The sequence below is a fragment of the Spea bombifrons genome, chromosome 13 (genome assembly GCF_027358695.1).
Source record: "Spea bombifrons isolate aSpeBom1 chromosome 13, aSpeBom1.2.pri, whole genome shotgun sequence".
Classification (NCBI taxonomy): Eukaryota; Metazoa; Chordata; class Amphibia; order Anura; family Pelobatidae; genus Spea; species Spea bombifrons.
This window is the reverse complement of record NC_071099.1, coordinates 9056509-9123413: the sequence shown is the minus strand read 5'-3', so window position 1 is coordinate 9123413 and position 66905 is coordinate 9056509. Positions and strand designations below refer to the sequence as shown.

The 66905-nt window shown below is 38.4% G+C and overlaps 2 protein-coding genes across 2 annotated transcripts in view; one reads left to right on the top strand and one right to left on the bottom strand.

The window, feature by feature from the left end:
• The first annotated feature begins 10805 nt into the window (after positions 1 to 10805).
• ATP6V0A1 (ATPase H+ transporting V0 subunit a1) lies at positions 10806 to 46162 on the top strand. The gene is made up of 22 exons (XM_053452732.1): positions 10806 to 10906; positions 17351 to 17499; positions 18272 to 18350; positions 18465 to 18562; positions 19311 to 19439; positions 22671 to 22777; positions 23153 to 23279; positions 27105 to 27187; positions 29016 to 29109; positions 29714 to 29926; positions 31097 to 31247; positions 31340 to 31479; positions 34508 to 34671; positions 34761 to 34851; positions 35131 to 35249; positions 35717 to 35933; positions 36202 to 36309; positions 40673 to 40780; positions 41595 to 41612; positions 43034 to 43151; positions 43439 to 43610; positions 45786 to 46162. Exons 2-22 carry the CDS (start codon positions 17383 to 17385, stop codon positions 45877 to 45879), a joined length of 2547 nt encoding a protein of 848 aa, XP_053308707.1. The 5' UTR covers positions 10806 to 10906; positions 17351 to 17382; the 3' UTR covers positions 45880 to 46162.
• A 5809-nt stretch (positions 46163 to 51971) lies between these two features.
• LOC128470872 (serine/threonine-protein kinase 17A-like) overlaps positions 51972 to 66905 on the bottom strand; it is a 22271-nt gene continuing 7337 nt past the window's right edge. Inside the window, exons 2-7 of the mRNA XM_053452733.1 lie at positions 60308 to 60520; positions 55387 to 55531; positions 54390 to 54516; positions 53743 to 53791; positions 53248 to 53427; positions 51972 to 52473 (exon numbers count right to left, since the gene is read on the bottom strand). Of these exons, the coding sequence (XP_053308708.1) occupies positions 52221 to 52473; positions 53248 to 53427; positions 53743 to 53791; positions 54390 to 54516; positions 55387 to 55531; positions 60308 to 60520 (967 nt within the window). The 3' untranslated portion in view covers positions 51972 to 52220. The remainder of the gene's footprint in view (positions 52474 to 53247; positions 53428 to 53742; positions 53792 to 54389; positions 54517 to 55386; positions 55532 to 60307; positions 60521 to 66905) is intronic.

Sequence of the window (66905 nt, the reverse complement as noted above, 5' to 3'; positions counted from 1 at the left end):
AATTACGGAACTTGCGCTGGGGCTTTTATGACGGAGCGCCAGCGTGACATGACCTTCCGGTGCTCGATCACAGAAACCCCAGCTGAAGTTCCGGATAGCTGCGAAGGTTCTCTACGCACATTGCGCAGACGTTCACTGGCTGCCTCCACTAGACACCAGGGAGTCTGAAGCACGGAGGACAAGTGGCATATAGGGGGGCAAATGTGCATAACGGGAGGCAGATGTGCATAACTGGGGGGCAGGTTGGCAAATAAAAGGAAATAAAAACAAGAAATGCATTTTTCTCAATCATAGGTTTTTTGGGTTTTTTTCAATTAACCAAAGCCTTTTAATAGTTATTTAGGTAAAAATGACAATTGACAATAGCTTTAAATATACGAATTACTAAACATAAAGTATTCAATGAATTGTGAACTTGCTGGCTAATTTTTTTTTTAAACCTTTATTTTAGATAAGCCTAAACATAAATAGTAAAATACAATACATCAGACATCAAACACATCCAATCCTCGCTTCTAAACAAAGTGTTATCTTGTTGAGGGGAAAAAAGGAAGTACATAAATTCGAGTATATAAGTACAATGACTATACAATAAACATAGTTTTTATTAAATATGAAACAAATGTGAATTAATACTTATTAGTAAAACTGTTTTCCTATAAGGTAGTCTTATATTCAGGATTTTTCTTTTTTTCCTAAATTAATATTCAGATTTGGGGGGGGGGTCGTGTTATAATCAAGCAAGTGTGGTATTCAAGAGGTATGACAAAACTAGAATTGACAGACCAAGACACACAGACATATTAGGTAAAGATGGCCCTATTCGCAAGTTTATAATCTAGATGTGAGCTTAAGTGGCCCGGATGTAGGACGAGGCAAAGTCACATAATCAAAAGGAAGGTAGCATTAGATGATTCCGGCGGGGTATCGTGAGAGAGGTCATTTATGTTAGGATTTATGGAGGAATCATAATTGAGATGGGTCCAGTAATAACTGCAGCAAATTCAGGTTCTCCATTGTAGGATGAATGGGTTGCAGGGCAAACAATAGAAATGCATTGTCTTCAGTGGCTGTGTTTAAGAGCACCAGAGCCTCTGTGCAATAAGGGTTTGTGAATTGAAGGGTCAATGAATAGAGCACACTGGAAATAGAAAGGGCTGTGGATGATGTAAGTCAAATACACTGTACCTGTGTCACGTACCCACTGGTCTGCCATTGGGGTAGGCCTCCCACTGTTGCTCTGTGGTCCACGGTCCTGATCCGCTGTCGATGTCCACCATCAGTGTCTCACGCTGCTCGAGGGATCCTCCACCAGCTGCACTGATGGGCTCCTCTTCTGCTTATTAGTACAGTGGTCGGCTGTGGCCTTGTGTGCAGCCGCTCCACACACAAGATGGCCACAGGCGTACAGCTAGAATGGAGTGACCTCACTCTTGAATTTTTCTCCTCCTCAGTCCTTACTATAGTTTTATGAAAGTCTATCTATGATAGCCATAGCATATACTGTATTGTCCTAGCACATTTTATTAATATTGTTCCTGTGTTTGACCCTGGCTCCCTGACTATGGCTTGTCCTGTACACCCTTAGAGTTTTTCTCCTCGGTCTTGGAGGATCACCAGAAACTCCAGTGGTCGCCTAACCCCAAAAGGCTCAACAAGAGGGGGAACCTGTTCGGGGGGGGCTCTTCTGAAACCGACCAACATTCTCTTGTGAGGAGACAGTGTCCTGCCCTGCACCAGCGTCTCCTCTGATATGCTAAGCATGGTAACCTGATGAATAAATGTATGTTCACAGAAAGGGATCACATTCAAAGGAATACGTTTTCTTGGGCGTGACTGAATGAATAGGTCTAATAGCAGCGACTGGGTTAACGTCACACACCAAAAGCCATCCTGTTTTTCTTTGTATAAAGTTATTTAATGTCATGTGTCCTTTGGGGCAAACTGATTTATAACATGATCATGTAAGCTATTGTGTGAATGTCACAGGAACTGCAACATAAAGAAAACAATGACATTCACAGAAGCCATGACCTTGATTATACTTAAAATTAATTTACCATCCTTTGTCTTCTGTTTCTAAAGCATCAGTGGACTTTTCTAGTAGAGTATTTTGACCTTATACTGTATTACCAGAGGCGTATCTACTGAAAATAGCGCCTATGGCAAGCACTGAAATTGCGCCCCTGTCCAAATATCTAAAACCCATTTATTAGCCCCTGCTGCCCATATATATATATATATATATATATATATACCGGTATATATATAAATTTTAGTCCCTGCTGCCGATATATATATATAAATATATATATAAATATTAGACCCTGCTGCCGATAGCGGGTATAGATCAACACACAAACCCAGATCAATTGAAATTCACTTGTGATCTCAGCACTGAAGGTATATATCAAATAAACAGAATCAGACATACAAATCCTGTATTTGCAGGTATACAATAATAATATATGAAACGTAGCATTGCAGGTATAGCTCAAATAAATACATGGAAACAGCATTGCAGGTATTAATCAACTGAATAAGACATAGTAACCCTGTATTTGCAGGTATACATAAATAATGTATGGAAACATAGCATAGCAGATATGGATCTACAGAATAACACAAAAAAACAGGTATAGATCAATTGGAATTCACATAAAAACACGGCATTAAAAGGTATATTTAAAACCCCCTAAACTACAGGCATAGATCACAGCCCTGGCATCCACACTGCCCACATAGAACCTGACCAGCACCCAGATAACACACATAAGATTTGCCATCTTTGTCCCCAAATAGCCCAGCACAAGTCAACTTTGTCCCCAAACAGTTCGGCCAGTGCCATCTTTGTCCCCAAGGCTCAAACCTCCTGTTAGTGCCATCTTTGCCCTTCCACAATTATACATCTATGGTACACAAACACTTTTACAGTCACTCACTAATTCACACTTTCATTCAGACAACTCATCCACACATTAACTCATGCTCTCCCTCATTCAGACAACTCATCCACACATTAACTCATGCTCTCTCTCATTCAGACAACTCATCCACACATTAACTCATACTCTCCCTCATTCAGACAATTCATCCACACATTAACTCATGCTCTCCCTCTTTCAGACAATTCATCCACACATTGACTCATGTTCTCCCTCATTCAGACAACTCATGCTCTCCCTCATTCAGACAATTCATTCACATATTAACTCATGCTCTCCCTCATTCAGACAACTCATCCACATATTAACTCATGCTCTCCCTCATTCAGACAACTCATGCTCTCCCTCATTCAGACAACTCATCCACATATTAACTCATGCTCTCCCTCATACAGACAACTCATCCACATATTAACTCATGCTCTGCCTCATTCAGACAACTCATGCTCTCCCTCATTCAGACAATACATTCACATATTAACTCATGCTCTCCCTCATACAGACAATTCATCCACATATTAACTCATGCTCTCCCTCATTCAGACAACTCATGCTCTCCCTCTTTCAGACAATACATTCACATATTAACTCATGCTCTCCCTCATTCACTCAATGCATCCACACATTAATTCACACTCTTTACTTATATCTACCCCCTCTCCCTCCCTTGTTACTTTCTAACCCCTTTCCCTACCCTTCCCTACTACCCTCTTCCTCAATATCTACCCCCTCTCCCCCTTTCTCACTATCTACCCCCTCTCATTCCCTTATCACTTTCTACCCTCTCTCCTTCCCTTATCACTTTCTAACCCCTTCCCTCCCTTACCACTTTCTACCCCTCTCCTTCCCTTATCACTTTCTAACCCCTCTTCTCCTTTTGCACCAGTTTGTTATTGTATGTGTTATTGTATGTGTTTCTAAATTGTCCTTTTGACTGTAACAACGCTGCGGAATCTGCCGGCGCTTTATAAATAAATGTAATGTAATTTAACAGAAAGATAAACAGATAGAAACAAACATCAGCACACATCTCATTATCTATCTCTTTCCTCTTTCTCTCTATATCTCATTAGTGTCCCTTTTTTAGCTCTTCACTTACCTTTCCTGCAATGTGAGGTCAGTTCCTGCAGGCCCCTGTCTCCCTGTTCAGTCCTGGGCGCTACGATATGATGTCATCTTAGTTGGTATGCTTATGGGAAGTGGTCGGAGTCTGCACTTCCTTAAAGGCACCGAATGCCTGAATATGAAAAATAGTTTGAAGCCCCCCAGTCTCCAAGCAACCTGCAGTGTTAGTATGTGAATAGCTGCTCTCCCCTATATTTCTATGACTTGGCACATTCGATTGTCTTCAATTTTAAGTAGAAAATGCTTTTATAGAGCATGAATGTATGTATGCGCATGAACCTAGTTGTCCTACTTGACTAATGTTACATGGTAGGAACATAAACAAATGGAATTTCTCAGCAAAAGGCCATAGAATGGGCATAATTACTTCTTTAAAAGAAAACTTTCATGTCTGGAATGTAATCCCAGCTCTGGCATCCACCTACGAACATGTAGTTAATTTATAAATCTAATGTGACATTCATTACAGGTTTTGAACATCTGATACAGCAACAAAAAGGACATATGAGTGGTATTTCTATATTGATATGTGAAAATAAAAGCAAAACATTTATTTTCTTTGTTCATTTTACTAGGGTGAGAATTGTCTGGAATGTTAAAGTTCAAAAGAGGAAAAAGGGTATGTTAAGGGGAACTGCCGACATTTAAAAAAAAATATCGTGTGTTCTGTTTTAATACAATTTTGCATCATGTTTCTTATTTTTCCATGGGACTTCCCATGTGGACATTTACAATTTAGAATACATCTATTTTTATCCATGTGGACCTTGCGAAATAACTTACATATGGTTTAGACAACCTTGGTTCCTAGAGTTATCTGGTCATTCTCGGAAATTAATATATTGACCACCATTCTTGCATTTTTTGATTGAACCTAAGAATTGTGGGTTCTTTGAATTAATTTGATCTATAACTCACAGAAATGCAGTTGGACAATGTTTTGGAAAATGTGATTAAAAACAGAACAATTAAAAAGCTGCCTCCTAGTGGTAGAAATAAATGATCAGATGACCTTTTTTCAGCAATGGAAAGTTGTCTGGGGTATAAAATTCTGCGGCTCTACAAAGCAATGGAAATAATTTTTCATGTATTAATGAATATCAGCCTGCCAATTCAGAAAAGGAAAAGGGCAGTAATCCTGAAATAACGGTAGTGGACTTTTGCTATCATATCTGCTTAACAGTATTTGAATGCTTACTACACCCTTGACACCTTGTTAGATTATTCTAAAAATAAGCATGCTTTTTTTCTTTGTTTATGACAAATGTCATGTTTTTATTGAATTTGAACAAAAATATTCTGGATGCGGTACAGACATGTAGAAAAAAAGAGTTTAAAAGAGTTAAAAAAGCAGCATTGGGTGTTATCACTGTACTCAAGAGATGTTGCTGAACACATATTGGGGTGTTGTTTGACAGTGACATATACCAGCAAATACATACCTGAAGTAAAATAACCTCCCAAACAACTAAACAAACCCATGCATGAGTTGTATCACTGTACTCGGGAGATGTTGCTGAACACATATTGGGGTGTTGTGTGACACTAACATGTTGCTGTACATCCATACCTGAAGTACAATTTGTGTTATAAAAAACACAAAATAAAGTACTACCACAAAGTTTGACAAAGCTGGTAGTAGAATGAAAAGCGTTAAAATACCAGCATATGAAATACCTGAAGGGGTCTAGTTTTCAAAAGTATATGGTTTGATAGGGTAAATTGCATTGGCTGGCTTCCAAGGTACTCAAAATAGCACATGGGGGCAGAATGACCAGAATTGGAAAAAAAAAGGTTTTGAAATAGCAAAACGCTACTTGAATTTATACTTGCACAATAACTTGCAGAAAAAAAGGAAAAAAACATTGGGTATTTCTAAACTCAGGACAAATAGTAGTATCTATTTAGCAGGTTTTTAGATGAGTAAAAAGATTTTTCAAATAAAAGTGACAAAAAGTGTTTTTTTTTTAATTTTCATCATATTTTTTTATAGGAAATTAGATGATATGATCAAAATATTATCTGAAGAAAGCCCTTCTTGTCCCGAAAAAACAATATACCGTATTTGCTCGATTATAAGACGACCCTATAGGAAAAAAGTTTTACCGGTAAATGTTAATTCATTTAAACTACTGGTGTGGGCAACTCTGATCTCTGACACCGGTGCGGGGAACTCTCCTCACTGACAGCCGGGGAAGGCCTGCGCGATGGACACAGACAACCCCCGCTGCTAACCGCACCTCCTTCCGGCTGCAGCGGAAGTTGTCTACGCAAATCGCTCCCCGCCTATACACTGGGGAGTCCGAAGCACCGGTAAGATGGGGGGGGGGGCATAAGACATGAAGATCCACGTTTCCAGTGGCTGATGCTGGTCTCCCGATTGGAAGCACCTCTGTGTCTAGTACGTGTCTACCATTGCTTGAGCTGTCTCTTTCATTGACAATTGCCTACATGGCACCAGGCGACTTGAGAGTACTTTAATTTAACTATACTGTTTAGCTTAAAGTTATTAGAGAGGTTCACATACTACCAATGTAATCTTCCTCAGCAGAAAGGTTTGTGCTTTTGTCTATTCTCCTTTGTCTACTCATAAACCCTTGACCTGGGTCACATTGACAGTTCTGCCCAGTTGTTCAGCGCAACTCAATTAAGTTGGCTGAAATTAGCTTTTTGTTTATCCACTAAAGCAAATTCAACTTCCAACATGTCTACAGTGAAAGTCAAATTGACACAAGTTGGCCCAACAACCAACTAGCAGTGGGTTAAATCAAAAGCCATAGGTATATTCACAGAACAGAATTTAGTATCATGTGATTTGGCTCAAAACACCATTACTTTCACACTATCTTCTTAGCAGACTCAACAATTAACAGAACAGCAACTGTTGTAAGAAGAAGACTTCTGAGACCATTTTGTGATCTATTCCCTTTGAATTGGAAGCTGCCAATATTCAGCACAAAATTGGACTTTGCAGGACTGTGCCATTATTGAAGTTTTTTATGCAATTGCATGGATTAGACATATACTATTTTTCATATATGTATATTTGATAATGTAATATTTTTAGGATCAGGGATGTCTGACTAATATGCGTGTGTGAGTTTTGTATGGAAGGATCCTTTGCTTGCTGTTTCCTTTAGCACATACAGGTCACCTCTTTCCAGTTTCACTTACGGTATTTTAATTGCTATTGTGTAACCTAATGAGCCTGGGTGCAGGGAGCCGGTGACAGCAAATAAAATATTTAACAGGCCAGTGTTAAAAGCTTACACACACGCTGCTATTGTTCCGTCTCTGAGATGGGTGCTATGAGCTAATATAGTTGTATTTGGCCGAAGGCAAAATAAATAATAAATCTTGTGTTTTTATGGTGGGCTGGCACATGCCATATGTATGGTTTGGTTCATGTTTACCATCTTAATTATATAGTAGCCATAAAGTAGATCTTGATAGCTGCTTGCTTAAAAATAACAGAAATAATTGCCAAGTTGGTAAAAGTCAGAACACTTTGTCTTTGCTAATAACCACGCAGTTCTTCATTTTGCTTTACGGGTTGTTTCAATTCTTTAGGGTTTATATGTATGTTGACAATAAAATCAGATAAATAAATAATTAATCTGACTAGTGTCCTTTACTTCATCCTTTTTTGAAGGCTCATCTACTTTTTTTCTAATGTAAAGACTCAGACCATAATCAGTCCTTGGTCTTATCTAAGATTCAGGATAGCTATATGTCTATCCCATACATGTTTATATCCCCTCACTGTATCAACCTCTACCACGTTAGTTGCCAATATAGTAATACGGCCAGACATAGAATACATTTTTATAACAAGGAGTCCTTTCCATTAATCTTCTACCTACAGCTATTATCTAATCAAAAATTAATATTTTCAGGCAGTATGTAGAACAGGGATGCCAAATTTTGCATCATAGCTCTAAGGTTTAAGCAGAGGTGTTAAAGAGTTTTTCCAGAACACCCTGAACTACCTGTGGCATTACAGTGTATGCATTACAACTAGATTTTGGTAACAAATATGCTGTGTTATTTCACGGCATAATGACTGTAAATAAACTGAAATCCTTATGGGCACTCAGTATATTGCATACATGCATAAGAAATATGTTGCCCTTTAATCTTACATTTAAAATAAAAGTACAAAATGCTAGCATACATATAAATCAATAGACTTGACCATTATCCAAAATTCTACAATTGCTGGTAATGTGCAGAGCCTTTTTAGAGTATCTGAGAGGCCGTGGTAAGCATTTTGGCTGATTATTTAGTTGGTAAGGTCAGGTGTGCTTGGTTACTGAATTAGAACCGTATGCAGACATTAAGGTTCTAAGCAACAATTCCCAAATGTTTCTCTTATTTTCATTTTTTTTCTTTTTACTTCCTCGTAATTTGTTCCCTTGTATAGTGATTTCCACTTTTCTTATTTCCCCATTGCATTAGATTAAAATAATTCAGAGATGTATAAATTGCGTAATAACGAAGCCAAGTGTTTGTTCCCTTGCCTGGCTTATGCAATGCCAAATATTTCATGCTGAAGAGTTTCTAAAGAAAAGTGTATGCAAGACTGAGACTTTTTGGAACAGATGGAGCCTTAAGGTATATGGCAGAGTGCTGATAAACTGGATAACAAAATTCTTAAGACCTAGGATGCCAAAGTCGACACAGAGAGGTGAAAAAAGTACTTGAGGGTATTTTTATAAAGTCATGGAATCATTTACATCAGGACATAAAGTAGACTGCTGTTGAGTTACGGTGTAGTTAAATTTACTAACGTCGACTTGAAGACCAATGTCAAAAAATATTATTTTCAAACATGCTTCCCAAAGGATGGTGACTCAATTGGTGTTGAGTGTCACATCAATGCAGTTGTCCTGACAATTATTTCATTGTAATATTTTGTATGTTCACCTCTTGTTTCCATTTCTATGATAATTAAGAATGACTCACCATCTAGTCTATGTTTAAGTGTTACTTGCCAAATCCCTTTATCTCTGTTGTGTATTCGCCATTGTTGAATCTATGAGATTTGTCTGGTTCCTGTGTTTTTTGCATAATGCCTTGCTAGATATGAGTTACTTAAGGTAAACCCTCTCTGATTCCAATGTTTGTCAATTTCCCTTCTCCTGGTAAATTGGCCATACAAACTATGCCCAGTCCCGATAAAGTGTTCTATTGCACCCTAACTCGTGTGTTGTGTTGTGACTGGTGGTTCGGTTATTTGGGAGACCTATTTTCCCTAGAGGAGCACCTTTACCCTGATATCTGGAGCAGCTTTCACTCTCTGAGGAAGGTGGTATGGCCAGGGACGTCCCACTAGACCCCCTGGTTCCAGTTACAGGGGCTTCTATGGTTTGGGGAGTAAGCATTTTAGCTCTTATTAATTGTATCAGAATATTATCACAAAGTACTACATTAAACAGGGATAGTTGGAGTGATGGCTGTAAAGCCAGTGGAACCTTGGGCTTTTGAGGCCAGATATTATTTTTATAGTATGTAACTTCCTCTTTGGTAATTGAGTCACTTCATGCACTTAACTGTCTAGTTGCTCCCCCAGCTCCTAAGTCATTGTTAAGAGGATGATGCACAGCAAGCAGACGATGCCAGTTTGGGGAACATCAAGAGAACATTATAGCGTAATAAGAACTTGTCATCAATAGGATTGCCCAGTGTTGTGTAATATTGTGTCTAGGGGAGTGTTTATTGAGCATGGCTGCTAAAGGTTTGGCTGAGTTTTTGCCCCACCTAATGAATTAGGTTTGGATGCTGTAAAGTCGCTGTTGGGTCCTCCCCAACAAAAAGTGTTTTTTGAACAAAAGGTGTTTTTGATCTAGGTACCACTTGATTATTCTGGCCATCAGAATTGCATGACTACCGCAAATCAGAAAGGCTATTTGATACAAAATTCCCTAAAAAACAGGCATCATTTGAACGGGTGTCCTGCCACAATACTTTACAACGTCGACTAAGTAGCTTTCAGGAATATGGAATTCTTTCCAAACGCTGGAAAACGATATTTTATTTACCATAAAGATCTACTATAGCTTGTCTAACTGCACTTTAAGAAGATTTGCTAGATCATTATAACGAATAACTTCATTAATTTGTGCTGACGAAATACAAACGTTTATGTAAGGGCATTAAGGTGCATTTGATGGCCGGAGTGTCCCTCTAATATAAAATTTGATAAGAAGCTAGTTGTATAATAAAATGAATAGGCTGGGTGAATATATATATTGATATCTCTCTCTATATATAGATATATCTATACAGTATGATACAGCTGCTATAAACTCTCTTCAACAAGCGCCAGCATATCGTGACGTCACCACCACAGCGCCGATCCCGTGACTCCTCCCTTCAATGCGGCATTCCCTTCCCCCAGTCCATAGGGATAACTAAAATCACGTGACTTGCTGTGACGCTCCTGTCGCTCACAGGTATGGGCAAATACTGTAACCAACGAAAATATAAACAAGAGAGGCAATGCAAACGTTGGAAATAAAGTACATAAACACATTTAAATTACAGAGGGGGGGGCGGATAATAATCCTGCGCCACTGAATACATTGTAGTAGAGATTTATGAATACTCAGATTAAATGTCGGCACAAATACCAATAGCTATGACATGACGTACTGGAAAAGACTTCGGCATGTATCAATCTGCTGAGAAAAAAAACCTTTTAGCTTTGAAAGAATATGTTTGCCCTCAGTAAAAATGGCGGGTGGGCGGTGTCAGAACGTGTCAGCGACGTGCTGTGCAAAGCTACAGACGGGAAAGAAGGAAGGGGGTGCTGATGCTGTGTAGTGATCTTTGAGGTAAGGGTATTATTATTGTTATTAATATTATTATTGTAAATGTTTTAACTGGGTCTGTTATTTGTAGACAAGGAACTGGGTGTTCCTGGGATCTGTAGCTCGGGTTCATTGTGCGCCGGTTGTGCCGTTTCATTCCTCTGTACAATTATATTGTGATCATGAAGTATTGCGAGGTGTATGAAATGCGACACGCCGGGCAGTCACAGGAGTGTTTCACGGTCTTAGAGGATTTAAGACGTTTTTATGTTGGCTATTATGACACCTGTGCGTTTTCTGCTGTATTGTGTAAATGCTGAATATAACACACCGGCAAGCCTTTTCCACCATTGTTGTGCTTTGATGTCGTTGGCTGACTTTGTCTAGCAACCCATACACAACCCAGCCTATTCAATATCTTCTTATTATGTTTTATTTATATAGCACCAGCAATGTACGTAGATCTTCCGCTAGAACTGACAGATTAAGACAGACTGATACATTGCGGATTGATACCTTGGTGTGTATGTTAATGTGTGTGTGTTTATATATATATATATATATATTTATTTATTTATTTATTTTTTTCTTACATTTTGCCTGAGAAATTAAAATCCAGAATTAGATGTTCATACATCTACACAATCTGGGCGAGGGTTGTATGGATAATAAATGACCGGCTGGTGGGTGTTATATTATAACCCAAAATAAGGGTCTGAAAACAGAAGAGGGCTCTGTATTAATATTTTAATTTTTTATGATTTATTAGTAAATTACCATGAAATGTTGTTGTTTTATTGATGTTTTACAGACGGGATGGTAAAAATTTAATTGAAGCATAATCGTAACCCTACATACCTAACGCAAAGGCTAGATGTTCTGGCAGCATAGGGAAATGAATGTACCTGTAATGATGATAGCAATGCTTGGCAGCTTTATGCTTGCTCATGTTACTCAGCCTTTGCGTTCTGTTTTAAATTGTTCTGCTCTTTAGGTTGTGAATCATTTCCACAGCAAGCTTTCTGATTACAGACAGTAGTGCAACCTCTTATTCTGTCGTGTTTGCTCTTAAGGCTTGACAGTGCATGTAGCGCCATTAGTACCGTCCTCCAGTGGTTCCAATGTCCAGCTATATTTCTCTCCCCTGCTGATGCTCCTTTTTCTAGGAGCGCAGAATGCTGTGTTGTGGGTATTATACAGCCAGGGAGTCACAGTAATGTCTATTTAATCAGCGGAAATGTGCTTATGAATTAAACAGCTTACATGAAATACCTGCCTTTAGCCCCGTTTTTAACCGCTCCTCTTAAAACAAGTGTCCCTTTTTTGCTGTTTTCATTTATAGGAAGCATGTTTAAATTAATAAAGGATGGCAGCTTAAAGGCTGATAATATTACATAAAGTCTGATTTCCCATCTATCAACACTAAAGCCGGCCATCTTAGTGCTGATTCATGCGAGATCATACTGTCCAAAGGGTGGATCTGCACTCTTGGTCTGTCCTCTTCCACTGCTCTTTGTTAACCGCAAATGCGCTCTCTTTTAGAAATTAATTGCTAATCCAAAACTATTACATAAAAAAACCAGTTCATTAATGATGCTGTGTTTTCCAATAATCTACTCGTATTGCAGAGCCAAGTGCCTAGTACCCTGGGCAAAAGAGCAACTCTGCCGCTTTTCATATTGCTGATAAACCCTTGACTGGATTGCGCAAACGGCTCCATGTGAATGTACGTAGCATTGACTGGGTCCGCTGCTGAGCAGTGGAGCGAAACCGTAGCTGACTGCTGGATGGACAGCGCCGAAACGCTTCATGTTTTTACAGAGTAAGGTGGTTTAAAGGTACATGACAGCCACACTTTATGCTTTACCTTAAAACTAACTTTGAGTGATTCATCAGGATCCTCTTTATATATGTATGACAATCCCTTGTCTTCTAGCCCATTTGCTGTTACATTTGGCTGAACAAATCTTCTGCTCAGCAGCTCTGGCTTAGGCAGGATTTCCAGGGGTCTACTAAGACCCCTGCGTTCATGCACTCTTTCCACCCCCGTTGGGTTTATTGGGAGCGTTTTCCTGCCAGTGAGAAGGCGAGACTTTTTTTGCTTTGCCTTCTGGATTATTTTGTCATAGACATATACATTTTGTGATGCAGTAAGTACTATGTGTCATTGATTTGTTCTATATATGGGTAAACCGGATGAATTGACCTAAAATACTTAGATGTATGGTTTGCGCATTTACACGTGGTATTTCTAAATGACATTTCTATTTTTATATTTTGGTAGTGTCACAGTACTTGATATTTGTAAAAAAAAAAATGTATTTTTACATTTATCTTGTTCTTTTTGACCATTATTTTTTTTCTTAGAAGTTTTTGTTTTTCTTCACTTTTCCTAACGTACCACTCTTTAACAGAACGATTAAGCAAACTTTATTTATATTAAAAGTAATGTTTGCGCACTTGTACCCTTGAGATATTATTGTGGCTTCTCATTTCTCTTTGCAGAAGAGAGCTGGAGCCACCTGTGTCCATGTGAAGCAATAGGGTCCTCACTTTATGGAAACAACCATAATGTTCGTTTATGTTTTAAAGTCAACAGGCAGCTAGTACGATGAAAATGTCTGACAGCTTCTTCATTTACATATACGTACCCCGAATCCCTTGCTGCGGTGATAGCACTATAAGATTTCTGTGAGAAAAGCTGGTCTTCTGGCTTGCTTGGTGGATGTGGACAAGTGTTTAAGAATGCCCCCTTAATTCCATTAACGTAACCGCACTCCAATTTAGCTAATATGTTTAAAATGCCGTATAACATGTAAAATGTCATGCATAAATACATATCTCCTTTATCACGATGAGATAAATGAATGTTAGATGATTAAATGGAATGCATCTGCGTGATTATTCAGGTTAAAAAAACACAGCTTCAAATTTACCAAACGAATGATCAAGTAGATAGTACTTTTCTGTTTGCTGGGCGGATCAGCTGTTCAGCATGTGATAAGTCTGGAGACTTGGAATCGTTATAACGCCTCTGCTTATTAATGATCAGTAGCAGAGCCTGTGGGAATTCCAGACAAAAAGTATTCTTGTAAATGTTACATTCAAATGATCACTACCGCTGTTAATCTCTTATACCTTTGTGTTATTAAATCTAATGTTTGTGGGAAAACATTTAATCTTGCAGTGAGTGTGTTTACCTTTCTTATTTGCAAATAAGTTGCTTTTTTAAGCATAGTCCCCTCAATTTTTAAAAATTATTAGGTTATGTTTAACTTTCATTAATAGCGTTCAATCCCCTCACATATTAAGTAATAATTGATTCAAGCAAAAAAAAAACTACTATGCAGAGCCATTTGGTGGCTCCTCATTTTATGATCTGACATGCTCTTCTGCAGGCCAGCTCTCCAATAGCATGGTCAGGGACATACCTCCCACAAGGCCTGCATCTCTCCTTACCATCATTACCTCTTCCCACTCCCGCATTTCACTCGTGCTGTAATTCCCCACCCTGTTCTGACAGATTTTCTCCCTCATATGCAAATGTCAAAAGCTCTCAGAAAACCTACCTCTTTACAGATCATCCTGACTCAACCAACTCGTGCCTATCCAAGTAGTCCTCTCCTACTGTTTCGCTTCCCCCTCAACCACTGGCTAGATTGTAAACTCACAAGAGCAGGGCCCTCTTCTTCTTTTGTGCTGGTTTGTTTTTGTGTGTGATTTTACATTTACCCTACTGATTGTAAAGAGTTATGGAATCTGCTGTATAAATGTAATCCGCTATATAAATGTAATGTAGAGGGAGAGCTCAATCTGAACCTGGATTTACGGGAGCATGCGCAGGGTACCTACTGTTGCTGTGTGCCATATATCGCTGATACCTGAAGAGACAAAAACTACATGGTTTGACTTTTGTGAGATCAAGTGCTGTGAAGAAATGTATGTTCAGGATCCTCAAAGATCTTCAGCATTTTATTTTACATTGTGCTTAAACCCAACAGTAGACTGTAGCAGTATGAGTGGCCCTGGGCTCAGCTCATCAAACCACATGCAAGCTGAGCCATACCTGCCTGCTGGCTACTAGAAGTCCTTGCAAGTATCTGGATGGGCAGGAGGACCAAAATGCACGAGGGGAGGAGGCAGACTCCATCTTGCTCTTTTCTACTTTTTATGAACTATGCTTTGAAATCTAATTAATTCTGGTCTGTCCAGTTATACTGACTCATTAACCAGAAAAGCAACAGTAATCTGTAAGTCTTCAAGAGCCTCTAAGACAGGGCTTGACAAATGTGTCTAGAAGTTAGTATCCAGGAGTCCTGGCAGCCAGCTTGATATTTTTTTGGAAGCCAGCAGGCTGTACCAGAGCCGGCCTTAGGTGTTCTGGCGCCCTGTGTGGACTACTCCTCTGGCACCCCCCATCCCCCAAAAAAAGAAAGGGGGAAAAAAAATCTTTCATTAAAGATAGTTTATGTGCAAGTGTAAACAAGTACAGTAATATATAAATGGAAACAATAATATACATTAAATACAAGGGAAAAAAACAGCTAATATGCTGTAACAATCTTTTAAATAATGAAAAAATTGGACCCCAGAAAGCATTTACTTGGGCTCCCTAGCATGCAATCACTCCATCCGCTACCACAACAAAAAAATGCCCCACTGACTGCAGATTAGGGAAAGACTGTGATAGTCAGTGCAGTCTTCCCTCCTTCTCACCCTGACCATGACTTTGAGAGGTCCTCTCCCCTGAAATCATTCCCAGTCCCTTCGTCCCTCATTCACTAAGTCATACATCTCTTTTCTTTCCTTCCCTGTGAACTATAGATCAAACACATATAAACAGCACTTGCATATATAGATCACATACAAACCCTATATTTGCAGGTATGCATAAATGATGTATGGAAACATAGAATATCAGGTATAGATCAACAGAATCAACACAAAAATCAAGCTTTGCAGGTATAGATCAATTGAAAATCACATGTAACTCAGCATTGAAGGTACAGATCAAATAAAGAGAATCAGACATACAAACCTTCTATTTGTAGGTATACAATAATAATGTATGGAAACAGAGCGTACCAGATACAGATCAACAGAATAACACACACCCAGCTTTGCAGGTATAAATCAATTGGAATTCACGCATGAACTCAGCATTAAAGGTATAGATAACAAGTTGCACACCCCAAAGCCAGCCCTGGTGTCCACATTGCCCACATAGAACCTGACCAGCACCCAGATTACACACATATTACACTATCTACCCCTTCTTGCCCCTTTCTCACTATCTACCCCTCCCCTTCTTATCTGCCCCTTCTCAATATGTGCCCCTTCTCACTGCCCCCCCTGCCCCTTCTCACTATCTACCCCTCTCCCTACTTCTCATTAATCCTTACTTACCTTGTTGCCAAAGTCCTGCGGTGGGGGCGCGAGGCGTCAGTCTACTCGCTCTGCTGCGTTGCACACACAATATGACGCCCGTATGAAACGCCGGCACCGCGACCGAGCTAGATGCCTCCCGGAGCAGAGTGAGGGGCCCCGAGGGGTTGCTGAAAGCTTCATGAGTGACTGCTCAGCGCCCCTGTGTCTCCTCCGTGTTAAATAAAGTTAAATAAAAAAAAAGACGATGTTTCAGTCCCGGGGAGGCGCCCCTGCTGCCATGGCGCCCTTTATGGCCGCACAGGTCGCACACCCCTAAGGCCGTCCCTGGGTTGTACACTTATAAAAATCAATATAAAACAGTTCAAGAAATCTAAAACCAAAGGAGCCTTGGCTTTTCTTCACATGAGCACAGCTGGAGAAATGCATCCTCCCTGAGACTTGAACAGAAAACATACAGTTTTAGCAGTGCTTAAGGACAGGCTACACAGTAGGCAACAGCTGGTAGAAACCCTAATCTTGAAAGTGGACCATGATGATGATGGAACAATGTTTGCAGCCGTAAGCTCTTCTGCTGCATACACCTTTTAAAAGCAGCCTCAACGGCAAATAATTCAGTATGCATTAAAGTGCGTATGATGGCTGGAGTCTCTTTAAACTGTAGGCCAGGGGAGGATGTGAGAGACGGGTGAGGGACCCTCTTTTTTTTTTTCTTTTCTATCCATCTGTTGTCCTTATCTATCCTTAATGCGGCTGCTGTTTTGATACACTTTCAATTTGCTTTGCAGCCAATGCCATTTAGCTCTGGTAATGATAGTCATAGTTTGAAGTTATCCTTGCGTATCTTCCTACGGATTTGTCGCTTTTGTAATCTTTTCATGATTATGCATGCCATGCACACAAGAAGAAAACTCTGGAATGGAAAATCAGAGAATAGGGAGTTCAGGCAGGGATGTATGAGAAAGGGCATCAGCATTAGTTGCACAGGAATCTGTGCCTCTTCACTGTTTACTTCTCCCTCTGTAGTTAACTGATGCTCTAGAGAAGTTTCCAGGACTCACTTGTTGTCTTTTTCATTTTTAGGTTAAGCGTCAGCACAAACAACAACAACAAAAATGGGGGAACTATTCCGAAGTGAGGAGATGACCCTGGCGCAGCTTTTCCTCCAGTCGGAAGCTGCATACTGCTGTGTCAGTGAGCTGGGGGAGCTGGGAAAAGTGCAGTTTCGAGATGTAAGTGTATGGATCACAGAAGGCCAATGTACACACCTGCATTATGTGAAGCTTGGTTTTGGTATTGACAGACGGACCATTAACGTTCATAATGTAGTTCTTTTTTTATACCTACCAAACATTAGTACAAGAGAAAAATGCAGTGAGTGAAAGATCCACAGAACAAATATTAGCTGAGTAGTTAATGGCAGCTGCTTAAAGGGGCAATATCCCAGGAAAAATATTTTACTCAGACTAGCGAGTTACAAGTTGTCTCTCCGTGGATTTCAGTATGTATTGAATTTACACATTTCCCAAATTGAGATTTTACGGAGTTCTGAGTTGCGTGAAAGCCATAGACATCTTCTTGGCAAAAGCAAAATGAGCAAGAATCCAGTATTTGTTATCTCATGATCTGGTGCCTGAATTGTAGGGGTTGTTTGATAATATGCCTTGTGTAAATGAAGTAATCTGATACAACGTGGCTGGATAAATCCCTGTAGAATTAGTATTTTGAAGAAGTAACAAAAATACATATACGCATCTACATATCAAAAAAGCAGAATTTCTGCAGGCCAGATAGATGAAATTTGTAACTCATCCAAGAAGAAGGTATAAGAGGAAGTTTGTGTCCATAAGACAAAGAAAACATGAAGAAAAAATACAAGTAACTGAGGCTTCTAAAATGTTTATGCATTATTCAGGAGTACATCACAGCTACACAGCTACCCTTCCATCTCAATTATTACATTTGTTACTACTTTACATAATATATGTAATTACTTTTTTCCAGTTAAATCCAGATATCAACGTTTTCCAAAGAAAATTTGTCAATGAGGTGCGACGGTGCGAAGAGATGGACCGGAAACTGCGTATGTGTTCTTGACACTTCTAGTATCCACACGCTGTTAGAATATGTTGGTATTTTGGGGCCTTTATGGGGCCTCTTCCATGCGCATAGTATAACATATTTTACTTTGCTACAGGTTTTGTGGAAAAGGAGATTAAAAAAGCTAATATCCCAATCCTTGACACGGGGGAAAACCCAGAAGTTCCCTTCCCTAGGGACATGATTGACCTTGAGGTAAGATTGGAGGTCATTTTTACATTATAGTGAATTACAACTACAAGTTGTAGACATATATCATATCTGCATGATAAAGACAGATATATAGAGCTCGCTTCAAAACTACACTCATAGGGCTATAACATGTGTTGATTGCATTGGAAATATATAGTTTTTACCAAGATGAATTGGTTTCCTGTGTTATAGCGAATGCTTTAGTTTTCTCCATTCCCGCCACACATGGTGTAGAGTTGTTTAATTTTCAGACTTGTTGCTTTGGGCCCCCCAAGGCTTTTTCGTGTAGATCATTTTAATTATTTCTTTCCTCATGAGTACCATGATATCACTGGTTTATTTACGTCCAGAATATTTACTCCATAATATAAACACCAGTGTTGTATTTAGGCTGGCCTGGCCTAGGACAGCTCACAGGGCATCATTTCCATGAAGACTGTGCTGACAAGGCACAGACCTCCATGTGGTAATTGGGCTGGTTATGAGAGATACCTCTGATTTCCCCAACCGGGACGTGGAGCCTGATGACAAATGGGGCAAACTGTCAGGCAAGAATATACCTCTGAAAACCACACAAGTGTACTGATTTCACAGTGCAGCACAGTACTTGGAAACCAGGAAAAGTCGATGAAGAGACAGGTTCTCAGCACAGCTTGTAGGGGCACCCGCAGCATTGTGTTACATCACTGAATCAGTAACTGATCGCTTGGTCATCTCTGGCTCTTTAACTATGCATATCTTTTCTTAACAGGCAAATTTTGAGAAGATTGAAAATGAACTGAAAGAGATTAACACCAATCAGGAGGCTCTGAAGAGAAACTTTCTTGAGCTGACTGAACTAAAATACATTCTGCGCAAAACCCAACAATTTTTTGATGAGGTCAGAGTTTCTATGCTTCTTGATTTCACAATCCCGAGACTCACTCTGAGTACCATAAGGGTTGTTAATCCGCTGCTTTATTAAAATAATTGTATTATTGGACCAGACTGCATTGCAAACCCTAGTGTCAAAATACTACACAATAATTACTAATTATGTAGCGACTGTCACAGCGTGTGATGCTTTTTACCAAATTGCCTTAAAGCAGAAAAAAATCCAAATATACAGTCACAAAGAATACTGTTACTAACAACCTTAAACTTACGTTTACATTTGTATTTCGTTGTAACATAAATATGTCTTGGTTTCACTGTCTAATGATGTTCTCCCAATGTATTTGTGGGATTGACAACAACTCCTTTCTTCACACTCAACCTGTTATTCCACACCCCCCCCTTCAATGATTTGCTTGCCTTTGGTAATGGAACTAATGAATCAATCATATTCACACCACTACTGATTGTGTCCTACCTGGTAAAATTGCTTCTCTGCAGGCACCGGTCTTTTGGATAAATGATTACCAAAATAAAGATGGATTGGTGATTTGTGCAGAATGCACGTCAGAGCTTAGAAAATAGTGTTAATATACAGCATACGATGATGTATGAAGTAGCAACATGCTTGATATGCAGATAATGTTCAAATATTTGAACTGCTTAGAAGCAATTACTTACATGCCGCCTATTCTTGGGGCTTAATGTTTTGCCACAGAAATCAGTGGTGTAGGGAGGTTTACGATGGGTGTTTAGTTACTTCATACAAATCAAGCTTCCAAAGGTAAGTGCAGAAGGAGCACCTTTGCTCGATTGCTGGCATATATAGTCAGTTTAAATAAATGGGGTACAGGTTCCTCTTTGAGTTTGCAATGCTGAACATAAAATCATGTTGTTTACTGAATTAGACCGATAACTATTCTGATTGGTGAGCAGGCTTGTGTGAATCATCCAATCAGAATGTTTTTTTATTGTTTTTATTTAAAGAAAGAGGTTAATGGCATGCAGGTGGTGCCCTGACTTTTTCTACTATTCCCTTGATTTTCCTCTCTGCTGTTCTAAATCTTTCCACTTAACGGGCAGGCTGTATCCTTCTAACATGTTTGATGGGCATTTTCTGTGCTAAGCTAAATAAACTTAATAACTTTACAATCACACAAACCTTAAGCCATTAATGCAATGCAGACAACCTGGCTACATTTGTTGTTGGTCTTTGTTCTCATCTTGAAGACCACAGTTTATACGTTCAGGAGGAGGGCATGGAGTCTTACAAATACTCAACGGAACCAGTAGAACAACTTTAAGATGACGTATTTCAAATGATTAAAGCCTACACAGTTTTGCTGTTCCATGGATAAGAATAGGCAGTAAATGTTTATTCTCACTTCATCTTGATATATATAAATAATATTTAAATTAATGCAGCTCAAGCTAAATTACTGGATGAAGGCATTATGTTTGCCTGAAATGTCCCCCTAATTTCGAACCAAAGAGATTTTCTCATCTACTGTTAAATGAGGATACAACCTTCTTACCTTGTCAGAGTAATAGTGATTTGTGGCTTATCATTTGTAATGAACACCCTATAGGGATATATCGATGCTTTAATTTTCTTTGTGTTTGACTTTCCACTTCAAATTTGCATGTTTTGTTAAAATAGATACTTTTGAACATTACACTTGAAACAATTTATCAATTCTTTGATAGGAATCAAATTTGTGTTTTATTCCAAACTACCTTATACCCTTTTCTTTTTGTTGAATTACCATGAATGGTTGATATAATTACAATATACACACAATCTTTCCACTTTTGGTTTTATTCTAATGCCATTGAGTTATTTGCATGTCTCCACATCTCTTCATTTTTAACATTTCTCTTATTTGGATTATTTTCATTTTTTAGTGTTTGGCCTAATCTGACATTTTTGTATGGTTTGGACCTCTCCCAAACAGTTATTATTAAGGTTTCCAGGCATATTGATTACATTTTTTTATCTAAGACCCATATTATGCAGGGCCATTATTTTTAACAGCTTCTGAGATTAAAAATATTGGCAGCCATTTTACATCACCACCGAGTCTCTTGATATTCACGGTCCATGGTGATGTTAGATGTTTCCAGTAAAGAAAACAAATCTACCCTTCCTAACTACTTATTTAAGGGTTTTTATTGGTTTCTTTGCAATACTAAGTGGGGTCAATAAGATAATATATTTTTTTGTGATGAATCACCCAGAAACATAGCTTAATGAAACTAGTTCAATACTCCAAGGCAGGGGTAGGCAATCTGTGGCTCTCCTGATGTCGTGGACTACATCTCCCATAATGCTCTTACAGTAATACTGCTAGCAAAGCATCAAGGGAAATGTAGTTCACAACATTTGGAGAGCCGAAGGTTGCCTACCCCTGCTCTAAGGGATGGGCTTTGTAATAAACTTACATAAAATGTTAAGTTAATGTTGTCAGTATGTGAGTGTTGTTATAATCAATCCTGGATTCCTTAATTTTAAACTCTGTTTTAACTACACATGCTTTTAATATATAACGAGATTCAAGCAGGAGAAAATCAATTTCCACTTGATCCGTGTGTGTTAGGGCTGACTGTAAATGTTGTGGCTTGTCTCAAGATGAAATTCTTTTGGGGGGGGGAAACCTGCTTCTTACTGCAAAATACTTAAGGTTTGCAGCTAGAAGGACCCCAGAAGCAATATTCATTGACAATTGTGCACCCAGAATCTTTTGCTGTCGCACTGTTTTCCTTTTTCTGGAATCTATGTATTAAGTATTTTAGAATGTTTGTTCACCTTCTATTTGTATACTTCAGACACAATCTTTAATTCAAGGTTGCAAAGTAATTCCTAGGACACATTCACAGAGACAGCAGATTCAAATAGTGATGTATATTAACCCCTTAAGGACAATGGGCGGTCCCAAAACACATTGAAAACAATGTACGTGCTTTGTCTTTAAGGGGTTAAAATGTTTATTGACGAGGCTTTTTAGATTAATGTATTAGATGAAACAAAATGATAATTTTGACACATTAGAACATGGTACCAATGGAAGAGGAATATCAGCAAGTTAGTTTACAAATTTCACCGTAATTGCCTTGATACATAGATCCTTATGTCTCCCAAACTCCCAGTGTCCTCTCTGCCCGGTTCTCTAACTGCACCACAAGGCCCCTGCATGCCACTAACTGTTTTGATTAGTTATTAATTGGTTTGTGAATTCAGGCTCAATTGCATCATCATCAGCAGATGGCGGATCCAGATCTCCTGGAAGAATCATCCTCACTTTTGGAACCAAGCGAGCTTGGAAGAGGAACCCCCTTAAGACTTGGGTATGTATAACAGTTACGTTGTTTTAATCGTAATTAACCTGTAAAACCATCATCTTTCATATATATATATATATATATATATATATATATATACATACATACATACATACATACATACATACATACATACACACAGGCGGCACACAACTCAACGATAACGTTACATTCTACTCGTTGGTGAAAATGTATGATCAAGAAATCAATTTCAGCCTCGAATCTTCCAGGGCAAAGTCTGTTTCAGTCATACTTAAAGCCTCACCCAGATACAAGGATGCGGAATAGTTTCCCTGTCCTCTTAATATTTATAAACCTGTATCTTTCATATATCCCAAATATAAACTTCAGATAACTTTCGTTAACGTGATGCCTTTTCAGATTTGTGGCTGGCGTTATTAACCGCGAGAGGATACCGACGTTTGAGAGAATGCTTTGGCGAGTTTGCAGAGGAAATGTCTTCCTGCGCCAAGCAGAGATTGAAAACCCCCTGGAAGATCCTGTAACAGTAAGTTAATAGCATTCCGCATATATTTTGCATGTTTGTTTGTTTGAGATTGAATTTCTTTGGGGTTTAGCGGTGTATTCCATTTTACTTTATTGTGCCCCTAAGCCAGCTATTATGTGAATTAGGGGATATCGAGCTATTCTTGTGATGCTGTGTTAGTTAGGTTGGCTTACTGTTAAAGAATATGAGGTAGTTGTGTGTACTCATTTTGTAATTCACAAATGTGGATCGGGTGATCATCTAACATTGAAACATAGAATTTGACAGCAGATAAGAGCCATTTGGTCCATCTAGCTTGCCCATTTTTCCTGATGTTTAGACTCGGACCTTGATCAGTCCTTGGTCTTGTCTTAGATTCAGAATAACTTTGTGTTATCCCAAGCATGTTTAAATTCCCTTCCAGTATTAGCCTCTACAACTTCTAAAGGGAGGCTGTTCCATTTATCTACCACCCTCTCGGTAAAGTACAACTTTATTTCTAAACCTCTGAAACTCTAGTTTTACATTATATGTATATACATTAACAACAAATCACAGGTATTATTCTAAAACTGTTTTTTTAGGAGCCACTAAAAGCTCTACATATAAATTATAAGGTATAGTTCTAACATCTGGGTATTTCTGGACACTTATCTACAGTAGAGCTTAGAGAAGTGTATTTCTGTTAGCAGGTTCTTATAGTTCAGGCCTGTCTTGTAAGAGGTAGAAGGTATGCACTAATTAATATAAATCGCTAGGAGCCTTCAAGGGTTTACGCGTATTAGAGCCTTCTAATAGCAGGCCCTCAGCTCACAATGAAGCGTAACGTTGACTTTATGTTGGTGGCTCTAGAGAGCAAGGCCCTCACGCTTTCTGTCTAGATATGTCATTAATATTTATAGCTCACCATTGTACAGAGCTGTAATGTAAATGAAATATTGATAATCAAAATAATCTGTAAAGATAGTTTTTGAGATGTTCACCAAGGGATATTACAATAAACATACAACCACTTAGTGAATCGCTCCCTTTTTTGGTCATCATTGTTCCACTGCGTTTAGAGAGCCTTCATTGTACTTCAAGGAAGTATGTAGGGTGAGATCAGTCATTTGTGATTGTAGAACTTGCTTCCTTATTCTTATCACAATATCCAAACCACAAACACAGGAAGATCTCTTTATCTGTCAGAATGTTGGCAGCGATACCAAAATTGCACACTCCTGATCCGTTCTCCTTAGTTTGATACATTCATGATCTCATCTTAAAAGAAAAACAAAGTCTGTCGTGTTATGTACCTGTCCCTAATTTAACAGTGCATGGTTAAAGCATGTATTTCAACGTTCACCTTGCCTCTTTAATTTAATTCTGCTGCCAGTTACACCCAGGCTTGGCGCATGTGCTTTGGATCTAGAAATACGGGAAGCAGGTTTTTTAACCGTCGAGTTTTCATAATGCTGATCGCTGTAGTTTTCTGGCATATATGTGATAAGCGGCTGCTTTCAGTGGGGTCTCAGCTCCTGTGCAACTCTGGGAGAATGTTCTATCTTAAATAACTATGCATACAGTAAAATACATCGGAGTTTAAGCAAAATGGATTTAAAATCTATATGCATTACATCAGGAAAAAACAGCAGATTAGATGGGCTGAACGGTGCTTTTCTGCCATCAAGTTCTGTGCATTAAAAAAATAAGAATCGGTTTTGGGGCTGGACTGCTCTTTTAAAGATATATTGTTACAAATGGATTACAAGTAAGACAATCATTAAATATTTCACATAAATTTCCACTAAAAGCAAGTTAATCACAGTCTATAATTAAACAGTAAGTTAGATTGTTGGAAAAGCTACCAACTTTTAATTAATTTCCGGCACTCCCTCCTAAAATTCCTTTCCGTATTTTTCTTTCCTCCTTATGTTTTCGTCATAAATTTTTAGCACAGTAAGCATTCTGGCTTTTGTTACATTTAGTTATTTTAATTTAGCAAGATACATGCTGCATTTACGCTAATCTCAAATTGTCACGAGTTTGTACTAAGCCCCTTTCTTAGTGTAATTTACCTGGTTCACCTGGACAAGTTATCTGGCAGATACATATCGGGAAATATGTATCAATGCTTCCCACTTTCTCTATAGCCAAAGCAAACTGAGTCTTCCACACTCTACTGCCTCCTATAGATGTCACCTTCCCCTTTCACATGGTCTCTGCAGGGCACTAGTGTATGGCTTGATGTCTAAAAGACCCATTCAATAGACCCAGTAAAAAAAAAAACATGAGCAGAAAATACGGCACTCAAGGGGACAGTCGCCCGCAAGAACTGCCCTTGGGCATGTGAAAGTCAAGGCTCCTGAGGACAATTCTCAGTCACCATGCTGTCCTGGTGCCTGAGGTCTGGTTGAGCCAAGAGTTAGGTTATAGAATTACTCGATAAATTGACCTCTACCTTTTCTGTTAGCTGTGATGACTGTTTTCATGAATGTACAACCATTTTCAATAGGTTACGTTTGCCCATATTTTCTTTGACCTGACACTTTAATTTCAAAAGATGACCTTTTTAACCCATTCCAATGTGTTACATTCATGTATGTTAAATCTCAAATTGTAGGTGAAAGCAGGTTTTTATTCTGAAAAAACTGGCTTCATGTTAAAGTTGTCAGGACAGCTTTTTGAATCTAAAGTGATAAGAAAAAAGTAGCTAGGGGTGGTAACACTAATATTCAGTGTGGTTAGTGCCCCCAGCCCTTCCACATCAAAGCTCTATCCAGCATGCACTGAATTGCATGATAAGAAACTTTGTGGCAGTTTCCCAAGGTACTTCTTGGCAGATATAAGGCTATGCCATTGCAAACTGAGAGTGTTTGTAGTTTACTATTAAAATTCTCTGTAGGTCCCAAAATGATATTACCAGTTCTTCAAATTGGTTCATTGTTGATGCTGGATAGGCTATGATGTTCATTACAAAGAATATGAGGGTTAATGAGTTTTTAAATCTGGATGCACTGAAATAACAGCAATTACACTCCTACCATGCCCAGGCAGCCAGTACATTCTAAAACCTGAGCATGATAGGAGTGTGATTACAAGCTCCCTTTGCCATGCCCCCCCACTTACACATCTATGCTATCACACACTCATTCATTTACTCATTCACAAACATTCATTCACTCATTCATTCACAGATATTAATCCCCTTAATCACACATACTTGTTTAGGCAATTCTTGATTGTCTGTTTCATTTTGACAATATAAATTGTAGTCCAGCAACAGATGGGAACAAAATGTCTTTGCCATGCCCCCCCCCCACTTACACATCTATGCTATCACACACTCATTCATTTACTCATTCACAAACATTCATTCACTCATTCATTCACAGATATTAATCCCCTTAATCACACATACTTGCTCAGGGAATTCTTGATTGTCTGTTTCATTTTGACAATATAAATTGTAGTCCAGCAACAGATGGGAACAAAATGTCTTATTATCTTTTCTTGAATATATTCACTGAAAGGGACACTCCCGTCATCACATACAGTTTAATGCAAGTGCCTCTTTTTAATTATCATTTAGTCCCCCTTGCAAATGCTTAGAGGTGTTCTTCAGAATAACACAATATGCATTTGACTCTCTTAGTTCCTAGGGTTGCAGGAGATCTGTTTGCCAAAGACATCTCCTGCTTGCTTAAACGTTCGGGTGAAGTCTATACATTGAAACTGTAAGCCTCCAACACAGTCATCTGCAAGCCTCTGCTTCGTTGAAAACTCCCATAGTTCTATCGGGCTTGCCTTTTTTGGGAATATAGTTGTGAAAGTAAGCGTATCTCACTATGTTTTACCACATTTCAGGGGGACAGTGTTCACAAGTCTGTTTTCATAATATTCTTCCAAGGAGACCAGCTCAAGAACCGGGTTAAGAAGATTTGTGAAGGGTAAGATGTAGTCTTTTTTTTTTTTTCCTTTTCACAAGTTGAAACAAATAATATAACCCTGAAAATGCATTATTTGCCCAAAATTATACTGATATTCTTAAATATACTTTAAAAACAAAAGACAAAACCTTATCAACACGCATAGACTATTCATTCTATACTTAATTCAGGAGGGGACGCTACCACAAAGGACAAGCTGCACACTCACATCTGGGCTTTTCATCTGAACTGACTACTTAATGATTTATCTGCTGTTAAAAAATCCCTTCTCCGTATTGTATTGAAAGTTGATTTTGATTTAATATTTGAGGAATATCAATATGGAATAGGAACAATAAAAAAGCAATCCAGCAATCTAGTCAACTTCCTTTTAGGTTGATCACAAAGCCCACATTTCCACAATCCATGATACATGTCCGTCAGACATCTCCAACATAGAGGAATAGGCATTGTTTCTTTTATGCATTCTCTCTGGAACCATATACCAATGGTAAATTAATTTGAAGTGCAATTTGATCATGTTTACGCGTTGAACACTTTGCTTTACTAGCCCTTTTCCCCTCATCCAATCTTTTTGACTAAATGTCATGTTCAGATCTTCTTCCCATTTCAATATAGGACTTTCTTTCCCATCAACGAGAGATTGCACCAGTCATAAAGATCAGACCACTTGCTTCTCTTACCTATGCAGGAAGTCAATGATATTATGTGTTTCAAATTCAAATAGTTTTTCACTTATTATTTTTTTTAATTCTAAGATGCATAAGTTTCTCTAGGAGACAAAATAAAGAGCTCCTGGATTTGGCTAAGGGGCATTCATTTTGTGGAATCCATAATATATGAAAGATGGACATTCCCCTTACTTATCCATCCCTCCAAGTTCATAGCAAGATACAGGACTATTAAAAGGCACAGGAGCTTACACATCATGTAGGCTTTCTCAGTTTCAACCCTTCCCCACTAAGACAATTCCAAATTGTTCTATTATGTGAAAGATTTTTTGCACTCCTTAAGCAATCCCGAATAGTTGCATATTATCAGATTTCCAATTTCCTGAAATTGGAAATATCTGGCCTTCATTTCTGCTAACCCTAGAGCAGGGGTTCTCAAACTGCGGCCCTCCAGCTGCTGCAGGACTACATCTCCCATAATGCTCCTTCAGCTAAGGGGCTGGCTGAGGAGTATGGGAGATGTAATCCTGCAGCAGCTGGAGGGCCACATTTTGAGAACCCCTGCCCTAGAGCTTAGTGTATTTTACATTTGTTTTTCCTTTACTATATCTGGCTCAACTTACTATGGAGATTTTTCAAACTCCTAGAAAAATATCACATCCCCATTAGTGGGTTAATTATCAGTTATTGTTTATTTGACATGTGTAAATGAGCTGTGCATACAGCCGTATGTTATACAGTCTTGTCAAATTTCTAATAGTATAGTCTATGTAGTTAAACTTCTTTTTATTTCAAGTTTTCTCTTTTGTTTTCTTTGTTTTTGTGTCTTGTGATTTTTTATATTTCTTAGTTAGCCAGTGTGATTCTTATGGTAGCCACCAGAGGAAAAAAACTATACTGCTACAACAGAGTCGTTTGTAAGACATGTCAAAAAAAAATAATTGACAAAAATGTGCTCAATAATTTAAAACTGTTTAAAGTTTGGCCTAAATTCCAATAGCTTAATCAGCTAACCACTTCCCAGAAAAGTTTTCGAATTGCACTTTGGCTATAGTCAAAAACAAAAGTACAAAAGTAAAATATTGATCTGTTGTAAGTGGATGAATGCATCCCGGTGCCTCTCGTTTCATAGCTCCCGTTTTGTGTTTCATAAACAGGTTCCGTGCCTCTCTCTACCCTTGTCCAGAAACTCCTCAGGAGCGAAAAGAAATGGCAGCTGGGGTGAACACGCGTATTGATGACCTACAAATGGTTTGCTTGCTTTGTTTTGTTTTGTCAAAAAGTAAATATAATAAATGAGTACTGTTAGACTAAACTGTTAGACACCCATGTTTTCTTTTTTGGCAAGTAAACCTTGATTGTCTTGATCCAGGACCCCAGTTACTCTAGTGAACCTTAAATAATAATCATTAATATCATGTTTGTGTTCTGTATAACATTCTTACTCCATTTAGCTTGCAGCTCCTAAATTATTTAAGCTTTTATCCTCTACCACTTATCATGTATCATGTGAAAATACATGTATTTTTGTATAAATATATGCATGCATACCTATATGCCTGCAATGTAGTATTATTTTTCAAGAATATATATAATATTTAAATGCATTGGGCTTACATCTTTGCATTGGTTTTATGTTGATTTGGCAACTGCTTTAAAAACTTGTAGATTGTTAGGAGAGTCCGTTTGCACTCATTACTGGTTTCACCACCTCCTTGGTTTGAGCTATGTCTCGGTTTAACCTGGACTCTGCATACAGTATGTTTCAAACAATCACCCCTAGGTAAAAACTTTTAATGTGCTGAGTGAAACCTCTTTAATGCCTTGCACAACATCTACACCTGCTGTCACTTAGGTCCTCAACCAAACCGAGGACCATCGCCAACGTGTGCTCCAAGCTGCTGCCAAGACTATTCGTGTTTGGTTCATCAAAGTGAGGAAAATGAAGGCCATCTACCATACGCTGAACCTCTGCAACATTGATGTGACCCAGAAGTGTCTGATTGCTGAAGTCTGGTGCCCGGTGGCCGATCTTGATTCTATCCAATTTGCCCTTAGGAGGGGAACTGTGAGTATTATTATTTTGTGTTATGTTATAAAGACATATCATTTTTTAAAGTTTTTATAGCCTTTAACTAACTTTATACTATTCCTCAAATGGCATTCTTTACTGCATACACGTAGGTGGCTAGTGGATATTTGAAAGGGAATTTGGTTTTGGGTTTGTGTTCAAAGCTACAGGTAGTCTCCTAGATATGGGTTAAAGAGACATTCTGGCCATCATATTCACTTCAATGTATATAATAACTGAAAAGTCAAATTTAATGTACTTGGAGTTCCCCAGAATTATCCCGATTTGTATTTGCCTAGCCCCCAGATATTTTCTGTGCAGGAGAGGTGTTCAAACACATCTTCTGGCACAGGATACTTACAGTCCGCTCCAGTGCTGTCTCAGCGAGCGTTGCGTGCTCATGCTTTCCTGCCACTTTCTTGAAAGAATCGGAGGAGATGAGAACCTACAGCTTATCACTGAGGATTTTACCTTTTTTAAAAAACTCATTAAGCTACTACAAATATGTCTTTTTGTCAGCATGCCTATTATTATTATTATTATTATCTTTTATTTATATAGCGCCAACAATTTACACAGAGCTTCATACAATACATATATTCAAGGGGTATGACAAGATGAGAATAAACAGACTAAGACAAACCGATACATTAGCTGGAGAGAGCCCTGCTTACAATCTTGAGGGAATGAGGTGACAAACATAAGGCACAGAGGAAGGGTGAGAGGTAGTGTGGTGGTTTTATCAGTAACAGGGACCTTCTAGCAGCTAAGATGGTGCGGCTTCTCTGAAGAAGTGGGTTTTGAGATGTTTCTTCAATGTTGGGAGGGAGGATGAATGCCGAAGGTCCGGTGGAAGTAGATTCCAGAGATATGGGGCAGTCCGAGTGAAATCTTGTAGACGGGAAAGAGAAAAGGTGATTGTGGAGGAGAGCCTTAGCCAATAGGAAGAATGTAAGGATCAAATAGGGGAATATTTGTTTTTGAGGGCAGAAGTGTATGGAGGGGTAGTGTTATGGAGGGCTCTTATAAGTCTTAGCGTCTGTTATTTTCATGCCTAAGCATATATAGACTATGACATTTTAGGTTATTTTCTTTGAAATGTCTCCATGCACGGCCATTATATCACACATGGTTATGCATTTCAATTGTACATCTTTTCTCTTTTAGGAACATAGCGGATCAACTGTTCCTTCCATTCTGAACAGAATGCAGACTAACCAGACTCCTCCAACTTACAACAAGACTAACAAGTTTACTAGTGGGTTTCAGAACCTAGTGGATGCTTATGGCATTGGCAGTTATCGTGAAATAAACCCAGGTTAGTTATACAAGAATTGACACGCAACAATGAAGATATTTGGTAGGCGTTATTTAAGAACTCTTTTTAATGTCATCTTTTTCTTCCTCCAGCTCCTTATACCATAATCACGTTTCCTTTCCTGTTTGCTGTGATGTTTGGAGATTTTGGTCATGGGATCCTGATGACTTTGTTTGCAGTTTGGTTGGTTGTGAAGGAGAGCCGGATTCTTTCCCAGAAAAGTGACAACGAGGTTCGTTGACGAGAGTGAGACTTCACTAAGGAGGAATGTGTCTGTGCTCACTGTATTGAATATAGAAGGGATCTTTAGATTGAGTTAATTCTAGTTATATATCTATAGATCAACATAAATGCATAAGGCTACAAATATAGTGGCCAGAAAAAAGTAGGCAAACAACAAGTGTTTAAGCTAATAACACACAAACAATGATAATCTTTTATGTCTTTATTGAACACACACATTAAACACTCACGGTGCTGGTGGAACCTTTGAATTTAATAACTGGTCGTACCTCCTTTGGCAGCAGTAACCTCAAACAGTCGCTTCCGGTAGCTGCGGATCAGACCTTCACAATGTTCAGGAGGAAACTTTAGACCATTCTTTCTTAAGATCAGCTATAATCCTAGGATGTCCACAGAAGTGAACGGCTCTCTTGAGGTCATTCCACAGCATCTCGAATTGGCAACTCCAAAAGGCGGATTTTCTTTTTTTTGTTTTGTTTTTTAAACCGTTCTGTAATAGATTTACGGTGATGTTTACTACTACTAAGCTTCAGCTGGCGGACAGCCACCCTGACGTTTTCCTGTATGATACCTTGATAAATTTGATGACAAACTGTCCAGACCCTGTGGCAGCAAGGCAGCCCAAAATTATAATGCTCCCTTCACCTTTGGGATAATGTTTTCATGTGGATATGCGGTGCCCTTTTTACATTATGCATAGTGCTGCATGTTCTTCGCGAACAATTCAACCTTAGTTTCATCAGTCCACAAAACATTTTCCCAGTGTCAAGATGCTCTTTGGGAAACTTCAGGCAAAGAGCAATGTTAAATTCCGGACCAGCGGCTTCTTCCATGATGTCCTGCCAAGGACTCCAAGCTTGTTCAATGTTTTGCATATGGTAGACTTTCTGTGCCAAAGTAGCCATAAAACAAATATCCACCCCTGTTTCATTGATTGGACTCCAGGTTTGCTAACTCCTGACTCCAATTCGTTTTTGTTGAAGTGATTAGCCTTGGGGTTCACATACTTTTTCCAACCCACGCTGTGAATATTCAAATGATGTATTCAGTATGGACAAGAAAAATACAATAATTTGTGTTTTAGTGTAAATGCTGGTAGGGCTGCAACTAACGATTATTTTAATAATCGATTAGTTGGCCGATTATTTTTTCGATTAATCGATTAATCGGATAAAAAAAAACAATATGCAAATTTTTCGTTTATTTAAAAGAATTTAATGAACTGGATGTTAAAAAACAACTTAAAATTTACATTAACATTCTTATTTTGTTATGATGTAATAAAAAACAATATTTTCAAAGTACAAGAACCCAAGCGCAATATTTATGAAACAAAATAACCCCAAACATTCTGAAAAGAGGTGGACTATTACTGTTCAAGAAACTTTGCCCCAGCACTTTGCACTTTGCACCCAGCACTTTGCACCCAGCACTTTGCACCCAGCACTTTGCACCCAGCCCTGGCACTTTGCACCCAGCACTTTGCACCCAGCACTTTGCCCCAGCCCTGGCACTTTGCATCCAGCACTTTGCACCCAGCATTCAGCACTTTGCACCAGCACTTTGCACTTTGCACCCAGCCCTGGCACTTTGCACCCAGCACTTTGCACCCAGCCCTGGCACTTTGCACCCAGCACTGGCACTTTGCACCCAGCACTTTGCACTGTGCCCCTGCACCCAGTCTCTAACTCTGCCCTGCACCCAGCCCTGCCCCCACATTCTGCCCTGCCCCCACACTCACACTCTGCCCTGCACCCACTCTGCCCTGCACCCACACTCACACCCTGCCCTGCATCCCCACCCCCACTCTGCCCTGCACCCAGTCTCCCACTCTGCTCTGCACCCACACTCACACCCTGCATCCCCACCCCCACTCTGCCCTGCACCCAGTCTCCTGCCCTGCACCCCCCACCCCCACTCTGCCCTGCACCCCCACCCCCACTCTGCCCTGCACCCCCACCCCCACTCTGCCCTGCACCCACACTCACGAACCGCTCTGTGCGAATGGAGCCACTCGCACAGAGCGAACCGCTCTGTGCGAATGGAGCCACTCGCACAGAGCGAACCGCTCTGTGCGAATGGAGCCACTCGCACAGAGCGAACCGCTCTGTGCGAATGGAGCCACTCGCACAGAGCGAACCGCTCTGTGCGAATGGAGCCACTCGCACAGAGCGAACCGCTCTGTGCGAGTGGAGCCACTCGCACAGAGCGAACCGCTCTGTGCGAGTGGAGCCACTCGCACAGAGCGAACCGCTCTGTGCGAGTGGCTCCATTCGCACAGAGCGATTCGCTCTGTGCGAGTGGCTCTGTGCGATCCGTGCACATAGACATGAAGAATACTTACCTCCGGAACGCGTCACATCCGTCACGTAGCTAAAAGAAGGCGGAGACTGCAGAGCGTGTAGCAGAAGCGGGGAACGCTCGCGGAGGTAAGTAAAAGGAGCCGAGTGCTCCAACAACGAATTGATCACTCGATTAATCGATAACGGAAATCGTTATCGATGATTTCCGTTATCGATTATTATCGATTTTATCGATTCGTTGTTTCAGCTCTAAATGCTGGTAATTCCAAAAGGTTCACTTACTTAATCTTGCCACTGTAGGATCAAGTAAAGTCTGAGGTCAAAAGTTGTCTTCCAAATGTTATGTCCAGAAATTGTATTTCACTTCATTTGTACAGATTTTTATACTCTGAACTCAGTTGCAGTTACCAAGAACCAATTAAAATAGCTCTTATTTTAAATGGGTTCCCCTAACCTGTGTCATTAGTGGGGTCTTAGGAGTCACATTTAAGAAACAGTCTCTGAATTGGTGTTGAATTCCCTTTATTGTTATTTTAACATTGACCTCAACTGACCTAAGCGTCGTAGGTCTGAATAATGTTTTTTACAGAGTAGTTCATGTGATAATTCTTGTGGTCTCACTAAGGAAACCTCCTTGGAGTGCAGTGAATAAACTTCAGTGGCACTTCTGTATGCTGTAAATGAAGCTTTCTAACCTTCCCTTTGTACACACAGCTTTTCAACACCATTTTTAGCGGCCGGTACATCATTCTCCTGATGGGTCTGTTCTCGGTCTACACTGGTCTCATCTACAACGACTGTTTCTCCAAGGCTCTAAATCTGTTTGGTTCATCATGGAGCGTTAGACCAATGTTTGAAAAGCGTCTTGGTAACTGGACGTGAGTATTGGGTTAAGTTGTATATTGTATTATGTAATTGTGGAGTGTTTATTTTATAATTGTATTAAACTTTTTTTTTCCCTTCACAGAGAGGACCTTCTTAAGCATGTGTCTGTTCTACAGTTGGATCCAAATGTTACTGGAGTATTTAATGGGCCATACCCATTTGGAATTGATCCAGTAAGGCATTGTCAGGCTTCCGCTATTTTTTTAATTGTTCTTTAACAGTGTCTTGTGGCAATGCTAGCATTAATTTATATGGATCTATGGGGATGTTCTGCTTAACACTCGAGATGTATTAGTAAGAAATGTATTAATTGTGATCAACGTTAACTTTGCCCGGTCAGTTTTTAGTAAGGGGATAATTATGTATTTTGCTTCTCTGTCCTGTTTCTCTAGTAGTAGGGTCTCCCGGAGCTTTAATGCATCTAACACTGCAAACCTATATTTCTTTTACAGATCTGGAGCATAGCTACCAACAAGCTGACCTTTTTGAATTCTTTTAAAATGAAAATGTCAGTGGTTCTTGGCATAACACACATGCTTTTTGGAGTAACTCTCAGCCTCCTAAATCATATGTAAGTATTTTCTTTAAAAAAACTTTCTGATTTCCTATGATAACTAAGAGTTTCTGAAGCATTGAAATTTATCAGCATCTGTAAGTAATATGATTATTTCAGCATGCATATAATGTATCATTTCTTATAGGAGGCTGTAGTCTTAATGTTTTCTGACTACATTCAGATGAGACACAGTTTTGTCATTGTACTTACGGAGAGTTTGATTAAACTCAAAAAGCCTTCTTTAAGTAATTGTGTATTAATGCTTGGTAGGAATATGGAGGGCTCTTAATTCAAGATGATCTAAGCAAATCATTTAAAAATAGAAACTGTGTGTACTTAGGAACAACCCCAGAGTTCTACTACTTAATTTAATTCATGTTTTGGTACTTTAACAGTGTTGCCAAACGCGTGCTGCAGAGATTCCATCACAATTGGAAGTTTGTTGTATTGTGAATTTAATCATTATTCATGTTTCTTGTCAGTTACTTCAAGAAGCCCCTGAACATATACCTGAGTTTCATCCCAGAGATTATATTTATGAGCACTCTTTTTGGATACTTGGTGATCCTCGTACTGTACAAGTGGTGTGCGTTCGATGCGGCTACCTCTAAGGATGCCCCGAGCATCCTCATTCACTTCATCAACATGTTCCTCTTTAGCTATGGTGAAACGGCTCCACCTGCACTATACAGCGGCCAGGTAAGTAATGACAATTCTACCCCCAAACATATATATAATATAATATATATGCAGAGTCACCCATATGCTACTTGTTATCAAATTGACAGATACTACTATAAAAAATGTCTACAATTTCAACAGAAGAATGCTCAGTGTGAATTTTATCAATGTTTACTAAATGTTTAATTGTTGAAGTTATTTTTTACATTTACAAGGGTAATATATGAATAAGATTCTAATACCTTTAATCCAGTATAATTCATTGGCCTTTCCCTGCATCTTCCAGAAAGGGTTGCAGATTTTCCTCGTGGTGTGTGCACTGCTGTGCGTGCCCTGGATGCTGGCTCTCAAACCTCTTATCCTCCGCAGACAGTACCTGAGGAGAAAACACTTAGTAAGTAAAACGCTTCACAAATACTGATTTTTTTTTACGTTAACCCTTGCACTTGCACATCCCAGGTATGTTCTATGCATCAACCCTTGTTTTGCTACAAGGGTTTGTAGTCTGCTGAAAGAGTGCCAGTACAAGGGATGATGTACATATTCCGAAGTATTTAAATATATAAGTTCCATTTCACCTAAGAGGCCTATAATCAGGTGTACCTATGTGCCCAAGAGCTGAAAGAGCACTGCCAATGGAGAACAATGTTTTAGTGAAAATACTCCAAGTGAATTTAGATGAACATTATTTAGTCTGGATACCAATTCTACTCTTCTATGAAAAAGACAGGTGAAGACAAAAAGGACTTTGTTTACTAAAGTTTACAGGGGAGTTGCCGTATCAACTCTTGACTCTTTGTGCATTGTAAGGGCTAACCCAAGTAAGCTTCCCCAACAAATATGCTTCAATTGATGAATTTGTAGACTGACTTAGCAGAGAACAAGCCCAAGCAAGGTAGCATTTTTGTCAGATGGAAGCTAAAACAATTGGAGAAGAGTAAGAAATAGTGATCCGTGCAACTGTGATTGGTGTCTGTCATTGTGTTGTAGTGATAAAGCAAGAAAGAGATTGCCCCACTGCCTAGGGTTAGACCCTCCACTGCCTAGTGGACCAAATTAGAAAATATTCTTATTTTAACATTTTGGAAAGACAGGCAGCTTTCTGTTACTAGCATTCACGTTTTAGCTTTTTATTCTTCTTTAGATATGTTCTTTGGTGGCCTGGATATTAAGACATACTGAGAGGCATAACACTTGGTATTCTCAGACTGGATCATTTGTTCCAGTGTGCAGATATTCCATAGAAGAGAAATTTACTCTAACCAATCTGAAAGTCTCTGTCTCAAGTCCATTGGACTAGGAGTCGGAGATTTTATGCTTTCCTTTCTAGGTGTCTGAATTAGTAATTCATAGTTTTCCTGAATTTGAAAATTCTGGCCCAGCAAGAGTTAGTTCAGACCACAGCGTTCTCCATATGGTAGTGTCTTAGTAGCGCCTTCCCTCTCTTTACTCTTGAGATTTATTTTGGACATCTCATCTATAGGACTCTTAGAGACCATTTTTGCCCACAAATACATTATTGTTATTATTTTCTCCAGGGTCCAACCCTTTTTGTTTTAAGACTAATCCATTGTTTCTTTTAATCATTTTTTTAATTAAATCAATGATAATATTCTGTGCATAGTAATAAACTAAGACCCATTAAAACCTGTAGTTATCTAGTCGAAATTATGCACTATTCTTATGGGCATGCAATAAAATAATGTATTGTGGGTAATATTACTTTAGACTTGCTACGTTTACTTTTGTTGACAATGATATATTCCACATATCGATTGGATCCGTCATACATATAGTCAAATTAGTTTTGGATTTGCTCTTATTTATTCACGTGTAGATTTTTTTTTTGTATAATGATATACACATTTACCTGCAACAAGGTACATATGGGATGATTTCATTGTGCAGCTGAGGGTATAGATGTACAGATATGTGGAAATAACATTGTTGATCAAAGTAAAAGAAAAGTATTTCAATTGTGCTGATGTACAAGTAAATGTTTTGTTGTTTGTATGTGCATATATTAAACAATATAAACATAACACTCAAACACAATACATGTCTTATACAACGTGGATGGGGAATTTCTAGGGCCTACACAATCCTATCCCAGCTTTATACCCCTCATTTCGCGCTCCCACCAGAAACCTCTTGAAGAAGGGTCATTTGGCAGAAAACAGGCTAATGTGAGTGTACAATTAATAACTAGAAATAAAGTATGTAAAAGAACAAGGTTCAGTTGCCGGTCTGAAATCTTCACCAAAGTAGCTTTTGTAAACGTCTTCAAATATACCAAGCTTTTTCACAATTGTCGGATGGGTATCAGCTTGGTAACAGTTACAGATTGTGGTGAATAAAGTAGTGGGTGATCTCCAAGTTCAACTGGAGGGACCACGAATAAACGATTGCAAGATAATTAGCTTGCTGTCTTTATAAGACGCTACTTTTTAAACTCCATTTCTGCCTGACAATCGGTAGGCAAAATGGCAGTTGTGGGCTGTTGATGGCCATTGATCCCTGGGCATCTGATCATAAAATATAATTCTCTGAATAAAACCAGGTAAAGCACCATATGAAGCAAATAAATCTAAATTCCATATTTGAGGTTATTTGATTAAAAGAAGAATACCGTTTTTGCTCGATTATAAGACGACCCCCCAAAATCTAAATATTAATTTAGGAAAAAAACAAAAAGCCTGAATATAAGACGACCCTATAGGAAATATCTACTAGTAAATATTAATTCATGTAAACAATATTTTCATATTTAATAAAAGCTATGATTGAGAAAAATATATATTTTTTTATTTGCCAACCTGCCCCCCCAGTTATGCACATCTGCCCCCAGGGTTGCCACTCTGCCCCCAGAAATGCCTTATACCCCCTATTTGCCACTCTGCCCCATGATGTGCCTTTTAATCCCCTATATGCCAGAGTGGCATATAGGGGGTTAAAAGGCATATCATGGGGCAGAGTGGCATATAGGGGGTTAAAAGGCATTTCTGGAGGTATATATATATAACTGCTAACAGCAATCACACTCCTATCAAGCCAAGGCAGCCAGTACATGCTGGAACCTGGGGATGATAGGAGTCTGAGTACAGCCTCCCTATGCCATGCTACCACCACCACTTCCCTTACACATCCATACTAACACACACTCATTCACAAACATTTAAATACTCATTCATTCCATTAATCACACATACTCAAAAACCCTCCCCCACCCCCTTACCTGAACTGCAGATCTCTCACTCGCAGACTTCTGCAGGGGCCCGGCTGTGCGAGCAACTTCTCTGGCCCCGCCCCCAGAGGAAGGAGGGGGGAGGCAGAGTTATGTGACACTCTTCTAGCTTCCTGTTCTCCTGCTGCTCGCGACCAAAACCCAGTAAGCAGCATGGCCCCAGCGGACATTTTGAGGTCTGATTAGAAGACGACCTCGATTATAAGACGAGGGGTATTTTTCAGAGCATTTGCTTTGAAAAAAACCTCGTCTTATAATCGAGCAAATACGGTACTTTCTCTCCAAATTAGATAAAAAATAGATTTTGCTTTTGGTTTTTTTGCAAGATATTGGTGCCATGTAGCAATAAGAGTAATATTCAGTGTAGCTCCTTTTTATCATAATATTCCTTAATTTTGAAAGGTAATTGCAGAAATTAACTGCGACTCCGCTGTAACGCCCCTTGCGTACGGCGCCTAAAGCAGTCATGCTGATCCAAGAAACAAAAATCCCATCCATAATAATAAAACTTAACTTAACCCCTTAACAATTAAAAAATTCATATTTAATTATAGCACAAAGAGTTATGTTGCACCCAAGAATTCTATAAATACATATGCTTGTTCATTGTTTACACTAGTTGATATTTATGTTTATATTAAAATATATGCACATACATTTAAGGGAATCTATCCATGAATGAAAAAATACTCTCCTTGATTCTGATGTGTTATTTGAATTAAATATACTTAATACTTTGCATATTAGGTGCAAATATTAAGTCCTAGGTTACAATATGTAAAGACTTTGTAGATTTCTGATTTATGGCTGTTTATATATATTTTTTTCTAATTTAAAGCACAGCACCGGTGGGCTTTGTACATTGATACGCCTGGTTTAGTTGATCCAACATATAGTTTTCCTGAGAATTATGGTACACAGATGGGCACCTATAGGGACCATTGATTCCAAAATCACGTCTGTGAAAGTTTGATTGTGATTATACTCTATTTTAATGATAGATTCCCTTAAAACTGGTTCATACCCTCAGACAGTTTGTGACAAAATATGTCCCAGTATGTTTTCCCCTCCCAGAAATAGGCTGAAATAGCTTTTCCACGTCTCTATAAATGCATAAGGTTAACGCTACCTTCTTATGAGATAACGATAAAATATGCTGACATATTTTATATACGCATACTGCATTTATCGCATAAGAAGCTGGTGTCCGTAACGCTATTAGATTATAAATCAGGGTATCGCTTTAAAATCCATTTTTTCTAGAGGAATATTAGGATGAGTTGCCCATGTGTTGTGCAAATAGGGCTCTCCAACTAGGGCATATAACTCACCATGGCATCAAGATGAGCCACAAATAGTGTGTCTTCTCAGCTTTTATGTGTATATTGTGGCGGGTGGCGTTCTGATGATATCATCAATATAGGTTGATTGCTCTAAGGGTAAATGGAGTGTGCTGATTGGCGAAGGGTTACAACCCTGATTTATAAATCCCCTCCCCCACCCACTTACCTAGGGTACGCATAACTTCGGAGGCATTCGCATTGGGAACGGGCCCACAGAGGAAGATGCCGAAATAATTCAGCACGACCAGCTATCCATGCACTCGGAAGAAGGCGAAGAGGTAATTCCCTGAAATATTGGTCCTTAAGAGCACTGGCTGCAGATGGGATTCAGCAATGCATGGCACTGTATTGCGTTCTCATTAAATGCCAGTGATACAAAGGGTACCCTTATTCATTATAATCAGAATATTGCTTTGAAATATCAGTCCCTCAAAGGCATAGATCTACATTTTCCATCAATATGGGTTTTGAGTTTATAAGCCAATCAATGGAAAGTGGCCTACAAATTGTATTCATCAATGCTTATAAAAAGCTGTTTTATTAAACAAGTGAACCCTATCCATATGGGTATTACTGTAGCTGGTACCCATGGAGGAATTTTAAATCCCCCCCCCGCTTTAAGATGGAGGTAACTCGTTTTAGTACCATATGTTTTTTGATTAATGGTGTAAAATCCGGTGGCAGAAGCATTAGTTTTTAATCATTGGGAGTATTGCAGGGTTTCTTCCCTTTATGCGTGAATCCAAGGATCCCCATAAAAGAGCATTTCTTTTCTTTACGATGTATGCTATCTTCAAATCTTTAAAAATAAGTGATTTGTGAAAATACTCCACGTCTACCAATGGTTAAAACTGTACTGTCACAACTCTTTTACAATTATATCACCTGGTTATGTAACTTTTTACATTTGCTTAAATTTCTTCCTGTTTTAAAAGTCTTTAAATTTGATTATGGATGTATATAAACACAAGTTGTTAAAACATTTTTTAAGAGGGACTGAAGCTTTAAAGCAGATATATGTTCTGGATAACCTGATTTTTTTTTTATTGTTCTTCTTTTCCAATGTTTAATCTGGATTTATGTTATTCCAAGCCTGCCGTGGAAGAAGTGGTAAGAGCACAGTCCGTTGCGCATGCTCACAATCACATCAGATTATACAGATAATCCAGATTTTTTTTTTCTTTTTGCATACCCCTAATTATTTTATTTTAGCCGTTACAGGTTGCCATTGTATCTGATTTATAACATCTGCCTGCCATGCTTTGCAAGAAGCTCAAGACGTTGCTCACAATCCATATTTATGATTTGTTTCCCATTAATTCACATAAATGCTTTGCCATGGCTTCTCTAGCAGGAATATATGCATACATTTTTAAAACTGCGGTTTCCAAAGCGATGCCGTTTTACTAAATCTTGTCCAAATGTTGCCACATTCTCATCGATAACCGCTTCACCTGAGGGTAAATGCCTTATTGACAATCATTTTGGCTTAAATGTAAAAATATAATAAAAAAAAAATATAAACAAATTACATTGAAAATATAAATAACAGTGGCGGAAACAGCATTTTTAAATAATTTCTCATAAACTATAAATTCATTTATAAGCAAAAGCATAAATGTATACACATGAGAATGTGTGTGTATTTATATATATATATATATATAGATATATATATATATCTCTATATATCTCTATATATATAAAAATGCTTCTGTGTAATTGGCTGTGAGTGTGTATATGTTACGTTAATCCGGTGGTGTTTATTTTATTCAGTTTTGTTAATTTGTGAGTAAAATCATTATTTATGTAGTTGTGTATGTATCTGATTATCATTCACTTCTATATAGCAACACAAAGCTCATGTAAGCGTCCAAAAGATATTACGTGGCAAGACAGAGGGAGGGTCGCACATATATAAGCACAAAATAATATAGTATATAGCAAGTGCACTGCAAACATATAGATGGAAAAAAATACCTCACAACCGTGTCTCGTTACTGAGCACGTAGGAAAAACCCCACATCCCAAGCCGATCTTTCTTCAAATTATTTGCATGACCTAAAATAAGAGAAACCACAGGAAAAAGGGCAGTTTATAGAAGCATTCAGAACATTTACATTCAAATCGATGTACATATTTTACTTCCTGGGAGCCTGCTGGATGAGTTCATGAGCAGTTTATCAAACGCTTACTGTTGCAAACCTATTTCATAAAGGGAATTAGTTTTTTTTTTGAAAAAATAATAAATTATACATTTAATTCCATGTCTCGGGAACCTTGAATGTTATTGTTTTCTACAGAGTTTATAAAGCTGGTTAGTACTGCTTAATCGACTTGGTTTTGTGGCTTTTGTTGATTTTGCGGCTTGTAAATATTTTTTACGTGTATTTTATTTTTTTTAAAGATTGTTGGCGTAGATAGGTGACATGGGGCAACGCTTACCCCCGCGTATGGTATCCTGACAGGAACCCCATGTCTGGCTATAGGCCAGTTTTACATTTGCCTCACCCACTTTGCTTCTTCTGCAGTTCAGTTTTGGAGACACAGTGGTCCACCAGGCCATTCACACCATTGAATACTGTCTGGGATGCATTTCCAACACTGCCTCCTATCTCCGACTCTGGGCCTTGAGTTTGGCACATGCCCGTGAGTAAAAAAATTCGTTATTGGCAAAGCTATGTTCTAACTATGTTTTTAGATCATTGGTAAGGCAAATATAAGTCATTCTTCAAGTGCGGTTAGGCTGAAGACCTCTTACAGTTTGTAGAAAGTTGGGATTGAATACAATTTTTAAAAATACCAACTGTGTGAACAAGTTAACTAGGAGGGAAGGCTGTATTGTAATATGATGCCTAAAATGAAAGATTGATGTTGTTATAATGATACTGCTTGTTGCTTTTTGCAATTGTGTGATTTTTTTTCTATTTCTGCAGAATTGTCGGAGGTGCTGTGGACGATGGTAATGCATGTCGGCCTACACGTCGGCAATCTGGGGGGCGGTATTCTACTGGTCTTTGTGTTTGCTGCATTCTCCACACTGACTGTAGCTATCCTCCTGGTTATGGAGGGCCTCTCTGCTTTTCTCCATGCCCTGCGTCTGCATTGGTAAGTATTTGTTCTTTTCTTTCTGTGTGATATGTGACAGGGCAGGCTCATCAGAGACCCAAGAGGAGTCTGTACACAGGACTGGATCTTCCAGCATCTTAATCACCTACGGGTCAATTCTCAGTTAGTTGTACCTCTGTGTTGTATACATCTAGCACTTGGTTAAATGAATAATATAAATACCAGTGCCCTTGATAGTACTAGTATTATTATTGTTATAGAAGTGGCTGCTTTCTCTTTTTTACACAGAGAGGTTCTGGAGTGAAAGTTGAAATATGGTCTTATTTCAAAAATAACCAATGATAAGACCACTGTACAAGAATCACTCTTATACACCTCCCCCGTAGTGGTGCACCTAAAATGATTGTGTTTAGCAGCAATACTGGCATTTTAAGGATTGTTACACAAGGTAGTCCTGATCATAGATATACGAGTATACTTTGCAAAAGATCACTCCTATTTGAGGAATTTTGTTTCTACTTCATTGAGTTTCTCATTGTGCAGGTATTACAAGTATTACTCACTTGACCAAACCTTACTGTCAAATAATTAGACAGATGACCTAGAAGAAATGCAGATCAAGGCACAAAGGCATCTCTAGTTTTAACACCTCTCTTCTACAATGTCATGTTCGTATGGTTACAGATACATTCCAGACACAAATAAAGATGTAAAAGCGTGAGCAACACGGATGGCTGTATGATAGCAATTATTTTTAAATGGAGAGCGTAAACAATATTCATGTGTGTGCTTGAAATATACTTTCATAACATCCGGCAGCTCTCTCTACCTTGCACAATTTTATATTCATGTAAACTTGAAAGAAAAGTAAAACTTCTAAAGAATAAAGAAAATAGGAAGAAAGAGGGGGACAGGATGGAGTTGTACAGATGTGGGTATGTCCCTCTGGTGCCAGTCATGGCTCCCAAATGGCTTGAACATTTTGTATCGTATTCCGGCAGTTATTTTTCCCATCATGAACAACTTCCATATATTCTGTGAAATGTCCTGCCTGGCAGGCATGGCACCCTTCCAGTGGCATGCACATACATTATATGAACGAATGTATTGGGATACAACTATTAATTATTGAATTCAGGTGTTTCAATCAAACCCATTGCTACAGGTGTATAAAATCCAGCACCCAGCCACGCAGCCTGCATTTACAAACATTTGTATAAAAATGGGTCATTCTGCTCAGTGAATTCAGGCGTGTTATAGGGTGCCACTTTTGCAATAAGTCAGTTCCTGTCAGATATTCCAAGGTCAACTGTAATTGATGTTATTGGAAAGTAGAAATGTTTAGGGACAGCAGCAACACAACCGCAAAGGTGAAGACCATGTAAAGTCCCAGCGGGATCGCTGAGCCGCATGGCGTGTGAAAGTCGCCAACTCTCTGATTCTATTGCTGAAGAGTTCCAAACTTCCACTGGCATTAATATCATGAGAGCATGATGGAATGGGTTTCCATGGCCGAGCGGCTACATGCAAGCCTCATATGATCAAGTACAATGTCAAGCATCGGATCAAGTGTTGTAAAGCACACCACCGATGAGCATTGGAAACGTGTTCTGTGGAGTGACAAATCATACTTCTCTGGCAGTCTGATGACCGAGTCCGGGTTTGGTGGATGCCATGAGAACGTACCTGCTTGACTGCATTGTGCCAACTGAAAGTTCGATTGAAAGTCAATTCGAGGGAGACCCATTTTGTATGGATGGAAGAAACAAAGTGTCAAATATAGGCATAGCGGAAGAACTCAGATTGTGGGATTTGGTGTGCTTCCTGTAAACTTTTTAAAGTTAGGATTATTCCCTGGCTTGATAGTGACCCCACAGCTGTGTGGTTTTTATTTTGCCACCATCTGAAATTCTCCGCTCACATCAAATCAGGAAATCAAGGTTGTAGAGAATGTGTAAGGTTTGTTCCCTTTCTGTGTGAGGATGAGAGTTAACTCGCATCTTCATAGTCTAAATGTCACCCGGATGGTATGTAGGGCTCCCAGTTCTTGTGTTGGAACTGTAGGTATCCACAACAGGAGCAAACAGGAGGTTCATATTATTTAGGAAATGGTTTCTGTATGTAGTAAATTGGCTCAGAATATTGAAACACTAAATTCCAAGTGCGTTAGAAAAATGTGTATATATTATAATAAATAATTATGTTCTCTTGCAGGGTGGAATTTCAGAACAAATTTTACTCTGGGACAGGTTTCAAATTCCTGCCGTTTTCTTTTGAGAACATCCGAGAAGGCAAATTCGATGACTGAATTCGTCTCGACCCCTCAACTGGATCTCCTTTACCTTCCTGTAATATTGTACTCCAGTAATTTGTGCATTGTTTATTAGTGAAAACATGCTATCTGTAGTGCTTCACAGAACCACTGTGATGCTTGGTGTTAAATAGGAGCCATTTTGTGTGGTCATCACATCTAAGAAAATACCAGATTTGCTGCCCTGTTTGGCGCATACCAGCTCCACCAAGTTAGGAAATATGGCTGTGTTAAAAATTCAAATATTTATTTCGGAAATCGGCAAGATGTTGGGCTATCTCAGGTCCACTGTTTGAATGTCTCCTACAAACCACGTTTTCAACAACTTATATATCACTTGGCACATCACTCAGTAAAACACAATGTTAATTGTGTTATGTTAAAGTAATCATAAGGGCCCATTAGTAGTGTGGCACTCAAATGTATTCTTTGACATACTTGGCCTGGTCTTTCTCTACGACCCATCCTTTTGACTCTCCTACCGCTCATCTCCACTGTCTTGGTAATCCTAGTTTCAGCTTTATCACTGTATTAATTTTTCTTTGTCACACCCTGGTTTTCTACCTCATTTTTTTGTGCAGTCATTGTGACTTTTAGCAGTAATTGCAAACCCACAACCCTTCAGTGTTATACTACATCTCCCATCATCCGTGGTGTACAGGGAGCTGACTGAATGGGTGATAGTTGTTATCTGGAGAGTGAGCGCTCTTTGGTTATGACATTTTATTTATGCAGCTCTTTATCAGACACTTTTTTTTAATGCTTAATGAAATTTATTTTATGGGAGAATTGAGCCTTGTGCAGTGAAACAAATTTGCATCTCAGGAGAGTACTTATGTGATGCAAAAAGAAATGGTTGTTCAGCTCTGAATTTGTTTGATCCAGCTTAGTCTTTATGCAAACGTCATTTTACCCTGAGATAAACAATCCTCTGTTTTTAGTTGGGTTATTACATATAATTGACACAGGCGAAGCCTTTAAAGTATGTGCATTTAAGATACCAGCAGGACACTACTAAAAGAGAATTGCAAATAAATACTATTTTTAAAAAGGAGCGAGTCGCCATAGGAATTCATGTTTTAATATAGCAGATATTCCTTACCATGGAAGAGTTTATAGATTGAAAATGGTCTCCACACATTGTAACCAGAAATGGTCACTGTTTCAGTATGTTTACACAACTGATTATACAAATTTCTGTAACCCTAACATTGCTGTGACTCCGCCGATGAAGTTTCCCTTGTGAAATTAAACCTCGTATTTATGAAGTCTGGAAACTTTTGTTTTACTTCTTTTAATTGTAAATATGCCGAACTTTGAGGCTGTCAGGTACACTTTAATGGATGGAAAGTGAATTTTACTGAAAAGTGAATTAATAACCCAGTGTATGTTTAACCACATGATAATTAGGTATCCTCAAACAATTTGTTCTGATATCTCTAACTGTATAAGAAGCCAATTCATACATAAAGTCAAAACTACCAACATTGAAGGTGCCCAAATGGGACACCATTTTTGGAGCGCATAGTTGGAGGTGGGTGGGGGCAGCATTACGGACAGGTCCTGGGGTAGGGGATTATATGTGGTTGGATTTATCTTAGTTCCTTGCGTTGCATTAAGGCAGAATGCCGGGATATGTATCTCACCATTGGTATCTCAGTGCACCACTAGCAAAAAATACAGACCGCAATCAAATTTACAGCTTGGTGGGCCAGTCAAGGGAAGTGTTCTGATCTGTCCCATGATCTCCACCACCAGCAAAAGCAGGATAAAGGGATAGCTGAAGAGGAAAGTGCTTAAAAATCCTAAATGATCTGTGGAAATTCTGGCAATTAGGAGGCATGCATAAAATCTATGTCAACCATTTTGCCTAAGGCGGCAGGTGGGACCCTCCCAGCACTTCCTACTGCCTATTACCCCCTCAATGCCAAATAAAACCAACCTACTTATTAGCAATTAGTGCTTATCAGTTTTTAACAATAACCCTAAAAGTTTTCTATTCATATGATGACTTACTAAAAAGATTGTATATAGAAACCAACACATTAGCCACATAGATGCGGTTTATGATTGAATTAGACTCAAAGAATTCCCAAAGGAATGAAAGCTTGCCTAGCTTCCCAGACCTCCAGTACTTGAAGACTTTACATATTTTTTCATAAGTAATCTGTGACATCTGCTTACCCTACCAAATGGTGTCCTAATGCAATTTACAAGACCAGCTCTCTTTCTAACACAGAGCGCAATTAAAAATTAGAACATAATAGGCAAATAATCTGAGTCTATTTACTCTCATTAAAGTGACAATGCAGCTTTTAGCATTAACTTTAAATATCATAGAGACCTCTAGAGGCCGTATTTCTGGACACACCTTTTAAGCTTCATTCTTCAATAGTTGTGTGCCAGTGAAATTAGACTGTTAAAGATTCAGGAAACTGCCACTAAGAAAGTACCGTGCTGGAAAGGTATAGCAAGTATCAGTGAAGAAAACTCCACATGCTTCTCTGATCCCATGCTACAAATGTAACCTGAATGCCCCCTAAATGTTTGTGCAAATTTAACCCCCCAAAAAATGCTACTTGAAAGTATATTCTTTGATTAGCTCCACTTCCAAAAAGTTAACAGATCTTCACGTTTCACCCCTTCACGTTTGACTGTTCTTTCTCCTTGCCGAAGAGGGTAAATAAGAAAGGGGTAGATAGTGGGAAAAGCCCAAGACATTCAGCTTTAAAAGACAATAACAGCATGGAGGTGAACTTGAAGGCTACCACAGAACTTAGCCCCAGCAATTAAGCCACCGATCTGCAACACCCAGCTGAGAATTTGGATGAAGAGCGGCATTATGCAGAAGGGAAGAAAAACACTGTTTTGATGTCTTCCAAAGCAGAAGCTCAAAAGTAAACTCTGGCCTTTGATTTTGTATTTCTTCATAAAACAAATCCTGTGCATTCAGCAAAAGTAGTAGAAGTTGTAGAAATGTTTTAAACACAGCTGACAATTAAGATATTCAGGAGCAAAGTAGCTGACGTTTATGGTACTACCCACATCACTTCTCATGGGGGAGAGAGCGGAAGAGATAGTACGTTACAATTACTTTACCTGAACTGAATACACACGTTTTTGTAAAAATAACAGACAGATGTATCCTTATCCAACCTTTTCATGGCAGATCACACCCAACTGTTTCTTTGTCCCTATTGGGATGCACCGAAATGGAAATTCTGGACAAAAACTTCAGGATTCACTTGGCCGAAAATACCCCCCCCCTTAAAAAAATAAATAAAAAAATAACCACACTTTGATTAAAAGTACGTAACACACCAAAATTGGACAAAAACATGCGAGATATATATATATATATATATATATAATCGCATGTTTTTGTCCCATTTTGGTGTGTTAATTACTCTTGATCAAAGCATGGTTATTTTTTTAAGGAGGGGGTGATTTCAATAACAATATTACTTATATCATTGTTAGCAGCAATAACATTCCTATCATGCAAAGTCAGCCAGTACATGCTAGAATCTAGGTATGCTTGGGCATGATAGGTGCGTGATTGCTGTTAACAATCATATGTATATATGTTAATATTGTTATTGCATTTTTTGTCTAATTTTGGTGTTACTTTTAATTAAAATGGTTAACACGCCAAAAAATAAATATTTTATATATATATATATATATATATATATATATAATGTCTAACAGCAATCACACTCCTATCATGCCCAGGCAACCAGCACATGCTAGAACCTGGGCATGATAGGAGTGTGATTACAGGCTCCCTATGCCACGCCATTCCCCCCCCACACTCATATACTCATTCATTACATTCATTCCCTTTATCACACATACTTGCTCATACACCCTCCCCCACCCCCTTACCTGAACTGCAGATCTCTCGCTCGCAGACTACTGCAGGGGCCCTGCTGCTTCCTCTCCAACAACTTCTCTGGCCCCGCCCCAAGGGGAAGAAGGAACAGAGCAGAGTCATGTGATGTGCATTCATGTGACTCTGCTGGGTTCCTGCTTTTCCTGACAGAGATGCTGTCCGCACACTGTACAACCAATGCGCAGGTAAGCAGACCAGCCCCTGCGGACGATTATTTTTGGCCGCTTTTTTTTTTTTTTTCCCCAGTGCTTTGCCGATAATGCCCTTTGTGGCCGATATATTTCATCCACCAATATATCAGTGCATCCCTAATTTATATAGTGCCATCATATTCTGCAGTGCTGTATAATGGGATTTGCTGTTTATCTAAATCATCCACGCTGAACACCAACCAGAATTACCAGCACTTATGGTATAAGTGGTCGACCAAGTGGACCCTGGATGCCAACCAATGTATACCCTCTATTTCACCGAATCATCTTTATTATGTTTTGTCAGTTCTTGTACCCCAATGATATTTCTTGATGGTATCCTTTCCCCCCAACATTAGGGACTTGCACACAAATGATTAGAGACAAAAATGTAAGCTTTACTTATCAAGAAACCAGATAGATTTAAATATATAACTGTGTTTATTTACAAAAGTCCACATTAACAAAGTGACACAACAGCAAAAAATAGAATTCTTATAGAAACATCGCCAAGCCCTTTTGAAGGTCACCACCAGTTCATTTTTACACTTTCTGATTTATTTTTCCATATAGAATGGGATGAAACAAATGAGCAGATTAGAAAACCTTTTCGAAACTTAATGTACAATTGATAACTTCACTGCATTCCAAAATAACTTTTCAGGCATTTTAACTCCAGGCATGTGCTACAAGTTCAAGGAGAATCAATTTAAAAAGGAGCATGTAGCATTCGTGTGCTACATGACTGAGTGGCTTGAAATAGTCCCTTGTATGTAAAAAGTTTTCAAGATTCAATGTGATGTCCGTAAATGCGTGTCTTGGGGATCACCCCCCAGTACTCCTGGAATGTATTTACATTAGGTGTGCATGATCAGAGTATAAGAGTAGTCAAAGTGGGTGAAATGAAGAGAGCCAGTGGACTGCTACACATCTCGTCTCCAAAGAACAAATCAGAGATTTCAGCAGCAGTTGCTGTTTGTATTTTAGTTGGCCATTTAAAGTTATGTTCATTTATACTCTTTAATTCATCCATCAGGCATAAGTAATCCAAATATCTTTAGGCCTTTATTACTCTGAAATGTTTCATATATATTGAAATGTGTAAACATATCACCCACTTATGATATATTACAATATGACAATAGTATCACTTTAGGGGGCAATATAAAAATATAAGTGTGACGGTGGTAACTATACTCCTCGAGTCTGCATGAATGCCAAAAATTTCAACTATACTACGTATTATGAAGGATCAACTCTCGTGAAAGAAGTGCTAAGTAGGCCCCACATAATGGATAGTTAAATCTGTGACATAAGTTTTCAAGCATTGTCCATATATTAACTGTGGAGACTTGAGGTAGAAAAAGATGTAAAGCTAGATGGTTTTTGGTGCCACAGATGTATCTTGTTAACATGAAGTCCTTATTTTTTAAATACGTATTGTTCCATCCGATTAAGAGATCTCTGACGTTACAAAAGTTTACGTAACGTTGAACCTTTTTCTATGCCGGCCTAATAAAACGTATCAACTTCGACCAGATACTCCGTTTTCTCTTGGGCTAATATAGCAATATACTCTTTTTCACATTAACTATGCATTTTACAGGATCAACACATCCCGCAGAAGGACTTTCAAAAACACACAGTGAACCACCAATTCACCTTCACTCCATCACTTTCGTGAATGAAGCATAATGTGAAGAAGTTTTGGCAGAATGAGACAAACCAAGGTTTCTACCGAATTGCGCATTAAATTCTTTTTTTTAAAATAAATAAGCTATTTGACTTCATGGAACCTCTAAACAGCCCTAAACAGACAAGTGATGAACAATTCCTCTCTATCCTTCGCTCCCAAAGCATTATAATGTTCCTGCTTCGATATCTTCAAATTTAAAATAGGCTAAGGATGTTCTGTATTTTAAAATCTTCAAGATTCTTCCATAGGTAACTGACCATAATCTTTAGGACAAAGCCAAAAAAATATTCAAAAACATTCCAACAAACCTGATTCATTAAAAAGGCAAAGTGCCAACATAATGCCACATATGCCAAGGTGAAAGGTCTATAGACAACTACACCACATTAATGAAGCAGCCATGTTCATGTTGGAATACAACTATTTTATATGTCATGGAAAAAAACATTTAATTCTTGTTATTCTTGGCGCAAGTAAAAAAAAAACCAGGGAGCTTTAAATCTGACCATTACTGACATCGAACCTGCTTTGGTTTAAATCCATGATCTTAGGACCTTCAACACAGAACTTCTTGTTGTATCTCCTGAAGACCTGTAAAGGGTTTCCTCACACCCTTGATTTCAGTGTCTATGGTTTCCCGGCATGGGCAGTGCACGGTATATGAGGCCAAGAGAACAATTTCCTCAGTGGTATCAGAGCTCTTCAGTTCATTTTCATTCTGCTCGAAGGTCTTGTCTTTTAAAGGCTTTGACTCTGGGTGAGGTGAGAGCCACGGGTGTGTGAGACACTGATCTGCGCGAGTTCGATTGCTGTAGATGTGAACAGATGGTAACTTATTGAATTTGTTTTAAATATAAAAAAAAAAATGGAAATCTATGAAAAAAACATGGTCATTATGACAGAAACTGCTGGCAACATAAAACATTTATCAAAAGAGCATGCATGTTAAGTATTCCTTTATTCGGAATCTGATGGAATTATACTACGTACATAATAGTTATGGATCTGGCCATTATTCTGATGGATATCTCATTATAATTATCAGCTAGTTGTTTATGTAATGCCATCATATTCTGCAGCATTGTACAATATTACAAGTAGTGCACCACATAACAATTCAGACTTACAGAAACAACAGGTGAGAAGGACCATGCTCAAACGAAGTTTGCCTAGTATTTCGATACTAGAGTATGCACCTGATATAGAAATGATTCCACCTCTCTATCCAATCTGCTCTCCCTTCCCACTCCCTGTTTCCCTGTCCTCTCTCTCTTATCTCTCTCTCTCCCCCATTATCCCCCCCACACTACTTCTCTCTCCCCCTCTGTCTTTTCATTCTTTCCCTCTCATGTTTACTCTCTCCCCTCCTTCACTTTCTCCATGTCTTCTTTTTTACCCTCCTTCTCTCTCCCTAGCTTCTTTTCCCTCCTCCCCTCCTCATCTCCAACAAAGCCTTCTCTCTCTCTCCCCTGATTCTCTCTTCTTCCCCTTCAGAAGATCGTTTAATGCAAATGATCTTGATGAACTGGTTGTGACCTGCATGGAAACATGATATTTGTAAAGTCTTTGTTTTAGCTTGTTACCTGGGGTTCTTAACAAGAAGCGACTTGATGAAATCTATAGCCAGGTCTGAGATGCCTTCAAATTCCTCTTGTGAGTATTCTACATTCACTTGGGAGATATTCAGGAAAGTCTCCTGTTTAGTTTCTCCAAGAAACGGCGACTCGCCAGTCAGCATAACATAGGTCAACACTCCAATGCTCCTTTGATTTAAAAATAACAAACAATCAAGAGGTTTTTCTTTACCCTTTAAGTGCACAATGTCATAACCACGTGTACATTTTCTGTCAGTTTTCATAGGTTTAAACTTGTTTTATTATTTAATTTTTACAACACTATTCCTAGATATGTTTTCAAATTTGGGCCACTTTGGGGACACATCCTTTGATGTTTTTAAGGTGATCGACTCGACCTTTAGTAGTATTTTATATTGTTATATTCTATGTTATATTTAACCTCACTATCATCCCCAAAACTAAATTCTGATTTATTTTCCCACGAAAAAAAAAGAAACTTACCACATATCTGTTGCAGTGCTGATTGGTTCATAGTTCAACACCTCAGGAGCTAGATTTTAAAGACATTTCAGGAGTATATTTAGAACATATATAGAAAAATATCTTTAAAAAGTGTCAAGAGAAAACCAAACAAGAAAGCAAAAATTAAATAAATAAAAATGTGCAGTTTTCACAAATATTTGAGAGATTTGTTAATCCTTTGGTGAATCTATTTTGTGTTTGATTAAATAGCCTAATATTCTGCAGATTACCTCATCACTTCTTGCAGCAGAATCTTGCCAGGGTTGGTCAGGCATACTTTATGTGACATGTTTGAAACCACAATTCTCCTGCAAACTCCTTTTTTAAGAGATGGTTTCTATATGTGTTGCTTTTTTAGAATAAAGCAAGAAGTATTATGAATGTATGTGTTGTCTAGATTTGTGAGGGCCCTTATTGAAGCATTATGTTAGCTTCTTGATCAAAACTATATATTATAGTAGTTTTCAAAAAGAAGATAATAATGGTGTAGTTTTATATATATATATATATATATATATATATATATATAATTTTCAATTAAACAGAGCAATGATCTTTTGTTTAAATGTCTTTGGTCCCTCTTGCTACTGAGAAGATATAAAATCCCTTAAACTCCACACACTCACCTACATACTCTGGTGTTCCCAGTATCTCCCTCACTTCTTTAATACTGTCCACTTGTCTGGATAGTCCAAAGTCAACAATCCGAATATCACCCAGAGGGTTACTGCTTGTGAGCAAAATATTTTGGGGCTGTACGAAAACAAGAACACAGGGGGAAAGGGACATGAACATTTTTTCAAACAATAAGAAGAGGAATGCAGTATTTCTTTGTGTGTTTGGGCTTTTAATATTTTGATTGTTATTTAGCCAATTTAGGAGCAGGGATTTTTTATGCTATTAGACCACAGCAGTTTTTGCTATGTCTTTTTTCTTTCCCTCTTTCTCATTTAGGGCACCCACACAAATTGTATACATATTTTTTTCGGGACAAGTAGAGATTTTATTTTCATAGGTATAAAAATCGTCCACGGCTACTATAAACGTGAAAAATACAAAATATCCATCCCTGATTTCAAAACCATCCTATATTTTATGTTTTCAATTGTTTTAGGTTTTTGATTTTTTTTTTTATTTTTTAAATGTTTTTTTAAATCCCTACCTAACCCTAGACGTAACGCTAACCCCATCCAACTAATTCCCCACTAATTATATATATATATATTTAAACCTGGGTATTGGGACCCGATAAATCACTTTTCCTGCTGTTTTCTGTCTCCCTCCAGGCCATTAGCATAGTGAAAAGGTGAGAAGCAGAAAACAAACAAAGGCAGAGCTTATATTATTATTATTATTATTATTATAGGGTTTACTATTATAAGAGGTTTTACTTTTCTCTTTCTTGAAATCCCTTTGGGGTCTTTATGGACCTAAGTGATCGGTCTGGAATAGTATGTCTAAAGGTAGTTAAGGAGTTAAATATGATCAACAACTTATTGGACAGCTGTGTTGGAACAATGGATTGTGGGAGTTGTACTTTAAAAGGACTCGACAAACTAAGTAAATTGAAAACAAATGATACAGTCTATGTTAAGATTTTCCTTTAAATTAAATGACATATACCTTTAAGTCCAGGTGGACAACATTGTTTCTGTGGAGGTATAAAATTCCATGTAAAATCTGGCGTATGAGTCGGATGACATCCTTCTCTGTAAAAGCTTCATCTTGGTCTGCAACACACTGATTGAATATTTCTCCACCCGCAGCACTGCAAGAAAATGACAAAGCACGTGTAAATAAGAGGACATTTTGTTTAAATGTACTTATTTTATTCTATTTTAAATCTATAAAGGTCATCAAGCAGCTGAAGAGTTAAGACAAAGCTCTGACATGCTCTGAAACTGCAGAATTAGAATAAGTCAATCTTGCAGTTATCTGGAACTCATAGTCCATTAACAGCTGGAGCGCCAGCCTCTCAGTAAATGTGATGCCGTTAGTGTACATGGTATCCAGGTAATCAATAGTAAGAAGAGCTTCAATCTTACTTGTGATTCCTATATATTCTATGGCTATTGTGGTGTAAATAATATACAGGTGTTAAGAGAGCCAGAACAGTCTGTATGTCTGATTTGTATCCCGCCATAGAATTCGTGTATTAAACGTATGACCACCGTATTATGAATGTCTTATTAGGACCTGATCGCTTACAATCAACACCATTTGCAGCTTGTAACTACAAAGGTTTTACTTTTCTCTTTCTTGAAATCCTTTTGGGGTCTTTATTGAAATCCCTTTGAGGTCTTTATGGACCTAAGTGGTCTGGAATAGTATGTCCAAAGGTAGTAAAGGAGTTAAATATGATCAACAACTTACAAAGGGTATGATCAACAATCACAAAGGGTATCGTGTATTAATATATTGATATTACCACACGATACCCTATGTGATCCCTTGTGTGCTCAGTTAGCAACCTGTGTTAAAATGTAGAAAAATCACAGTAAAGTGGAGAGATTTCAAACAGCATTAAGTGATATGTGAATGGGTTTTAAGTTTGGAGTTTAGAAGTCAGACCACACGATTTGCCGATCATCCAAGTGGCTTTTGTTCTTGATCTATTTCAGTCTGGTAATTTACAAACATGTAGAACATTTAAACCATCAAATTCAATGAGTATTTATCCTTTTTCATTATTCATTACTCCATCCCATTAGCGGAATTTGTGGAAAACGGTACTTAAAATGAAACTTAATGTAGAGGTGACAACTCAATTCAAAGTCATGCTGGTTTAGCTCACATGTTGTTCATCTAGTAGTTACTATTTTTCAACCCAAATAGCCAATAAAAACCGGAAAGAAACACAATTAATGAGCAATCTAAGTATATAAATTAATGCTAAATGATATGCCAGGTCCAAAACAAAGCCATCAGCACACTATGGACAAAGGAGGCACTGAATGGTCGCACGTCAGTGCCATATTGTATTTCAAAGTGTATTGAGTGAAAAGGCAGGTCTCATATTTTCACATTATTGGTTGGTCATGGGGAAGGATGTGAAGGTTATATAAAAAGGTGGTGGTTTTTTGTCAGCATTGAGAGAATGCAAGAAATACCCTTAGGCTCTAAAGTTTAACTGCCCTCTGCCATTTACGAGGTTACTGATCAACCATAATGTCCTATGCCTGCAGTGAAAAGGTTCAATTACTGAGTTTCTGTCCCGTTTAGGTATTATGTGAAACTGCGTGATAGCTGGAGGCAGCTGTTCAGCGGGGCTGTACTAGTATTATAAATATGCATTCCTACGTAGAAAATCCTTAGAAAGTCTTAGTTAGTAAGGCAATACTTGAAATATATATCAAATGTAATGATGTTTGAAACTATGTTTACTAAAGATGTCATTTACATCAGTACGTAAACAAATAAGAGCCCTGTACCATTGCATAATGCATCCCATTCACTGACAAGTGTCAACAGTAATTGTGTTTACAGCAATATATGCACCTAATGAGTATACCATAGGAAAGGAAACTTTGTCTTCTCCGGATCTCCATGATTTCTACTTCCTATCATGTTACCTCTTGATGGCGAAGTTGCTGATTGTTGTTGTAGAAGCTTCCAAGGGGGTAAACATTTTAAACTAGAGGTTTGCAGTGCTTGTATTGTGATGTGAGACTAATATTCCTTTAACAAAACCAAACATATTTATTCATCTTATGTGGGCCGTAGCTGACCCAGCTAAAATACCTTCCTTCTTTTGGCACTTTGGTCATAGTGTGTGCTGTGAGGACTATGTGAAAGCGTCAATATTTTCAATATTTGGACTGCTGCATTACCTTAAACGGCCACTAGGTTGTGCTAGCAGTTCAATATATTTTGCTGGTGGCTATTGAGTAGCTACAATATGAATTTGCGTTTTGCACACGTATGGTAAAGCAGACCTACCAATTCCGTGAGATGTAATGCGTTTGGAACCACACTTGTGCATTCCGCTATGACAACCGTGAAAATTACAGGAACTGACAATTATTTACAGGCAGTGGAGCAAATCCACCTGCAGGTGTCATCTTCAGACTGACATGTGCTTGCTATAGCAGCATTTGTCTGAAAGGCCTGCTTTTTAAAAATTACCTGACCCACTAGCCCACACTATAGAGTAAAAATGAAAGTCCCTCGTCACATGTGGCTTTGTATAACAGAATGTTGGTAAGATATTTCGATTTTTTTGTTCGAATGCATTCTTTGCACGTGTGCGAGTTCTATCCACCTCCAGTATGTGCTGCTAAAGAAGTCTGCGCCATTAGATCGTCTGACAAGTAAATGATTAAAGCATTATATTCATTCAGCTATTTGCATTTCTTCTTTCGCCCGCTGTCATTACGAAAAAAAATACATATAGCTAATCTACAGCGGGTTATAAGCAAGACTAGGCAGAAACACAGCATTCACATGAGTTTAGCGCAGTCTGGTAATTAATTTTGGACATTAGTCATGGGAGGAAATTAGACTACGCGGGACAAGGGGGATAGGCATTTAATTTGTGCCACATTTAATGTGGCATTAAGGCATTTAATTTCTGCAACTCCCCCTGTACTTATGCCCTTATTATGTTAATTCTTATTTTGTGTTGAACTTGATTAATTTAAGTCTTTTTGGAATGTAAGGTTGACAGGCCCAGGCCTTGAGAAGTTCGAGCATCAGCTGTTTAGGGTCTCCGCCAGACAGAGGGTGCTGGGCCTACTTCATTGAGCAGCGCGGGGTCTTATTCTGACAAACCCCTCACAGAATGACTAAGCCATTTTGTATTAAGTTATGTTTAAATATGGTTGATCTTTGCAACAGTGGTATTTGATTTTTTATTAATTTCATCAAGAGAGAAAGATTTTTGAATTAGAAAACATGAATTGTGCCATTGGCAAAATGTTCAATGTCCTCTCATTTACGCACACAAGAATTTACAGGCCTGCATAAAACTCTACTAACGCGCACATTTTACAGCATCAATAAATGCCAAACACAAAAATATTTTATAATAAATCCATCTAGCTATAATTCTTATTAAAAGGGCATTTTGTATACATGATTGGTGTTTTGTTAGTTCTAGACATAAACCTCACGTTTACAGGCCCCTTCTGTACCCGAGTTGCTGGGTTTTATCATTTTCATGTTCTTATAAGGTGAGGTATAGAAAAAAACTGTCATGTAGACAGAGTGTATAAATTGGGCAGGATGTGGCTTACTCTGTGCAGCTGGTTTGGTTTGAATTTCTGCGAATAAGTCTTACGATTTGGCGAGACCATTTCCTAAATTTAAGGAACAAGAGACACCGATGCAAATCTAGTCTGATGTTTGACTATGCATTTCACAGAGGTTGAGCCCACATCTATTTTAATAATACCTGGGAACTTTCTGTATGAAACTTTTTAAACATTAACCCTTTCATTACCCATTATGCAGATTCTATCTAGCGACTTACCAAATGACTCTAATATCTGTCCTCATTGAAACCTTAGCTTGCCATTATTTTAATAAACACTTGGATTCAAACAGGGATATCAACCTGTGACCCTGAGATTTTGCCTACTGACACCCTGAGATTGGAGCAAAAACTAGGAGACTTAGGGTCAAACCCTGAGTTTGCATTTATGATAATGAAGACTGATCAACTACGGTTCTTCAAACCCTGGCAGGTTCAATGAAAACTCCATTAAAAACTTAAATGGGGAACCTGCGACCAACTAACCATGTATCAAACTTCTGATGTGCTGAAGAAAACTCAGAAATGCAGGAATTGGGGTTTCAATAAGATTTGCAGGGAACATTTACTCCCTGGATGGTTCTGAGTTGAAGTATTTGTCCCAACCATTTTATTTCTGAAAAAAATTCCATCTATGACCAATGTTAATCGCATTAGGGTTGCTAAACAGGCATAAAGCATATTGAGTCCAATTTCTACAGCTGTGGGTAGAAAGTGCTACAGTCTGGTCAGATTAACATGACAGTACAATTCCACAAATAGTGATCCCACTCAAATCAATGGGAGCCTTTTCTGACGTGCGCAGGGGCTCATTAGACCCCAATGTGTTTGACCGAAACCATCTCCTGCAAACCAAGACGTTGGAGACAATTCTGCTGCATTCCTCTATGCATTTGTATGTAAATAAAATACGTGCATATCAGGCTGGAGTGCCAGAATGAACACTGGTGGCCTTCCTGAGCACACATAATGTTTCATTTTGACTTTTACGAAATCGAATGAAACATCAGCATCGGTATGTGTTTACATCATCTACTTAAAGGGGCTCTTTACTGCCCCTGACAACTCCACTGAAGAATACATATTCTGTGAGTACTTTAAGACGCATTCTTAGAAAATGGAGGGACACCACAGAAATTACATTGCAGATAATGGCTGGAATGTCCCTTTAACGGAGGAATTGTTTAGTCACCGCTGGCATGAGCAAACAATTATCTATAAGCCCCAAAATTGCAATAAAAACTCGTCTTGTTTTATAGATCGTAGTGGAGAACAATATACATTTTAACTTACTATTCCATCACTAGAACAATCTCATTATTCGTCTCGTACACCTCATGGAGATCCACCACATAGGGAGAGAACCTGGCCATTTCCAAGATGGCAATCTCATTGACAACCTCGCCACGACAGTCTTGGCCTTTTCTGCGTTTTCTCAGGAACTTGGCAGCATATTCTTTGCCGGTTTCTAGTTCCACGCACTTTTTGACTACGGCAAACTTTCCCCTAGGAAAAAAGAACAACAAATGATTTTTATATAATGTGTAAATGCACATCGCTTTTTAAAAGCCAAAGAACTGTCAATAAAATATATATATCCCTCACAAACCTTTGGAGACATCATTCTATTACATATTAGGAAGGTAAGAAGACTCAATAGTGTATAGCATTTGGGGTAAAATATGTTTCAATCTTGGTTTAATGTGGTTTTTAAGGTCTTTTTATCTAACTTAGACATTTTGAAAGGCATGTTCATTATTAAATACACAAAGCTAATAAACACTCATCGGGAAGCCAGGCAGTTGCATTCTCGGTGTAGTCGGGTGAATGGCTCTTTAAAACATTCACTCAGGAAAAAAAAGTAATACAAATTTCCTTGAATATGATTCAGACTTGTTAAATTAGTAGTCACTAAAGTAATTCGCTGACAACTCATAGTCTTAAAGAGGTGTTTACCACAATAACAAAGGAAATACTTATTCTCACTAAAATCAAGCATTGCCTCTTTAATACATTTTTCTACTTTGTTTCTACTTTATTTTGTTTCCCTTAACTAACTTATGGTTTTTTAGTAAGACAATCCCTTGTTAAAACCCCCCAAAAAAACATTATAATAGGAAGTAACTATTAAAGGAATATATTACAGCAGTATACTTATTTAAAATAAGAATCCAGCACTCATTTCTAGCCCTTTAAGTCATACCCAGTCACACAAATAGCTCATGGTCATGAAATTGTATTTAATATCTGAGCAAAAAGTGCAATATGGCAAATCATACAATAAATATACAAATTCAACCATAGAACGAGATCTACATCACGAATGCACAGAACACACACTCATATAAGTACATGTGTAAAGTTGTGAACCATACTTGACAAATGTTTCTGACCTTACATCAGGATGTATCTGTAATAATTCTTAATTATGCATGTACTGCTTCATATTTAGTTAGCTTAAAAGGTAAAATCGTACGGAAAACAAATACCCTTGAGCTTTAAAAAAATTGCTATAGACAATAATGTCGTTTTGCTCTGAATTAAACAGTTTTTGCTTCAAGAAATTGACTTTATATGTAGTCCTGGAGGCTACCATTGTTATGTTGCGATATTTTCGATGACTTTTCCCTACTCTGAGTTGATATTTTATGACAATGCTAATGAAGTCTTTCTTGTACAATTAAATCATCTTCTCCTTAGACTTCCATTAGCCAGAGAGCGAGTGTCTACGCGATTACAACTGAAGCAGTATAAGGATTTATGGTGTTTGTAGATCAGATTAAAATAACACAATAACTAAAATGAAGTCTGAAAATATTACGCAAATACTAGTGCTGCTTAAAAAAACACAATATTTTAGAAAAATCACGTTTAATGCGATGCCAATAACAACAAAAAACGGGGTGTAAGTCGACTTATTATTCATTATTTTTATTTTAGCAGAGATCAGTGAAGCAAATGATGGATTCTTCATCGTTTTAGTATTCGGAGGTGCCACATTTCCATAGGAAACGGCTTTAGTGCTTGCCTTCAGGCTCTCCTGGGATGTTACAGGTTCACTGAATGAGCCTGGTGAGTCCAAAGACCCAGGTTAGTGCGCATGCATTAAGAACACATATGGAAGTATTACCCAACTGCTGTAACAACAAACGAGGAGAAGATGTTTATTTATCTGCTAAAAGTATGTTGCCCTTTAAAGTAATTAAATTCATACACGGTACCTCTATGTAATACAGAGAGACATGCTTATCGTGCGAGTGTATTAATACACTAACTCACCATAAACTGATCAGAAGGCAAAAAATTATTATGAGAGCCAACGTTTCAAGTTTGGTTTGAATAGTCGGTTGATTTAAGGAAATGAAAGCCAAATGGGAGGAAGTCTCTAGTAGGTCTGCTGAAATTTATTTTCCACTGTATAAAAAAATGCAACCAAGAAACGCAGCAACCGGTTTTCCCTAAAAAAAAAAATGTGTGTTTGCCTCCGGCAGCCTTTTGATCTCCGAGCCGATGGGATCACAGGTCTGTACAAGGGATAAACACAGGGCCTGAATCTGACATAGAAACATAGAAGTCGGTGGCAGATGAGAACCGTTCGGCCCATCTAGTGCTTTTTGCTACATCATTAAAGAGACCATTGACATTCCCCACTACTGTAGAATTTTTTGGGGTAGTATTTGTGTCTGTGGGTTTCTGGCAAGTGAATCTTTCACTACATGTTCCAAGATCATTGTATGCAGGGCCACCTATACTACAGGGCAATAGGGGCTGCTCCCCAGGGCCCAAACATCCCAATGGGACCATCTAGAGCCCTGTTTTTTTAAACAAAATCCAGTTCTGTGACCACATTAGGTGACTTTGTATGTCATGTATGACACTGCATGTTACGGAAGTATTTAGGTTACATGACAAAGGATGAAACAAAGTTATTTGGGGAGGAACGGTATTATCTAAGGTATATCACAGATTATTATGGTAATTGATTCGGGCTTAAAATTGATGTATCATATACATTTTACGGGTCTGATATGTACAGAACAAAAAAAGTGACAAAAAAGGGAAAATGACACTTCTTTACAGAATAGCTTGGCAGACAGGTTTCCCAATGTGATAACGAAACCGGTAAAGGGACCCCAAATGACATTTCTGTTTTAAAGCACTTCACTGTATCCTATTACGATGGTTGTTGAGTTACGCTCTGTATGTTTTCAAGGTATGATACAAAGCATTGTTTGTATGCAATGGGAGAATAAGGGGGATCAGCTATATTTTTTTAATGCGTGCAGAATTTATCCTATAATTATGTTTACTTTTTGTTAATCGGGACTATAAATGGCACATGGCTCTTTACTCTTTACCCTTACGTGTAATAAGGGTAAATATACGGTCTTCTTCTCCTACATTGTTCTTTAAACTCTGTTTATCCAACAGATCAGAGCAGCCAAACATACAGTGTTTGGGAAAGATTCTTTGTAACCCACGTAGCCGTATAGTTAGATTACGCTCATTAAATCTCTCTCTTACCCAACCTGATTTTCTACCAATAATCCCACATGTCAAAGAGATTACTTGTGCTCTTTAGCCACTCGACCTAGTCCAGGTGCTGTATACATTCAGGTAACCTTGAGATTCTCAGACGCCACGAGTCTGTCTTCACAGTTAAAAAGGACAGACCTTATCTCAAGAACGGAGCCAGGCAGATTGCAACCTGTTTGCTAAAACTGCCAAATCCATTTGGGAACTGATACAGGTGCTGCTAGGTGGCAAAAGATCTTCGCAATAAAGCACGTTCCTTCTTATCACCATTATTCTTGTTAACATCAATTATACGAAGGGACAAAGTGAAAACCACGTGGACGAGGTGCTTGCAATAACAACTTTGTGGCTTGCGGAAATGACAAATGATCAGCCGAGTGGCCCAGCAATCCATTTGTATCACTAATTAAACAAACCCAGTTCTTAAAGAATGGTTGTGGTGCGTTTGAACCCTGTCCCAATCATGAGGCGCATTAGCTCGTATGTCTATAGAGAATATAGGCAACACGGATAATGTGCCAGAACCCCGCAGACGCAAATCCCACCATTACGTAATTCTATTCAGCAATTTATATCATTATTTTAAAATCCATGTTACAGGATGGAGCCAACAGGAACCCCGCCTGATGAGCCGTGCTTGTAACAGATAAGGTTCCACATAGTTAAAATGTGTGATATTTGTCTTATTTGTCAATTCTCGTCTTGTCATACCCCTTGAATATATGTATTGTATTAAGCGCTGCATAAATTGTTGGCGCTATATAAAAGATAATAATAATAATAATATGCCTCAAATTAATTCTTCCCTATTATGACGCATGATTACATTTCTATTTTAGATTAAAAGATAGACCATAAGGGAAAAAGAATCAGATTTATCTTTTTTTTTTTGGAATGCAATCATTCCATATTTCTACCATATTTTTTCTCTTTTTTCCCTGTACAAACAAATAAAAACAATGTGAAAAAAAACCAATGAGTATATTTTTCTCTCTTGACGTGGCATGAAATAATAGAAATGAACCTTATAGGTTAAATGTAGCCATGTGTAGATTCCCACATGAATGCAAATTACGCTTGAAAAGTAAATGTTTTCAAGTAGCGCCTTTGGGACAGAAACACTGAAATCATCAAGGTCAAGAAAGAACAGCAATAAGAAAGTAGATTCATCAAAAATTCTTTCTATAACAAATTACACATTTGATGCAAAATGAAGTTGTGAAATACCAGTAATAATGCCCTTGATGTCAAAGGCACAAGCGTTTTGTGCGATTTCAGGATTTATTTCAGAATATATATTTAGATTAACAAACCAGACTCTCTTCTTCTTACTGATTTTCATGGAAATACGTAGATAAACCAAACACAAGGGTTTTTCTTTACCTACCTTGCCTACCTATTTTACTTTCTAACTAATCATCTTATTTCTGCTGTCAATCATGCATTCCCCTCGTACTGCCCTGCTCTGTCATTACGATGTCTTCTGGCCTAGGCTGGATTGGCCTAGGGTGGAAGGTCAAGGGGGATGGCAGCCCCTGTGCCCTATATCATAGAGTCCCAGGTTCCCTACAATGCCACTAATCAATTGGGGGAGTTAAAAGTGACAGCGCTGATCTCGCCAAGCAGCCGTTCTCTCTATGGAGGGCTATACCCGGTCAGGGCAGCTCTCCATAGTTTTTTTCTGAGCTGTGTTTACATTGTGGAGTGCCGGGATATGACTTCCAATCCCAATGCCCAGAAGGCCGAAACTGGGCGCGGAGGGCCTAAGGCAATGCTAAAGGTAAATACCCCATGCTTAGGCGACACTAGTCCCCTCCCTGGACACGGAGGCAATTCGGAATACAGTCTTTCTATCTTCAAGAGCAGGCTAAAACTTCGGGTTTGCCAGTAAGATAGACTTCGTTTTAATATAAATATCAAACTGCGTTCCAAGCGAAGCCTTTCAGAATACACAAGCTTCAGAACAGCTTTTGCAAACCAATGGAGCAGCGCATGCATCTACAGAGACCTGCGCTGCAGTTTAGTGAATGCCGGCAACCTTTCTACACTTTTCCATCGATTGATACTTAGTAAATGTCATCACATCCCAGAGTTTAAGGTGGTATTATGTATAACCCAAGCTTTCTTGAATTTCTTTACCGTGTTTGCCTGTAGTCAGCGTACTGACCTAAGGCAGCACCAGACGCTCGATCACAAAGCCAGGGGCAGATCTGTTGGCGAGATCAGAGCTCTCCTTTGTAGCCACCCCATTTACGCCATGGAGGTTTGTGCCTAGTCAGCATCTTACATTTTCCTAAGATAGATACAAGAAGCAATACTAATGAACATTAGGAATCTGGTTAAGACTGCTTTAATGGGAAAGTCTGTAGCGGTGGTGACTGAGCTCTTTATCGAGACAGCAGGTTAGAAGGTCATATTCTTTGTGATGTTTGCAATTGCAGAGTATATCGTGTTTGCTCATACTAATGCACTGGAGAAGATAAGAGTGTTTTTAAAACCTTGAAAAAGTAAACTTTTAGTGGGACTCTGAATGACTCTCTCTAGTCGTCACGATTTCTAAATTGGAACCTTTGCTGTTAATCCTGATACATTTCTCCTGTGGGAAGGACTGATTTCTCATCTTTCAACAACTCTCTTTCAAGCAATCTACGAGAAGACCTCTAGAAGACCTGGGGAGGTTGGGAGGAATGTCGATTTTTTACATCTCACTAAGTGAAGTACACCCTCCACAGAAATATTTCTGCATTCAGAGTAAAATGTTACGGTATTAATCTAATTCTTTTTTTAAATATAAAAATACTAATACTGTTGACTATTAAGGTGTTCTCAAGCACGTTTGTGTCTGGAACATTTGTTATGTAAGAGTGATGTGTTCATTTGTATTATTATTTAATACATCATAGACAATAACAGAGTGTACAGTCCCAGGATACTCCAGGTCCTGCCCTGTTTGAAAGATTTATATGTTTCTCAGTTAACCACAAGCTGCTGACAGAAGCAGTTAGCAACCTGTCTATGTCGCAATCCAAAGTTGTTTCTGTACATAATGCACTTTAGATTTGGATGCAATAAAATAAAAGAATATATAAAAAGATAGGAAAAGAACATCGACAAAAGAAACAGTCGCTTCAGTGGAAAGTAATTTGACAAATAATTTTTTAATCAGCAGGCTCTTGAAAACACTGAACAAATAGGTAACCAAATGTTCTATATATATATATATGTCCTGTACTTGTGTGTATGTGTATATATGTATATGTATATATATATACACACACACATGTATGTATAAATATATATATATACATGTATATATAAATATATATATATATATATATATATATATATATATATA

Bases quoted from the DNA above. Each gene is read 5' to 3' on its own strand.
- ATP6V0A1 (XM_053452732.1), top strand. From the start codon at position 17,383: ATGGGGGAACTATTCCGAAGTGAGGAGATGACCCTGGCGCAGCTTTTC. The intron at 29,110-29,713 runs GTTTGCTTGCTT...GCTGTCACTTAG, and splicing joins GTATTGATGACCTACAAATG to GTCCTCAACCAAACCGAGGA. The intron at 35,250-35,716 runs GTAAGTATTTTC...GTTTCTTGTCAG, and splicing joins CTCAGCCTCCTAAATCATAT to TTACTTCAAGAAGCCCCTGA.